Source organism: Wyeomyia smithii, chromosome 1, assembly GCF_029784165.1.
Source record: "Wyeomyia smithii strain HCP4-BCI-WySm-NY-G18 chromosome 1, ASM2978416v1, whole genome shotgun sequence".
NCBI lineage: Eukaryota > Metazoa > Arthropoda > Insecta > Diptera > Culicidae > Wyeomyia > Wyeomyia smithii.
This window is the reverse complement of record NC_073694.1, coordinates 43,034,351-43,106,439: the sequence shown is the minus strand read 5'-3', so window position 1 is coordinate 43,106,439 and position 72,089 is coordinate 43,034,351. Positions and strand designations below refer to the sequence as shown.

General features: G+C 42.0%; 1 protein-coding gene across 1 annotated transcript; it reads left to right on the top strand.

The window, feature by feature from the left end:
* Positions 1-27,199: 27,199 nt before the first annotated feature.
* LOC129716713 (uncharacterized) lies at positions 27,200-28,629 on the top strand. The gene is given in 4 exon segments (XM_055666546.1): positions 27,200-27,539; positions 27,542-27,589; positions 27,646-27,953; positions 28,138-28,629. Coding segments are annotated over 4 exon segments (1,188 nt in total).
* Positions 28,630-72,089: the final 43,460 nt, after the last annotated feature.

Here is a 72,089-nt window from a genome sequence, read left to right as displayed (position 1 = left end):
TATTTTTAATCACGACTAATTTTTGAAAATGTTTTGTACAAAAATGGGTTCTTCCAATTGGTCTCGAGGTACGATGCTGGCCCAACAAACCAGTCGTCGTAGGTTCGAATATATTTTTGGAGCCAGAACGGTTTGTTTGATCGGTGCGAGATCTTCGACAAATTTGCAAACAATAATTTGATAAATTTTAGGATGTCGGCTATATTTCGATAACTTCAAAAAAAGCTCTACTTCACACGAGAACTAGCTCGATAACAACATTTTTTTTTAAATTGTTCCAATAATTGGTGATCGAAAAGTGTGCGAAAATAAAATACAAAAACACAACACATTTTTTTTTTAAATTCAAATATTGTTCACAAAATTGCCTGGTTTCCCTATCATAGACATCAAAATGATATTAGCTATGGGTAACTAAACTAGCAGCATTATAAAATATCGTCACTGGTACCAGACAATAGGAACCACAAATTTTTGTTGAATATAAACCAAATTTTTCATTATAGTAAACTAAATCTTCTTTTTTGTTTTTAGATGCAGATGAGTAGCATTTTTTATTCGAGGTGTTTTGTTTGTTTTGCAGTCCATTTAAAAAGTCAGACTTTCAGACTACGTTTTAAATGCGTGGAAGATCGCTTGAAGGACTTTGGCTACTGATGGGCAAGCTGCTCATCAAAATATTGCGACATGCATATTTTCGAAACTCAATACAACATTCTTATTGTTTGTTAGTTGAGCTCGGTTTCTCAAATGAAAATGTAATAACTTTTGTATTTGCTGCAAATAAACCACAAACATTTGTGCGTGGCCCCAACAGTCTTCATATGGTATGTCGGTTTGAATCGGATGGTACAGTAAAATATTTTGTATTTCACTAAAACATACACGTATGCGCGGCTTCAATAGCATTTTTGGTTCAAATGGGACTTTTAACAATGTTATTAAACAATGTTGTGCTCCATTCCTACTCTCTGTTGGTCTAAACCGGTACCATAGTAAATTGCGCTTCTCTAATCAGCCGAGAAATAGCTAAATAGGGACCGGTAGGAATTATATGTGTGATCGCATCTCTCATAAAGTGACCTTTGTGGAGATGTAGAGATTAACACGGTCTCCAAACAGTAAAGGTCACGCTAACATCCTTTCTGTGTTTCCACCTGATTGCAAGGACGTGGTTGGTGCCTTTATCAACCATTTATGTATTGAGTCACTAATATTGGCACAATAGAAATGGTCGCTCACTCCGAGACCCACTCAGTTGTTTCACTGCCCACTTTTCTGATTCGGATTAATCACAATGGAAAAATTGTGATACGATTTTTCAAAGAAATTAACTTGTAAGATATACACTTTTTCAAACTCGGGGGTACGCGTTAAAAATAAGTATACATAAAATATAGCAAAAGCAATGTAATTACATATGGATTTAGAAAAATGTAATCAAATTACGGCCAGATTATGATAATAATTGGTTGATTCTGATAATAGATTGATTAATATCTGAACCAAATATTGCAAATCATTATTTTCTTCTGTGATTGCTTGAAATCATCCACCATAAACTCAATTCTGGATTCAATCCAAAACCAGCTTCTTTGGCGGAGTCGTTTCTGCTGTTTATCCTCCCGTAATGATAACGATTATTATGAGCACCGGTGTGCTGGAGACTTGGAGAGTTCTGTTGATTGTAAACCTCTAGCTGGTACCGTTTGTAATGATGCCGGTGTCAACCTGCGGTCCTACACTTTCATGTCCAGTCGAGGGCCTCGACTATTCACCCCGTTCCGTGGAAAGGAAACGGTACACACAACTGCAATGACTGTTTGCTTACGCTCGTTGTTGTCGGCGGGTTAGAAGGAGGAGGAGGAAAAACAGAAGCCTCGTGTATCGTGTAACGTACAGCTTTTGCGTTGTGTACGCATGTATGTGTGCTTGTATGCCTTACGCGCGCTGTCATTACCGATTCATACGACAGCGAAGCCCATCCCTGAACCGTGTGCTTGAGCGGATAAACATGTCATCGGTGAAGTTTACCGAACGTGGGTGTTTTAGAGATACAGTGCTGATAAGATTTATACTCGTTTTTTGACAGCGATCGTAAAAATCCTCGCTGCTATCACCCTGTCGCTTTTGTTTGTGATGAGAATTTTATTAAGTTGATTTTCAACATATTTTGCGTATACGCAAGGGATCGGTTTACGTTGTTTGAATGCGTCGTCGTTACGTTTGATCGCCGAATTTATTAACAACGGATGTTAATATACTGATATCGAGTTTAAGGACTGTTTGCTTAAAAAGTTTTTTTAGTTCAAAGGTTTTCGTTGAACAGAAAACTATTCCAAAAGGATGCGCCCGAGGCCAACAGCAAGAGCTAGGAAGAATTCAGCAAGAAATCGTACGGAATCCTAGTATATATTTTACCAATGGCTGCTCTGAGCCTTTGAAAATAAAAAAAAGGGATGCAAGTAAGCTCACTGATAGAAACCGCAAAACCGATAGCTGAACTTTCGTTTCATGGTTTTTCAATTAGAAGTGAAAAACGTTTTACCAATGCCTTTCATCTCATGCAGGTGTAACCGGTTAGTATCTGGTCATCTTGTTCGGTACCAGTCAGGAAATAGAAGAAAAAATCGCCTTCAAAGACCGGAAATTCTTCCCCGATGTTGTACTTGTTTTTCCTCCCCTCAAGGTTCCTCTTATCAACGGGCTAACGATTCTCTCCCTGTTCGGTTTTGCCAATTTCGACGAATGCCACTTTCGATTGTGTAGCCCTTTACACCGCCCACCGGCATTGCGCCATCCTGTGGATGCAGCGGCAGATCTCCTCCTCGACACTCAACGGACGGCCGCCTCGGTTCTGTTCGATCATTAGTAAAAAAGGAACATTTGATTTTTCACATCAGTGAAAACATTCTTTCATCTTGCTTCGACACTGTTGGTTTTCTCGTTAGGCGTGTGCTTGCTCGAGTGTATATCCTGGTGTGTGTGTGTGTGTGTGTGTGTGTGTGTGTGTGTGTGTGTGTGTGTGTGTGTGTGTGTGTGTGTAGATGTAATAGTGTCCTTTCCGAAAGCGACACCGATTCGCTTGCTTTGGAGTGTGCTTCACTGGTGGACTGTTTTTCTTTGCTTTCCCGAATTGCGATGCTTCTAATTGGATGATTGCAAGGCTTACGGCCACCATCGATTGGAGCTGTCCCGCTTTTCGATTGTCTTTCGAGTGGAATTGTTTCTTTTAACGAGTTCTGCGAATTTATCACGCTCATATTGAGCTTAGAGTTGTAGATATCAGTACGGTTCGATCGTGACGTACTTCATCTAATGAGTTTTGTAGCGAACTGTGTTGCAATTAGACAGATGAATTTTACTCACAACAGTTAAAGTCGATGCACTAGGTACTATAGCGTACTATTTGTTTACGATTAGCTCAGCAACCAATTTAAAGATCGGGCACTATATTTATTTTTTGCCGCTTCTTCTCCAATGCATTGAGAGTAAATGTTAAAAATGCGCTACGCTTTCTCTCTTGTGTACAAGATCTAACTGTGTAGAAATGCTAATGGTTTGCATTCTTAATAAAGTCAAATCAACTACAGAGTAGGTCGGTTGTACACCAATGTAGAAAATACTCAAGCAGCTCAGAGCCAGCGACTGAGTAAAAAAAAAAAACAAAATTATTCCGTCAACAAAAGTCATCTCCATCACCGAAATAACGATGTTGCGACTCTGGTAAGGTAGGAGGAGATCACAAACGATCAGTAAGTTGAAAAGCGACAAGGTCGCTTGAAGAATGATAGTATGGTTGAACATTTAACACGAGAAGCGAGCGACTGCACAATGCACCAGATTTTGTTAAAGATTCGAAGGTCTCATTTGCCTATCAACTATTTACAAAACCGATGCGAAGCGACTCGATTGAAGCAGCTATCGAGCGAATACGTTACTCAATCCTAGGCATAAATTACTCTTTCGGAATATCAATAACATTCCTAATCATTTCCACTACCGATCGAATATTTATTTAGTAAATAACATTAATATACTATGCGACAAGATCAATTTCGATAATAGTTTTCGTTAGTTCTAATACATAAAAAACACAGAACCAAACTGTTGTTCAAGTTTATTCTAAAATGTCCAGTCTTAAACTCTTCTTGAACTTGTGTCGAACATAAAAGTGTCAAATGTGTAAATGTCAATAAAATAACGTTAAAAATAAAAAAAGTAAAAATTCTGAATATTTCACGCCACGTAAAATATTTTCTTATTTAAATTCTAGTTGCTTCTGGCGAAAACCGTCTTTCGGCTGCTCAGATGAGATCGGTAGCGATTCCCAAAAAGTTGAGCTGAGAAAATACGATCATCGAGCCATGTTTCGGTAGTCGTAGTCTCCTTCGGAAACAGCTAGGAAGAATGAGTCGATTTAAATGCGCAGGCCACGCACATTGTGGTTATAGATCCGCAGACAAGTTACATGAGAAACAGATTCGTGGACCAGCAGACAGGAATGTGAAAAAGCATGAGGTACCGATTATACTTGCTTGGCGATGCAGGCTGGAAGACCCCGCTCAATAGTCTGAAACTACATGAAGTCGGAAAAAAGTCAATTTTTCAACTCAATGCTCCCCTTTCCGGGAATCATTTCTGCAGGGTTTGGGCTGTTCCCTCGTGTTCAGAGAGACAGAAACAAAAAACTTTTCTGGGCAATTTTCAGCTAAACGTTCACAATATCAAAAAAAAACAAAAACGACCGTGCAACGCGCAAGCGGCCATTTTCTAGCAAGCAAAGTTGGCTTGAGGCGCCACTCATAAAATTAAATCTTAAACTACTTACTTATTAATAGCCGTTACGCATATCATTCGTAGGGATTTAAACCTACTTGTCAGAAAAGGGGAAGTAAACTTACAACTAACTTAATTGCTAACTTATTGGCTATAAAGAGAGCTTATCGTAGCAATTGAGGATTGCAACGATTTTTGTCGAAAATTGTTAATAATTTTATTTGACATAGCTTCTTATGGTTCAACACCAGTAAGTCTATGTAATTCGAGTGTACCAAACCAAGGAGGACGCTTCAAAATCATTTTCAGAATTTTATTCTGAATCCTTTGGAGCGTTTTCTTCCTTGTTGAACAGCAACTTGACCAGATCGGTACAGCATAAAGCATTGCTGGTCTAAAAATTTGTTTGTAAATCAAAAGTTTGTTCTTTAAACAAAGTTTAGTATTCCTGTTAATGAGAGGATATAACATCTCGTATATTTGATGCACTTGGCTTGTATACTCTCAATGTGCTCTTTGAAAATAAGTTTTTTATCATAAATTAGTCCCAAGTACTTAACCTTGTCGGACCAACTTAAAATAACCCCATTCATCTTGACAACGTGATTATTGTTTGGCTTGAGGAAAGAAGCCCTAGGCTTATGCGGAAAAATTATTATTTGAGTTTAAGAAGCATTGGGAGAGATTTTCCACTTTTGCAAGTAGGAAGAAAAAATATCTAAACTTTTCTGCAATCGACTGCATATGACACGAAGACTTTTTCCTTTTACGGAAATGCTTGTGTCATCGCAGAACAATGACTTTGTGCATCCTGGAGGCAAATCAGGAAGATCTGAAGTGAATATGTTGTACAGGACTGGACCCAAGACTGAACCTTGAGGTACACCTGCTCTGACAGGAAATCTATCAGATTTTGAATTCTGATAGACAACCTGCAGAGTTCGATCAGTAAGATATTTTTTTAAAATTTTGATTAGGAAAATTGGAAAATAAAATTCTTCAATTTCGCAATCAAACCTTTATGCCAAACACTGTCGAATGCTTTTTCTATGTCTAAAAGAGCAGCTCCAGTGGAACAACCTTCAGATTTGTTAGCTCGTATCATATTAGTAACTCTGAGCAATTGATGAGTTGTGGAATGCCCATGGCGAAATCCAAACTGTTCATTTGCAAAAATTGAATTTTCGTTGATGTGTGACATCATTCTGTTAAGAATAATTCTCTCAAACAGTTTACTTATTGAAGAAAGCAAACTGATTGGTCGATAACTTGAAACTTCAGCTGGGTTCTTATCCGGTTTTAAAATGGGAGTAATTTTTGCATTTTTCCATAATTTGGGAAAATATGCAATTTTGAAGCAGCAATTGAAAATTTTCACTAAAAATTCCATTGTGCTCTCAGGGAGATGTTTGATTAGTATATTAAGGATGCCATCGTCACCAGGTGCTTTCATATTTTTGAAATTTTTAATAATTGATTTAATCTCATTCAAGTTAGTTTCAATTATTTCTTCAGGTAAAAAATTCTGGGAAGAAATTAAATCAAATTGACGTGTGACTTCATTTTCAATTGGACTCACAAAATTCAAATTTGAGTTATGAACACTCTCAAACTGCTGAGCAAGTCTTTGAGCCTTTTGTTCATTGGATACAAGAAAACGTTCACCATCTTTCAAAACTGGAATAGGCTTTGGAGGTTTCTTAAGAATCTTCGACAGCTTCCAAAATGGCTTTGAATATGGTTTCAATTTTTCAACTTTAGTCTCAAAATTTTGATTCCTCAGAAGAGTAAATCTATGTTTAATCTCTTTCTGTAAATCTTTATAAATAGTTTCAAAAACAGGGTCACGAGAACGTTGATATTGACGTCTGCGGACATTTTTCAAACGAATTAGAAGTTGAAGATTTTCGTTAATTATTGGTGAATCGAATTTCACTTGAGCCTTTGGAACAGAACAATTCCTGGCATCAACAATTGCACATTTCAATGCTTCCAAAGTGGAATCAATATTCACTTCGTTTTGCAAATCAAGCGCATTATTGAAATTTCTCTCAATATGAGTTTTGTATCTTTCCCAATTAGCCTTGTTATAATTAAAAACAGAGCTCATAGGGTTTAAAACTGATTCATGTGATAAAGAAAAAGTTATTGGAAGATGGTCAGAATCAAAGTCAGCATGTGTGATCAAATCACTACATACATGACTTTGATCTGTAAGCACCAAATCAATTGTTGAAGGGTTTTTTACAGAAGAAAAGCATGTAGGACTATTCGGAGACAAAATAGAATAGTATCCTGAAGAACAATCATTGAATAAAATTTTGCCATTGGAATTACTTTGAGAATTATTCCATGAACGATGTTTAGCGTTAAAATCGCCGATTATGAAAAATTTCGAACGATTTCTGGTGAGTTTTTGTAAATCACCTTTAAAATAATTTTTGAGCTCGCGTGTGCATTGAAATGGTAAATATGCTGCGGCAATAAATAAAATCCCAAGTTCAGTTTGAACTTCAATTCCCAAAGTTTCAATAACTTTCGTCTCAAGATGGGGAAGAGCACGATGTTCGATTCGGCGATGAATAACAATTGCAACTCCACCGCCGGAACCCTGAATCCTATCATATCTATGAACCACGTAATTGGGATCATATTTTAATTTTATGTTAGGTTTCAAAAATGTTTCAGTAATAATTGCAATATGCACATTATTTACTGTTAAAAAATTAAAAAGCTCATTCTCATTGGCCTTCAATGAGCGAGCATTCCAATTTAATATTTTAAATGTTTTATTTAAAATCATTGCTAAATTTTAAATTAGAAACAATTTTAATAGTAAAATTTGTGCCTATTTGAATGGCTTCAAACATTGATTTTGCCTGCAACATGGCGTTCATAAGATCGAACATTGCCTGTTGCAAAAAAAAAGTTTACCTTGCGTAATAGGCCCCAGGCAGTTGACATTAGAAAAAATATTTTCGGCAGCAATATTAGCTGGAGTAATAGGTGTACAATTATTTTCTAGCGTGGTATGATGTTCGAACTACCTGTAACCTGTGCATAAGTTAAACGGGTATGCAAAGGAGTAGGTAAACTATGCGTCACTGGTACGCTTGGAGAATTTTATTTTGAATTTTGTTTACCTTGCCTTGCCTTAACAATTGCTAAACGGGCTGGGCATTGATAAAAATTCGACATATGGTTGCCGTTACAATTCGCACAGCGAAAATTTTTACTCTCTTTCACAGGACATGTGTCCTTTGTGTGAGAAGAGTCTCCACAAATGAGGCATTTTTGGTCCATGTTACAGAACTTTGAACCATGGCCATAACGTTGGCAAACACGGCATTGGGTGATAAGCTTTTCACCTCCGCCAAACTTTCGATATAATTCCCATTTTACACACACGTTATATAAAGCATGTGCTTTTTCAAAAAATTTTAAGGTATTAACCTCACTGCGGTTAAAATGAATTAAATAATTTACAAGGGAAATTCCAGTTCGCTGACTGTTTTCGCCTCGTGATTTCTGTTTCATCAGAATTACTTGGGTAGGGGCTATACCAAGTAATTCTGTCAAAGTAATTTTGATCTCATCAACGGTTTGATTGTTGGTGAGACCTTTCAATACGACCTTGAACAGCTTGGCGCTCTTCGTATCATACGTAAAAAATTTATACATCTTTTCAGTTAAATACTGAATAAGACGATTCCAATCTTTCAATGTTTGGGCCAGTAAACGGCATTCGCCTCTTCGGCCAATTTGATAAGTAACTTTGACGTCGGAGAGAAACGTAGAAAGTTCTCTTTTAAAAATATTAAATCCAGAAGCAATAGTTACCACAATAGGTGGAACTTTCTCCTTTTTTACAGAATTTTCACTTTGAATAGTTTTACTTTCGAACATTTCAATTTCGCTTCGAGATTTTTCCGGGTTGTCTTTTTCGACACGCTATAGGTAGCCGTAAAGCATATTTTTTAAGATTAATTGCTAAATTTCTCCAAAAATACATAATGTACTAATTTCATATCCAAGGAAAAGTTTCTCAAAATACTATTCTCTACAAACGTCCTTTAGACATTATCCTTCTAATTTGCTTCAGTGAAAAATTAGCGACAGCGCCACCCTAGCGGTGGAATTTTGAACTGCCTAGCCATTATCAAAAGTTGGCCAATAGTTTCAGGATCAATATTCGAGAGGCATCGTTCATCTAGGAGGCAACCCTTAGTAGTTATTAATTTCGCCCTGATTTCTGTCCTTTCCGACCACTGTGCCCCATCTCCGGCATCAGAGGCTTCCATGATGCCTGTTAAAGGTTGTCCCGGATCCAACAAGAGCACTAAGAAGCTCCAACTTGGAATATACTTATTTGATCAAATTCATATTGGGGCCAGAACCGCCATTTTTAATCCCAAAATTGCGTCCTTTGGTTTCTCGAAAACAGCCCGAAATGGAATCGAAATGATGTTAAAATGATGCCGTATGTCAAAACAATATCAGTTAATCATCACTCACAGCAAAACATCTTCTATTGCTACGCATCTGCAATAACAGTTCGAGGGTTGACTATGCTGCACTCACGAAGCGTGCGGAAAAGGCAGAAAAGTTCTTCAAGTACCAAAGCGCAAAAATTCAACCTAAAGACACCTAAACGCACACAAATGTTCGCATTAGCGCACACAAATATTCGCATCCGAGAGCATCAAAAGGAGGTTGATCGAGACAAGCCCACAGGCTGGTTCGTCAACAGAGAATGTTGGGCTCACGGAGGAAAAGTCCAACGGGGACACCACGGGTAACGAAAATGGACTACCGTGGTGGAAAGAAGCGACAGAAGCGGGAAACGCGTGAAAAACGCGAAAACCACACCGTGAAACCGCGAAAGGCGGGGATGAACAAGGGAGACGCGCTCATACTCAAAACTGACGGGTCTAAGTACTCGGAGGTCTTAAGGGCCATGAGAGGCGATCTCCAGCTTAAAGATTTGGATGAGGATGCTCGGGCTACCTGCAAAGAGCTTGGGCCCTCACTTCAGAGGTGACTTAAAATCCTAGACGAAATTACCGAAGAGTGTGACATTGCACAAGTCCTCGAAAAGGAATGTGGAGTGATGGTGGCCGTAGAGGCAATTCGTCTCGAAAAGGGTGCTTTTGGGACCCAGATTGCCACCTTAAAGCTTCCATGGACAGAAGATAGCAAAGCCCTGAAGAAAACAAAGCTGAAGATCCGTTGGTCGCTATGCCCATTGAGCATTCTCCAGCAGCTTGACGTTTAGGTGTTTCGATTGTTTCTGGTCGGGTAAAGGGCCGACAGGTCTAGCTTATGTCAACGCTGCGGTGGTGCGGGACATAAAGTGCGGGACTACGGAGCGCCTCCCAAGTGCTTGGTATGCAGCAGTAATCGGGACGCTAAGCTCGTCACGGGAGGCCCCAAATGCCCTAGCAAGCCGGGTACTAAACCGCAGGCGTGATTAAACCTGAACCACTGCTACCTGGCACAGCAACTGCTATACCATGCAACCACTGAGTCGTTGTCGGACCTTGCCATCGTGCCGAACTCCTACCTCATTCCTACCGAAAACTGTAACTGGGTAGCGAATAAGACCGGAATGGCGGCCATATCGCGCTTGATGTCGAATAGCTTGGCGGTTTTTAGCAGCAGGCGGAAGCTGCTAGCTAGCGTGGCAACGTCCATACTCAGGTATGGCGGACCCGTAAGGTCGAAAGCGTTGGGTACTTCAAGTTACCGCGGAAAAATGAAGAACACCTTCAGGCTCATGTGCCTGAGGATCGCGTGCGCGTATCGAATCGTTTCATACGAGGCAATATGCGTCCTGGCAGGCATGATGCCTATCAATATTATTGTGAAAGAGTATGTAGAGTGCTTCCACCAACGTGACACAAGAGGTCAACTTCGATTTCCAGGTGGCAGCGGGAATGGTCCAATTCAACCAAAAGTTGGTGCTCGATGGACGCACTGACTCATCCCGGTGATAGCCGGATGGATCGAGAGGCGCCATGAAGAAGTTAACTTTCGCCTGAAACAGATACCGACTGCTTCAGGCGGTACCTCGGACCCGGATTCAAGAGGGGGAGGGGGACAAAATGCCCTGGGCTCCTGACACGTGGTACCTCCGTTCTGGGCCAGACTTGTAGACAGAGTGAAGACCTGTTTTTGTTTTTTTTTGCTCGTCACCTCCCAGCAAAGCGGTAAGTCATTTCAAATTTAAAATTTCCTTACCTGTATTTTTTTACGAAACGAATACCCCACGCAAATATCAGCCCCGGACTGAAGAATCCACTGAGCATGTGCTTTACGTATGTCCTCGTTTGACACAGGTAGGGAGCAAAATGTTAACACCAGTGGTGGGCACCGCTAATCGAAAATTTAGCGACGCTAATCGCTAAGCCGCTAACCGGAAAATTTAGCTCGAAAATCGCTAAACGCTAAACGCTAAACTCACATTAGCGGAACTTTCGCTAAACGCTAACTTTTTAATATGTAAATAGTCATATCGCTATATTTATTGCTCGTGTTTTGTAAGATTTAGACCACTTCGATCTTTTTTGGTTAAACAAACGAAAACAATTACTTTTTAAAGCTAAGTATTTACAAAAAGGGGTTCACGGAACGGTATTCATATTAGTTTTTGTAAAAACAAGAATAATAAAAGTTATTTAGCTTGCATTGAAAATAGATACTCTTAGGAATGTTTTCATAAAAATTCAATTAATATCTGAATCGAAAAAGTAGAACCAAAGTTGTCATAATTTCAAGCGCATTGCCATTTACCAAAGTTTCTGGTGTGCCGAAAATTTAATCTAGACCTTGTGCTTGTTCTTCAAAATGCTCCTGTGGCTTGTGCGATAACTGGAACTCCATTCTATGGTAAAAAACTGACAAAAGTAACTTTCGCAGTAAAGTATGTTCATCTTTCGAGTCAATTTACGTACGCCATCAGCAATTCACAGTTTTTCTAAATATTTCTATTGTCGCTTCTCTAAAAATTTAGCGAATTAGCGAGTAGCGTTTCGAAGGCCAAAATTTTAGCGACGCTAACAGTTTCGCTAACCAGCTCAAAAATTAGCGAAATCGCTAAATCGCTAATTGAATTTTAGCGTCGCTAATTAGCAAATTAGCGAATTAGCGGGATGGTGCCCACCACTGGTTAACAGTCATTTCGGCTGCTTCCCAGATTGTTCTCACGCAAACACGTTTGTGTCACCGGATATATCGGTAGACGGCTCCTTGCTAGTCAAGGCTGTCAAAAAGAGGATTCAGAAGAGGCCAAGAATGACCAGGCTGTCCGAACAGTTCGATGGGATCATCGAGCTCCTGGTAAACAGACGAAACATCGCCGGAAATCTGAAACAGAGTCTGCTACTCGTAGCTCGAGCAGTGGCGGTCGAAAAGGAGGCTAGGACCACGGGCGATTGCATCGAAGCAGGTTCAGACAACGCTCGCTAGTTTGCGAGGCAGTCCCCGGGGAAAACGGTTTCCTACAGCACGAAGAAACGATTGGTTGTGCTAATCCCGCAGGATAGCACACTAACCGGTTCGTGATTCGTTGGCAGAGCTGCATGCCACCGCGGGTCGACGTGTGGCGACCGTCGAGGGCACACAATACAGGCGTGACCACTGGCAGTACCTAACAGTCCCGGACCAGCAGCGGGAGAATGCCTAGGGGTGGTAAGGATCGAACCTGCTCATTGGGACTGATGCCAGTAAGGTCCCAATTATGGACACTGGTGGCGTAGTGAACGGATGTGAGTTGGAATTTGTAATAGTACCGTCTCCTCTGGCTGGCACCTACATCGAGCTCCCTTAGTAAAGTCGTGTACAACGGCTTGAAACGGACAGGTCTCCGTCACATTAAACCTGGCAGGCCTTCCAGTACCTTCCGAGTCCATTGCCATTTGCCATTGGGAATCAGGCAGGAGTAGGATCAGATCAGATGGTCGTTCCTGACTTTTCCGGTCGGTGGAGTCATAGTTGCCCATAAGGCGCTATGACTGCTTACCTTAGCCATGACCTAAGTGCTTCGTAATAGGTCACCATGGGACCACATAGGTGACTACTCCACCATAAACAAAAAATAGTGGCTGAAAGGGGGACCCAATTGAATAAAGATGAAGTAAGGAAAATCAAAAGGGACGGGTGCGGAGGGAATACCAAATCCCTTCGCACGAGGTGGCAACCAGCGGTCTCCGCAGAAGAAGGCGGAGACGGATGCGGCGAAGCCTGAAGGTGGAAAAACGGCGAATCAGTCCGTGTCCACACCAGGCATCTCGGTAGACGGTCCCTTGCTAGTCAAGGCCGTCGAAAGGTGTATGAACACGCGGCCTAAAGTGGCGGCGTTGTCCGAACAACTCGACGCCATAATTGAGTTCTCGGCGAACAGGCGAAATATCGCTGGCGACCTGAAACAGAGCCTCCTTCTGCTTCGGAGCACCATTGATGAAGCCAGAAATGAGTACGAAGAACTCGTAGCTCGAGTGAAGGCGGCCGAGAAAGTGGTCAGAACCAGGAAGGGCGACAGCATCCAAAGAGGTGCAGACAGACGCCCCCTCGTTCGCGGCGGTTTGCTCTACGGGGCAGGTCGCTAAGCGAACGAGGCATTCCACCAAGCGGTTTAACCCGTAAAAACCCGGGACGGAGCTAGTTTTTTGAAAATACTCGTTCTCAGCACTGGAACGGCCGATTTGGGAAAACTTAGTCTTTTAGTCAAGGGGAATACTTGCTCTAAGTTTTGGTAAAGGTGCCATCCCTCTGGACCCCTCCCCGTTTTTGTGAGACGCAAATATGTATGTGTTTTTTTCTAATTTTTCAAACAGATTGAGCAAACACTGGTAATTTTCATACGTATCAATTGCTCCATGTATCAAATCATGTCAGGTGGATGAAATATGGTATGTAAGAGTGAATTTTGGAGTTTTCAAATTATTTCAGTACAAATTCACAAAACTACGTATTTTTGTAAAAATTTAAACAACAAACCCGTTCTTCAAATTTTAAGCTCTACATTTTTGCGGTAAGGTCACCTGAATCCATACGTGATGTAATATTTATTTTAGCATGCAAACATTTTGAGAAAAACCAGTTTAAATTTACCAAAGTACGTATTTTTATGGAAACCTAATTTTCTCAGTCTCCCACGGTAGGTTTTAACTGAGCTCTTCAATTTTCAAGCTCTATATTTTTAGAATAACGTCTTCTGAATCCAAAGATGCTGAAATATCTATTCTAGCATGCACAGATTGAGAGACAATTAAGTTTTCATAAGAACTCGTACTATAGTGAATTCAAACTCGATTTTCTCTAAATCTGTGCATGCTATAAGAAATATTTCAGCATCTTTGGATTCAGAAGACGTTACTCTAGAAATATAGAGCTTGAAAATTGAAAAGCCAAGTTGAAACCAACTGTGGGAGACTGAGAAAATCAGGTTTCCACGAAAATACGTACTTTAGTGAATATAAACTCGTTTTCTCAAAATGTTTGCATGCTAAAATAAATATTTCATCGCGTATTGATTCAGGAGACCTTACTTCAAAAATGTAGAGCTTAAAATTTGAAGAACGATTTCCTTATTTGATTTTGTATGAAAATACGTAGTTTTGTGATTTTGTACTGAAATAATTTGAAAACTCCAAAATTCACTCTTACATACCATATTTCATCCACCTGACATGATTTGATACATGGAGCAATTGATACGTATGAAAATTACCAGTGTTTGCTCAATCTGTTTGAAAAATTAGAAAAAAACACATACATATTTGCATCTCACAAAAACGGGGAGGGGTCCAGAGGGGTAGCACCTTCACCAAAACTTAGAGCAACTATTCCCCTTGAATAAAAGTTCAAGTTTTCCCAAATCGGCCGTTCCAGTGCTGAGAACGGGCATTTTCAAAAAACAAGTTCCGTCCCGGGTCTTTACGGGTTAAGGTCCACCGGAAAACCGGCCGAAGTGGCTGCTACGGGCAACCCTTGGACTACCGTAGAGGGTAGGATGCGTCGAGAAGGTGCGACGTGCTAAGATGGCCAGAGGACCTAAAAAGGTCAAAAAGGCGCGGAGTAATGGGGATGCCCTTATTCTCGGAATGGATGGGTCCCAGTATTCAGAAGTCTAGAAGAAGATGACGGGGGGAAACCAAGCTCAAGGATCTGGGGGCGTATTTGCGGAGTATCCGCCGATATCGCACTGGTTAAATAATACTTGAGCTTCTGAAATGGCCACGAGGGCGATTCCCTTCCATCAGAATCCAGCGAGGACCAAGGTGGCTACTTTCCGACTTCTATTGGCAGATGAGAGTCTTGCCCTAAACGTAGCTGAACTAAAGGTTTGCAGCTGGATGTTTGCCTCGGGTGTTGTGGAAGAGGTTACAGATCCTGGATCTGTAAGAGGGCCGATAGAAGCCGGTTGAACAGGCGTCGTGGTGGAGCACGCCATGAAGTAGAATTCTGCTCAACTGACTCAACTGACTGGTATGTACTGGAAAACGGACACAACCGAATCTGAACCACTGCAACGCGGCTCACTAGCTGCTATACCAAGGAGCCTCTGAACGCATTTCTCCCAGAAACGGTAACTGGGTCGCGGATGTGTCTAAAATGGCGGTTATATTGACGAAGAGTAGGTTCCTGGTTCAGAAAGTTGTGTCAACCTCAAAGGAAAAGTAAGCGGTTGCCAAGGTAAATGGAGTGTTCTACGGCAGTTGTTATGTTGACGAGACTAACGCCTTTGGGGGTTCAATGCTTGGGCTGTTGAGTCGCTGCACAAACCAAAGGGGTCAGATTTTGTTTGAAACATTGGCAAACCTGTACCTAGGCCAAGAGCCGAGTACTTTGTCTCCGGCGATCCAGTCTCACGACCAACGTTCCAGTATCTCAGACATAGTCCAAGGATGGTCAGTTAACTAGTCGGACATCTGTGCGCGACGACAGCCATTTCGAGGTTAAGGAGCAGGCAAGGGTTACGAATGAGGAACTCATCGCGATCGTCAAAGGTAAGCAAGACAGACTGGATGGAATCACGAACTTGGGCATCAAGACGGTCATTAAAGTGGCCCCCGAGCTGTTCCGGGTAGTCATGCAGAGGGGCCCAGATGACTGCCTCTGCCCGGAGAGGTGAAAGCGACAGAAACTGATTCTACTGCCGAAGACTGGGAAACGCATTTGTCTGCTGGACAATGCGGGCAAGGTGCTTGAGAGAATTATCCTCAATATACTGGTGAAGCACAGATGGTGTAACGATCTGGCAAGTGATCAGTTCGGCTTCCGGAAAGGTGAGTCCATGCTGGATACTATTCTCTCCGTCACCAAGACGGAGGAGGTGGCAGACCAGCGCAATAGAAGGGGCATTCGCTTTTGCTCAATCATTGCGCTTGACGTGAAGAATGCGTTCAATAGCGCCAGCTGGAACTCCATATCGCTAGCGTATAGAAGCATCCATGATCCAGTGTCGCTGTACAAGATTTTGGAAAATTACCTGCGGAATCGAAGAAATAGAAGAGTGAGAAATGCGTCCCAATCACCGCAGGAGTACTGCAAGGTTCCATGGTGTTGTGATATTTCATAAGATTAATTTCGATAGCCAGGTTAGAAGTCCATAGGAGAAGTGGAACTGACGGCCGCACACTGCATACGCAAGGTCGAGTATTGGATGCACTTCAGAAAACTGGAGTTAGCACACCATAAGACGGAGGTCATGGTTGTTTATAACCGTAAATCGATGTAACAGACGGTTGTCACAGTCGGAGACTGAACCATCACCTCAAAGTGATCTTTGAACCTCTTGACAACAAGCTTACGTTAAAAAGCTACGTCAAGTCTGTAAGGGGATTTCAACGGCTATTGCAGCACTATTTTGAATGATGTCGAATAGCTCAGCGGTCTAAGGCAACCAGTGAAAACATCTTGCCAGCGTGGTTTCGTTCATACTAAGGTATGGTGAGCCAGTGTGATCCAAAACACTAGGTACTAATAGCTATCGTGGCTCATGTGCCTGAGGGTTGCGAGTGCGTATCGTACAGTGTCGTACGACGCAATCTGCATCTTGTCCGGCAGCGTCATTAAGGAGGATGTAGAACGCGACTCAAAGGGCATACGGGGTACTAGAAGGTATCTTTCAATGATCAGATGGCAGCGGGAATGGTCTTATTCCTCACCTATTTATCCCGGAGATATCTGGATTGGTCGTGAGGCGCAACGAAGCAGTAAACTTCCACCTGACACACATTATGTCTGCTTCAAGCAGTACCTACACAGCTTCGGGCACCCGGGGTCACTCAGTGACCCGAATTCATGGAGGTGAAGGAGACCGCTGAGCATGTCTTCTTCGTATGCTCTCGTTTTGCGCGTGCGAAAAGCGGCATGATGGTAGTGAGAAGCATAAGAGGTCGTTTTTGATGAGATGTAGATTTATTAATGAGCAGCTGATTGAAATATAAATCATATGGGTTCACGATCACAGTAGGTAAAGATAAAGCACACACAACAACAGAAGATAGGCCTGGATTTAAGAAAAACTTTTGGTAAACGCGTCAAAGTATGCATGTAATTGAAATACAAATCTTCTGTTGGTCTCCAATAAATGGTTTGATTAGTTGAAACAAGGGTTTAGTACGTTCTAGCATATTCACGTCATTCATATTCGTTGTCTGCGAGATTTGAGTGACGAGCAAAGGTTATTGTTCGAGATGTGTGCGCCGTCTAGCAGCAGATAGCCACCTTGTTTGTAATGAGAACATTAAGCTATGGGTGATTTCTTAACGTAAGCTTTCTTTTCATGCTTACTTTGCTGTTGAAGATGTCTGCTGGTTGATAAAAGGGCTTTCTACCCGTTTTTTAACCCTCAAACTGACTAGCCTACATGGTCCGATCCTGATTCCTTTTTTTCCATGGTAATTATTGACTGACCTCTAGGGGAGTCTCACCGTGCAAATATATCGTGTTGTGCAGTCTCCTAATGGATAGCGCTCAAATAAGCTGCACACTGATTGGGAATCGACAGGGGCTGGCCCTAAGAGTAAAAACAGTAATGGTCCTGAGTTACTCCCCTGTGGAACTTGAAGCGTAATTTCTTTTTAGAGCTACTGAATACTGCCCTGCAAATAGTTTTTTAACAGAGCCTCAGCTACGCTTCTAACACCGTATTATTCACATTTTCTCAGTAATACGTCAGTGGTCAATGGTTCCAAATCTAAGACGATTACGTCTGGTGACTATCAACCAATAAGGATATTTCTAGAGCCAGAAAAATGCTCATAAACCAAGATTGACTCATTCTGAAACCCAAGATGAAACTTCTGGTTTCTGAAAAACAGCTTCAAATGGCCAAAAACGGCCTAATATGGGTAATACCGAAATTGAGAAGATGTCCAGAGGTCGGAAATCGAGTCCAGATGCCGTTTTCGATTCCAATAACTTTCTGCCGAAGAATGATTGAAAAGGAGAAGCTAGTTTCGAACTTTTCACCATCCAATTCAACAATAATACATGATACGTTTTTACCGATTTTCATTCAACTCGACCCACTGAATCTATCAATTTCGAAATTTTGTAAAGAATGTAACAGTCAATAAAAATAATTGCTGTTTGAACTGAAACACTGACTGTGCGGCAATTAGTACTCCAAACAGCTCTAAATCTTCAGCGTAAGCTGCATCAACTATTAATTTCTAGAGCAATTTCGCTCTTACCAGCCGACCATGGTGACACTAATTTGGTCTCCAATATCCCCCATTCAATTTACCGTCATCCCTTTCTCGCCATAAACCAACGTCGTTACATCGAGGATGTCAAGCGTGCAATGTAATGAAATCATCAAGCAAGCATTTCGCGCATCATCAAGCGCTCCTCCACCGGAGGACTTCGACATTCGGTGGAGGGCGCCATGTGCTGTGCTGTGACTTTCCACTTCCCAACCGAAGTGTCAGTATAACATTCCTCGAAGGAATGAAACGAATGCAGCCGATAGGAAGAACGAGTAGCGTAATTTGCTTTTTATTTCTCTTTTATTAGCGACACCAGCATCGTTATCTGTTTCCCCCCATCGTTGGTTTCTTTCACTCGGTAATAGCAGATTGATTTCCTATTTTCAGACAATCGATTTCCCTTTCCTCGCGTCTGTAAAAAGGAAAGGAGGATTTCTGGGTAGTGTTTTCTTTTCTGGTCTTCTCTCAAATCCTTTTTCGCACTCTCCAACTAAACACCACGCTATAGTCCCGGTTTCCGACCTGTGCTCGGAAGAAACGTGACTCTCGGATCGGGTGGCAAGTTGGCCTAATTTTCAAGATAAGCAGCTGAACAGTAGTAATTGACTCCTCTGGTCCGAGGGGAGTGATGGAAGGAGGTTACTGGCGAGGAGATTGGAGAGAAAATGTCCAGCAAATGTACAGAACGAGTGGGAACTTCATTCACAGTGCCCAACCACAGTTAGCTCTCATGCAACGAAGCTCGAATCGAGGCGCAATAACAAAAAATCTAACCGATTTTGTTCCGTGTAGACGCAGTAGGTGTCAAGCAGCGCTCACACCCGAGGAGGTGGGCTCCATTGCAAAGACAATCACTGTAGCATCACCCCGGCAGTACCGATGAGCCACCGCGGTGACGAGACCCAGCGGATGGAGTGCTAAAGGAAACTGTCAGCCCGCTGGATGGAGAGCTAAAATGTTGGCAGAAGGAAGAAATAAAGAATGATTTTATTTCATCCATTAAATTATCAAGATGTTGACAGGATAAAACATTTATTCTTCGTGCATTTGTGTGTGTTTTCCTCACCGGCTCTGGCTCTGTTGTTCGTGCTTTTCCAGAAATTATCCGACCTGTCAGTCGGAATCCACCGGTACGGTTGCCCGAACGAGCTGGCCAATGAGCCAACTTTTCGACTTTAACCGACGCTTTGATAGACACTTCGTTTAAAAACTAAGTTCGAGTTTGTGCAAACGTTAAAAAATGATTGCGTTTTGCTTAAATGATGAGAGAAAGCAGTTGCTTTAGTTTACCTTGAAATGTTCGAAGTTTTAAACTGAGCAATTCTGTGCGCTTTTTTGAATAATTAAATTGCGTAGAAAAATACACTTCACTATTTGTTCACAAAAGGCCACTTCAGAGCGACATAAACTATACAAAGCATGTATTGACAGTTTCACAACTATACACGGACTTTTTCAAACTTCAGTCAAGCAAGTTAACAATACGGTGGCGTTTTTTGGAGGTGTCCTTCCTCGAAAATTTCATACAATCGAAATAACTAATCTCATCTAGTAGAGAGCAGTGAGAAAAAAAAAACAACAAAAAAAAACACTCGAGAAAACTCATGCATCGCAATGGCAAACAGAGAGCATTTGCGGGAAACCCACAGAACATTGTTCAGCAGCCGAAAACTAAATCCGACAAGGTGCGGAGCAAAGTTTCCCACCTGAAGTGAAAAACGTTGGTACGTGTGCGGCAATTGTGTTGCTGCCGAGTGTTTCCGCTCTGGTCGGGGTGAGCTCTCTAATTCCAATATAATTCGCATTTCGCCACTGGTAGAAACTTGTTTATGTCTGTATTACATAGAGCTAATCAAAATGGAACGAATTTCTGGCAGGGAGTTTTTGTTAACTTCCATTGAGCACTATACACGGGAAGGAGAGAGACATCGAAAGTGAGTTAGTCTTTTGCATCGTCACCGATGATATGGAATGCAGATCCCGAGCCGGCTTGCTTGATTGTGAGGCTAATCAGGCAAGGTCGAAATAATGCACTTCCTGGAAACAGACGTCGACCCGTCTGGCCTAAAGCCGAATAACGGCGAGTGTCATCTGCCGCGAACGCGCTGAGCTTTGATAAAGTTGTTGTTTGGAATTTATGGGCAAGGGAAAGTTTAAACAGAGGTGATTCATAATTGAGTCGGGAAATTTTATTCGACACCAAATGCACGTGGTTTTGCAACCGTTGTGAATTGTTATTGTGGTTGCCAACTTTTCCGGTGTTTTTTGTTGCACACTGAAGTAAAGATAATTGTAATTACATCGATTGCTGCCATGTTGCATACATCTACGGTGGCAGTTCTGTTTTATCAGACAGCTTGTATTTGTCATGTTAATGATCAATCTTGAATTAGAGTTCTGCTCCTCTAACGTGACACTAACGCTACACGCTCTTGAATGGTCTATCAAAATAAGCGACGTGTCGGTTGTGCAATCAAACGGACTTTAGACACCGAATGACGCTGAACAATGAACAACACACTGAATAGTTCATCATTTTGACAAACTCATCTGATGGTGAATCTCGAACGGACGCTGCTTGTTGCAAGGTGATAAGATATAGTTTATGCAGCACTGAAGGGAAACTAGCAGTAAAACATCTCTAAGAGCATTGGACAGGTCTCTAATTTATGCAAGGTACGAATATACTAAATTAGTTCACCACGAATTTAATCGGGTAATTGAACAATGCGTTGCTTAATTTCTTATATCAATTTAAAATCTGAAACAAGTTGTTGAATTTGGTAACTGGAATAGTCTGAGGCTATAAACATTCGATATTTTGATATATTGCTCAGAAAAACTTTTGTAACTGGCAGTTGATCATTCACGACCTCCAAAATCATCTCTGTTAGAGTTCTGGTAGCACGGCTAACGTTGTGCATGTTAAAAGGCGTTGCTCAATCCAAGTTTACATATAATCCACTCTAAGACATAGTTTTATTTGGCAAAAACTACAGATTTTTAGGACATTCGAACATTCGATTTTTAGGACATTGATAAACCTATCAAAAATGGGTTAAATAGATGCTGAAATTTCTTGAAACGTTACGAGCACTACAATAAGTTCACGGTGCTACCACAGACCGTTATTATAAAAAAATGCACCCAAGAATCTGAATAAACCATTCGATTCGTTATGACGTCCAGAATCTCTGGTCAAATTTTCAAAATCGTCATACGGTACATTTTTGAGTAATGCTCTTTTCAAGGTCGTAAAGTACAATAAACTGGTATATTATTGTAAAGCAAGTTTTTCAACGACCCTTTAATGAAATAACTTTCAAAATAGTTTCTATAATTCCAAGTGGTATTTTTCATGACATTTACAATTGGTAGAAAGATTTATTTGAAAATCCCACAGTGCACAGTGGTCTAAACTCGAAAAATCGTAATCGTTTTTGATTCGATTGTGAAAAAATAGATTTAATGTACTCAATGTCTTCAGCAAAATTGTTTAATAGAAAAAGGCCTTGCTTTTGGCGTTTTCAGTTTTTCGATTAATCCACTTAACAGTTAAATAAAAAAAATATTTTTTCTGATTTTCAAGATACCACATGGTTTCCTTCAGCAAAGTTGTGGAAAAATTTAAATGAAAAACATCTGCTGAATACTGGGATGTCCTACCTGTACGTTGGACACAACAAAATAGAGTTTTATGTGGAACAACCCCCCTAAAATCAGTTTTTTGTTTATAACATTCTCTGTGATTGTCGAAATAATGAATTTTACAGAGTCGTGAAGGAAGCTTAGTTGAATGAATAAAATCTTAGAACATTTTGAATTGTTTTGACCATTACAGACAAAATTATAGACAATAAACAGATTTTAAAGAAGGTTTTCCCACAAAAAACTCTATTTTGTCGTATCCTACGCACAGATAGGACACCGCAGTAATCAGCAGTTATTTTTCTTTTAAATTTTTCCACAACTTTACTGAAGGAAGCAACCTGATAAATTGAAAATTATATTTTTTTTATTTAACTGTTAGGTGGATTGATCGTAAAACTGAAAACGTTGAAAGCAAGGCCTTGTTCTATGAAAGAGTTTTGCTGAAGTCATTGAGTACATAAAATCTTTTTTTCACAGTAAAATTTAAAACGATTACGATTTTCCGAGTTTAGACCACCGTGCGCTGTGGAATTTTCAAATAAATCTTTTCAACAATTGTAAATGTCATGAAATATAATACTTGGAATGTGTACAAACTATTTTGCAAGTTATTTTACACAATGGTAGTTGAAAAACGTGCTTTACAATAAGTATTTCGTTGTTTTTATGCCACTTTTTTGTGCTTTACGACCTTCAAAAGGGCATTACTCAAAAATGTACCGTACGACGATTTTGAAATTTTGACCAGAGATTTTGGACCTCATATCGAATCGTATGGGGTACTCCGATCCTTTGGTGCATTTTTTATGATAACGGTCTGTAGGAGCACCGTGAATTCTTTTTATGCACTTTCATAGGTGGCTTCCGATAATATGATATTACCATGGGTGTAGCCAAAAGTTCGAATAGGGGGGTGCACGCAAGTTCTTTAAAATTTTAGAAGTAAAAGACGGTATTTTGAAAAATAGAAATAAATCCTCTAAGGTCGCTTTTACGCGGTTTTTTACGCAGATTTCGGAATTTACGTGGTTTTCTTTACGCGGATTCCGGAAATTATCCAGTTTTTTACGCGGATTCCGGAATTAACGCGGTTTTTCTCCGCGGATTCCGTTATTTAAGTGTTTTTTTTTTCGCGTGGATTTCGGTTAGTCTTCACTCGGATTGCGTAATTTACGCGGTTTTTTTACGCGGCACGTATCCCCCGCATAAAAAGCGACTTTAGTGTACTTGTGTTGAGTGATTGTTACATCTAGGCAACCAGTGAATGGTTGTCCTTGACATCAGAGTGGAAAATTTGAAAATTCTTATTCTAACCTCGAATATAAATAGATGTTCTTTAGTAAAAACTCTTTAGTTCATTTAAACCTTTGGATCTCAAGAGTCCGTGAACAAGGCAGAAAATAGAGTTGATCAGCAGCCGCAACCGGGAATTCAAGATATGATTCTCAAGATAGACCAAATTTATCAGCAGATGGCGGCCCAGTACACGCAAAAGTTGAAGTCTTGTACAATCATTGTGTCTTCCCGATTCGCACAAATGTTGCACAGAAATCGCACAAAAAATGTGTGAAACGCATAACGCAACAGTTGTACTGCGAATACATTGACATAGAATGAAATCAGAATATGTATCATATACCGACACTTTATTTCTCACGTCGAGTGTATTAGTGACTAGAATAGACACATCACATACAATTTGCAGGTTGCTCTTTCGCTTCTCTTTCGGTTCGGACTGCGACGCGTAAGGCGATATTTCGTTGCTTCACGAAATGAGCGAGACACCCGTGCTGTACATACTTGATACCATAGTGTTGTTAGTCTCACTCATACTGTCGGTGCGTGCTTGCTGCTATTCAGAGGAATGCATGAAGGAGAAAAAGTATCTCGAAAGCGTGTGTGCAAAAGACTTGAAAAGCGTAGCATATGTCTCGTCCTCAAGCAGAAAGGAGGAGAATGGTTTTGCTTCTCGCTCGCCTTGCAATGCTGCTTGATACCAGTTAAAACTGTTTAGGTGTAGTAGTTTGGAGCTGCCAAATACATTGGAGATACGCTAGAGCATTAATTGCGTTATGCCTAACACGCAATCATTGTACTGGTTCCGAATTACATCAACAATTGCGCTAAAAACGCACAATTTTGTACTGGTTTCGCACCATCCAACTTTTGCGTGTAGCAGCAGCCTCAGTATCAAATCCCAGAGCAGATTTTGGAGCCCCTCTCATCGAACATCACCGAGTTTGTCTTCGACTAAGAAAACGGAATTACGATTCGAACGCTGGTTTAACCGCCATCAGGACCTCTTCGAGAACGATGCAGGCCGGCTGAATGATGCGGCGAAGGTACGTCTACTTCTCCGGAAGCTGGACACCATTCGCACAGCCGCTATCGCAACTACATCCTATCAAAGCTTCCCAAAGACGTGAAGTTTAAAGACACAGTCAAGATTCTCAATAAAATCTTCGGGCATCAACCGTCAACGTTCCGAAAGCGGTTCATGAGTCTTCACGATTGTTGTTAACCATCTGCCGATGAACAAGCAGAGAGCACTCAACCGCTGTTCAACCATTGTTGACTCAGCCAGGTTTTCACCCAGCGTTATGTGCTGAACGGGCTTTGGGCTAGCAGGTTTATAACACCCAGCTCTTCCCAGTTCTTACGATCTGCTCTCATGCTGCTGCAATGTTGATACAAAACTTCCACCTCTCCAACAAAATTGCCAACTTCGTAAAAAATTACGAAACTTTCGGTTTTGCGCTTGAGCTCCTCCAACGACATGCGTATTACGTTAGCGGTATGCAGCAAGGACAACGCGTAGGCAGGTGCAATATCTTTACCGAACTGTGTTTCCAGTGAGGTTACAAGAAAATCAAGGTAAGGAATGGTCATAGCTCGGTTCCAATACTCACTCCAACGTTGACGCAGGCGGATTTGCCCGGTACTTTTGGTGGATCAACTTAAAAACCTGTGCAATTCCACGTAACATAGGGCAAGCATTTCTATCAAATATTTTTGATCTGGCTCATATTTTACACAGATGTTTCTTTTGGCTAAAGATCCCAGGTAACAAAACTGGTTTTATCAAAGTTTTATAGCGTTGTTTTGGCTGTAATAAGCACTTTAAAACTATGATAAAACCAATATTGTTACTAGGGATGTCGTTTTATGCTATTAGAGTTATTTAAAACAAAATTCTGCACCAATGTCAACAACAGCAACGGCCCCCCTGCCACCCCCTTCCCCCCTGGCTACGCCTATGGATATTACACGCTATTGAATTCACAGTTTTGATAACAGGTCGGCGCATAGCGACCGCCGAGGGCATGCTTAATCACCAAATAATCCCGGACCATCTCTTGCTGCCTAGGGATGGTGAGATTCGGGCACTAAGCCGTTGAGTCTTTGGAAAAGCCATATGTACCTGGAAGCTTCTCTGACGAAGCGACTAGTGCCGCTTTCATCAATGCACTAAGGGAACATTCATTTTTTGGTTTGTTCGTAACGTTTCGTCACAAACCCCCCCTCTAGATAATTACGTAGCTTTATAACACCCCCCCCCCCCCGCTGAACATTCTTTTTTTTTAGCAAATTTTATTATCAAAAACATATCGTGTATCATTAATGAACAAGAAATGAAAAGAAGGTAGAAAAATTACCCTAAGCAGACAAAACAGTGAAAAACAATTAGAAAAAAAATTGAATTATTTTCTTAGTTTCATATTTGCTACTTAGCTTGGTTTGACCCTGGACCCTCCCCCTCGTCACATTTCGTCACAAAACTGCAAACACCTCCCCCACCCCTCGAATGCTACGTCATTTATGGCTGTTCCCTAACCCACCCATTGAGATTGCCGCCAATGAGGTCTCAATTATAGCGTAGAAATCGAATATGAGTTCGATTTTGACAATATACCACGGCTTTAAACTGGCCTTTGTATCGAGCTCCCTTAGCTCCAGTATTGAGGATATGAATCGGTACACGTTCCGATACTACGATGCAGGGCTACGAAATTTCGAAATAAAGATATGAAATTGATAGATAAATTATTTCAGTGTAATAATTCATTTACCCACTGACCACCGCCCGCAAACAAAGATAGCTATGAATATTCGATAACCATTTCATTGTCTTACCTATTTTGATTTGATTTACATTCTTATTACTGTCAACACACTTGGATCTAGTGAGTTCATTCTCAACTATCAATTGACAGTCACTCTAAGTGAAATAGAAAAATTCATATCTCTCGGCAGTGACGTGACATTTTCAACCTAGAAATTTGTCCATCGTTTTTCTTAGCCAAAACGTTTATAAAAGGTGAGTTTAACACATGATACTAGAAACATCTATATTATTGAAAGTTCAATTCCAATGTATGGTCCAGAAAATATTATGGCTTCGGATAGTTTTATTCGGAAGGGAACCAAACGCTCATTCATTGATATAGCGTCATCATTCATTTTACGCGACGGCACAAAGGCTAGGTGTAATATGGAACCAAATAGTGATTGCGTTTATACGCAGGTCAAGTATGATCCCGGCAACTTTATCCGCCACTTCCGATTGCGACATGGAGAAGTAGCCAACGCAAGAATATGTACCACCAGTCAAGAAGCCACGCATAATTGCAAAACGCCCGATTGCAATAGACCAGCAGCTGTTGGTTAGTTGCTCAGTAAAATTGATTGCCTTTCACAAACTACCTTTGTCCTGTTTCGAATGGGAAGGGTTCAAGGAACTACTTGAGCCGATACTGTCTGCCGTCGGATGCACTTTGAACCGTGATAATATAAAAAATCATCTTGTTTTTATGTCGAAGCGCATAAAGGAAATTTTAACGGAGGAAATGAAAAACAAGTTGATCTGCGTCAAAATTGATTCCGCTGCGTGCCATAATCGGCATATTTTGGGCATAAACGTCCAATACGCTCTTGGGTATAAAGTTGTTATCCGTACGCTTGGTAAGTAAAGTTTTAATGCGCAATGTTTTATATAGCTGGTATCTAAGCTCAAAGAAGGGGTTTTTCTATGAAATGTTTTGTTTCTAGGGATGCTGGAGGTGAAGTAAAGCCAAACGCCTGCATTTTTAATAAGTAAAATTCTGGATACGCTAGTAGAATTTAACGTTCCAACAGAAAATGTGTTCTCTGTTACATGCGATAACGGGGCTAACATGTTAGCAGCCGTTAAACACTTGAAAACAGAATTGGAAATGACACTTTTCGAAAAGTTGGAGGACGGCGACATGCTCACAGACGCAGAATCGGGACGTGACATAACTGCAGAGCTGTGTAACGAGTTCAGCGAACGAATCAACCTCGTTCGCTGTGCGGTACATACTCTGCAGTTGGCGATTCTTGATGTGGTAGATAAGTCCAACGAAAATATAGAAAAAAACGACAATTTTTTGAATAACTTGCAGACCAGTTCCCTGAGCTTGGTAGGTATAGGAATCGTGAATAAGACATCTATTGATATATTTTCCGAAATTTTTAGATCTTTCCATGCATTGGAGATTCATAAAAAACTACTACGATGCCTTTCGACCATTATATATATGCACAAAGAAAATGCAAGAGGCACACGTTTCGTTGCCAGATTTCTACATGGCGTGGTTGATGGCAGTTACCGAAGTGCAAAAGAACAAGGAAAACCCTTTTGTTCCCGATTTGACGAAATCACTTATGGATAGATTGGCGAATCTTCGCGGCTCTAGAGCGTTTAAAATGGCCTTGTACCTCGATCCGCGTTTCAACTATCGCGCGTCTAAGGTGTTTACGCCTGACGAGAAAGCTAAAATCCAGGTAAAGACTATTCATAGAATTTCCAATTGGTTCCTAATGACCATAATAAACTACTGTAAATATCTGACAATGATGAGACATAATATGATTGGGTCACAAGGCCTAACCTTAGCTTATTTGGATTCCAGAGAACCAATTTTTTAGAGACATAATGAAATTTTACAACTTTCGTCTCTAATTGCAGGAATTCATTATGGAAACGTGGCAGCGAATTCGCCTACTAGAGTCGCCATCATTATCCTCGCTCTCTGACGAAACACCTTCGGAGTCAAATTACGGTGATGATTTTGACCGCATTTTGATTGATATGTATGATGGATCGATTAACATAGAACACCAGGCAGATGAAACAAATTACCTGCAACAAATTCAGTCGTTATGCTTAGAGCCAAGACAAAACCACAGCTACAATGTTTGGGATCATTGGTTGCGACGGAAAACCTCCCACCCTGAGCTGTACGCGGTTGCAATGGTTGTGTTAGCCACGCCATCAAACCAGGTGTCCGTCGAAAGAGCTTTCAGTGCGCTTGGTTTGGTTCTCTCGAACCTTCGGACTGGCCTCGGAGAGGACACTTTAACTAACATCCTATTAATAAATTTAAATAAGGATTTGTTCCAACAGGCTATCTCAACGGCCTATAACTAGAAAGAGGGAAACAATATCGGCGAGGGTTGAAAAATTAACGAATTAAAAATAATATGATAACTAAAACCACGGATTTCTCTTTAGTTTAACTGTTTGGTCTTTAAAAAAAACTTTGCTTTTTATATTTTATATGACTCATAAACTGTTACAACGGATGAGACGTAGAAAAGTAAAAACATTCCAGTATTCACTTAAAATCTATCCAATGTGTAGATCACCTGTTTGATTTTTTCTTCGTCACGGCATGAGTCACGACGCAAGGACATCACAAAAGTCGCGCACTGTTTTCCTTGCCTGCGAAAATCTTGGATGGGCACTGATTGGATGGGCGACACAGAACTTATGCGGAATTCATTTAGAACCTAACGGTTTCTCTCTGGAACAGTTTCTGCCTATTTCTGCCTATCTTGATGCGATCAATATAATTTCGCACTGGTTTTTCCACTGGAAAAGACGAAAGTTAAATGTCCATGCAGTAATCCTGGCATCCTGGTGCTATAGAAAACAGAGATTATCACGATAAGAATACTGGACTCTGCTATTACTGTGTCTCAAACGCATCTTAATTCTTACCTTTCTGGAATCTCCACAAAAGTTTCTCCATCAAGCACATGTATCAAGCACATAATTTGTGTATAAACATTTAGCATATTAAATACTAAATACTAAAATCACTACAATCACTTGACTGAAAACGTATTGATTGTTAACTTATTTCTTAATATTGTACAGACACAGGAATGAACTTGATATCGATAGTGACAGAATCTCGGTGCAATATTTTGCGAATGAGTGCGAAGAAGAATGAAAGAAAAAACAATTGAAAGATCGGTTACTGTGCTATATCAAGAAGAAAGACTCGGTTCATTTTACATGCACTATAATTGTTGATGGATGAATGTAATGTTGTTACTAGTAACGCATATTCAGTTATATGATAGTGAGCTTTCGCAGCTCTGCTACGATGTACGCCTGGCATCTGCACCGAGATGGATTGTTTAATCCATTCGTTAGAAGCGGCATCGTACGATCTCCACCACGACCATCAGATGTAAGAAAGGTTGTTGCGAAGGTTGTTACGCCTAATGTGACACCAACTGGAAAGGATAACGTTGGTGCAAAAAAGGGCACGCCTAGGGGGGCCCCACCGACGGCGTTAAAGAAAGAGCGTGTCTCTGGTGCCTTGCTGGTAGCAACGAGCGTGGAAGCTCTGCCTGTCCAACTTGAGGAGATACTCAAGTTCACGGACGAACATAGCAACATATTGAAAGACTTAATACTATTGTTAATACTGTGTCTTCTGTTGCTACGTACCTGTATCAACGATGAGGGAGTGCAGTTCGCTAAAACCTTGAAGAAAGTCGCGGACGCGGAAGAGTGTGCGCAAGCAGCTGGGGAAGCGTTTAAACAGCATGATCTCGCGTTTAGGCGGAAAAGCGTTATCGCTTCCAAATGCGTGCAAACGGACGTGCTAACCTTCGCTGAGGGGACACGGCTCCCACCAGCATCAAGCGACGGTTGATGGAGCTAGTCCCAGAGGCTAGCTCGTCAACTGGGTCAACTCGGCCCACGGAAGAGAAGGGTGAAGCTACGGGCAACGGTCCGTGGACTACTGTAGTCTAGTCTAGTCTACACTAACACAGCCAGTACTTGAAAGGATCCTGGAAAATGATATCCACCATTTTTTTTAAATGATTCGTTGGGAGTGACAAAGATAAAAAAGTACACTTCTTTGTTGACCAATTTCCTGGGATGGAACATAGGTATTTTCCCCTCATGCTCGAGTTTTGAAACCAAGGATATAGCGCCTTTACCCGTTTCAACTGTTACGGTTGGAACTTGAGTACTAACTCCAGTCCTAGCATTTTAGCTTTTGGTTATAGCGCCATTACTCGCTCTCTGAAAGGAATATGAATTAGGAAATAAATTTGAGTTCCATATATACTAAGAATTTGTCTACAACTCCTGTTTCTTGAGCAAAATTAATGGCTCCCTTCTGACACTTCGCGTGCACTAACATGAGTCAACCCTCGTTTGTGAACGATCACAAGGAACGAACTCACCATCCAGGATTCCGTTCTTGTCGACGTTCGGCTTAGCCGGACCCAAACTGCCACTGGAATCGAAACCAAAAATGTTTCGACCTTGAACGCCCGCAGCGACAGCGACGAAATGATGGTGGCCATCCTTTTTGATTTCTAAATTATTCACTGATGTCACTTTCAATTTTTCCGTTGCGACTTTTGTTCCAAAACAACTCGACTCCGATCCAGAAATACTACCAAACGCTAGTGGGGCTCTGATGCTACCACGTACGTCTGTTTCTACTATTCCGCTGAAGGTTTGAAGGACATTATGCCGGATCGATCTGGGATGGCATTTTCTCTATTCCTGAATCACTTTAATTACAACACCTTAAGCACGTAACAATGAAACACTCTTGCACTACTGGTAATCTAGAAAATGTACCACAAGGAACATAATTTTCGAATTTTTCTAGTGAAATTAAAACCACATCAAAAATTCATCTTAGACAACGATCCTTACCACCGTCAGAAGTGTAACGGCCCATGGACTACTGTAGTAAACACAAAGCGAAACAAACGGGACAAGCGTGGAGAACGCCCCAATCGGCCGCGCAAGGGTAAGGCTAAGAGTAGGGGCGTCGTAATCATGCTCAGGACTGGTGGGTCTAAGTACGCTCGAAGGCCATGAGAGGCGATGCCCAGCTCGCGGGGATGTTGGGACATTCCGTCGGTATCCGCCTTCGTAAGAGCCCAACAGGGACACAGGTAGTCACCATAAGATTAGAGGAGGAAAACGAAGCCTTGGAAATGGCCAGACTAAAACTAGGCTGGTCGGCATACTCCCTCGGTATCCTCCAGCAGTCTGATATCTACTTGGGTGCTTTGTTAGCCCGATCGCCATGGTGCACGCCATGTAGCGAGGTGGAAGCGGCAGAGATTGGTCTTGCTGTCAAAGACTGTGAAAACACCAGTTAATCTATCAGCATTCAAGCCTATCTGCCTGCTGGACACTGCGGGCAAGGTGCTTAAGGGGATCATCCTCAGCAGACTGGTGAGGTACACGAAAGGTGTAAACGGTCTGGCAAATAACCAGTTCGGTTTCCGGAAGAGCAGGTCCACGCTGGATGCTATGCTCTCCGACAGCAAGACGGCGGAGGTGGCACTCCAGCGCAAAAGGGGGCATATGCTATTAAACAATCGTCACGGTTGACGTCACCATTTGGGACTCCATAGCGCTTGCGCTCAGGAGCATCTACCGGTGTCGCTGTTCGAGATTCTGGAAAATTACTTCGAGAATCGAGTACTTGTTTACAACACGGAGGAGGGTTAGAAGTGCGTCCCAATTACCACAGGACTTCTGCATGAATTTATCTTGGGCCTGATGTTCTGAAATGTCATGTATGACGGGGTGTTGAAACTCAAGTTCCCTGTAGGAGTTGTGATCGTCGACTTTGCAGACGACATAACGCTAGATGCCTATAACGAGTCGATCGAGGAGGTCGAGTGGTTCAGGACGGAGTGGACGGAGGTCACGGTTATGAATAACCGCAAATCAGAGCAACAGGCGGTGGTCAGAGTCTGAGACTGCACCATTACCTCAAAGCGATCTTTGAAGCTCTTAGTGTTTATGGTTGACGATAAGCTCACATTCAAGAGTCACGTCTAATGCTTTCAAGAGGGCTTCAACGGCTATAGTTCGGAGGACGTATGAAGACCCGAATATCTGGAGGACGGTTTTTGCAGCCGTCTCTCAAATATTCGTAGAGTTACAAAGCAGACGACAAATCGTCCCGGGCAGTATTATGGGCTGGAGACTGGAGGGTTATTTGTGGGTCAAATCCCACACTACTTGAGGTTGGTCATTCAGGTGTTTGGCAGCAAATTTTCCTTCTACCTGAAATAATGAAGGCCATGTAGCGGGAGGTTGTAAGGAGCCTCCCAAGTGTTTTGTATGTACCGGCAAACGGGACAATTAACACACCACCGGGGCCCCAAGTGCCCATCAAGCAAACCGGTGACTAAACATCAGGCTTGATGGTGATTCAATTAAACCTGAACCACTGTTATGCGGCTTAGTAACTGCTATACCAAGCAGCATGTGATTAGCAGTCTGACATTGATATCGTATCGAACTCGGACCACATCCCACCCGTAAACTGGGTATCGGACAAGTCTGGTAAGGCGGTCATATGGACGACAGGCAGGTTCCCAATGCATGAGTTAGTAGACCTCGAACGAGAAATACGTAGTTGCCAAGGTAGCCGGAGTATTCTACTACAGTTGTTATACTCTGCCACTTTGTAAAAACCAAGTGTCAATGGACGGGCCGAGCGCCGTCGATTTTCGCAGGTGACTTCAACGCTGGGACTGTCGAGTGGGGAAGTCGCTGTACGAATCCGAGAGGGCGAATCTTGTGGGAAGCTTTGGCGAAGCTCTACTTAGATCTGAAAAACATAGACGATAAGTGCAGCCACAGCAGAAACGGCGGGAGTCGTTCATTGATGTGACGTTCAGCAACCTGAGATTGATCAAGAACTGGAGGGTAGACGACGGTAACACTAATAGCGACCACAAGTCGGTGCGCCATGAACACAACGCGAGGCAGCCCGGTACACGTAGAGCCAATACTCCAACCATTCGCGGGTGGGAACCATCGCACTTTGATGCCGATGTATTTTGAGAAGCAGTTAGAAATGAACATAAAGGTGGGAAGTCCCATCCAAGTACTTATCAACTAATTACTATCGCGGGCGTGCGACGCCACGATACCTAGGAATAGGCAAACTAGAAACGGTAGCGTCGCACTGCATTCTCTTCTGCAAAAGCTACGCTCGAATGTGCATTCAAAATGAACTAACGAGCCTGCGTTGACAGATTATGCGCTAATGTCAATACAGGATCGTAATGGCTAAGACTGTAGGAGGGTCGCCACCGGCCGAACAATCACCAGCGCGTTATTGACGCGGATCATTGAGGGACGATTCAAGTCCCTGGCCTCCGATTGTCGAACCACCACAAACTGTGAGTTACAGCATCCGTGCAGAAGTATAGGAAGCGATAAGGGCTACAAATGAGGAGCTCTTTGATGCTTTAAGGGGCCCGTACAGGCATTGCGATGGTACAGGCTATAAAGCGAAAGACTGCGAGGAGCCTCCCAATTACCTGGTGTGAAAACGGAACGCCAAGCACTTTATAGTAGGCCCAAGGTGCCCTTCTGATATACCGGTTACTATACCAAGCAACCTCTGACTTCACCTTCGATCCCTATCGTATTCCTCCTGAAAACGGCAACTGGGTAGCGGAGGAATCCAGTATGGTAGCCATGTGGATGACGAGCAGGTTCCGAATTCAGGAGTGGACGGAATGTTCTACTGCAGTTGTTATGCTCCGCCTTGCTGATCTATCGAAAGGTTCGTTCAAATCGTCGACCTCGTAGCTTAACGTGGTGAGCTCCTGGTGGTGGCGGATGACTTCAACACTTTTGATGTTGAGCGGCGAAGTCGTTGTACGAGGGATCAGATTTCGTTGGAAATTTTGGCAAAGCTTTACCAAGATCTGGCCAACATTAGAACCAAAAGTACATTCAACAGAGAAGATGCGAAGTAGATAATCGACGTGACGCTCTCTAGGCCTGGACTGATCACGTACTGGAGAAGACGATGGCTACACCGATATAGTGTAGACAATAACGAGGGGCAAAAAGTAGAACCAACGCGTCAACCGTCCTCGGATGGAAGACATCGCATTTCGATGCCGAGATATTTGAGGAGACAATAAAAAGAGTGCTCGAGAGGAATGTCTAGAAACGGAAAGTCACCGGTATACTGGTGAATCGACACGAAAGCGGACCTTCGAGGTGCGTGCCTCCGTGCAAGATGGCGGATGCAACGTGCACTAACTGACAAACAGCACCGTGTAGCATTCGGATCTGCAAGATCGGCGCTCAAGAGTACGACAAAGGCTTGCTTCGAGGGGCTATGCGCGCGGTCCAATACGAATCGTGTGGCGAATGAAATGGCGCCCACATGATCGTGATGGCCAAGACCAAAGCCGTGTTGGAGCGTATAATCGAGAAACTTTTTCCACATCATGAGTCAAGTCCCTGGCCTCCGGCTGCCAAGTGTCACATCCAATGTTCCTGTAACGAATCCTTATCTTATCCTACCCCATCATACTAACACAAATATCCTTCATGTGACATTCGTGGAGATGCATTTCTTTTTTATTTTATATGTGTATTCACCAACAGGCGGAAAGGTGCCCCAATGTACATTCGTCCAAAAACCAAACTTAGGGGGAAATTTGGTTCTAGAGCTCTATAGAAATATTTTATAGACAAACTTTCTCCTACAAAGTTGTAACGCTTATTGAAAATTGTCAAAAATTAGGGTAACCCAAAATTTTCGATGAAATCAAGTGTCTAACCTTTTTATCTTTGGAGATAGTGGAAAAAACTGTTCTACAATGTTATAGCTCCGTCAATTTTAAGTAACTGTGTAAAGCAGTTTTTTTCCTTTTTTTGGAAATACCTGATTTATATTACAAAAAAACACACACATTTGTCGCTCAAACTTTTTTATTTCAATTTTAGTAAGTAAGTCATTTTGAATTATCAGTTAGTAACGATTCGTTGTAAGTCAAAACGGTTGTAGTATTAGGTCTGGCAGTAAACATGCGAAAGCAGTGGTTGAGAGTATGAATGCATGTGACATTCATGTAGAGTTATGTACCAAATGAGTCTTGCTGAAAACAACTAACACCAGACTAAGGAGCTTCCCGTAGTAAAACCGCACTTTGTGAGTATGGCTCTTGAACCGTTACTATAAAAGCTTTATCGTCGTGCAAAATTTTTCGTGCTTATTATTGTTGTCGATAAAACTTCTACATTTTTACCACCAACAGTCACCTCTTACGTCTGCTTCCGTAAGCCTATTCATATTCTGTTAAACAGTTTGCCCTTCGCATTCGCCTAACGTGGAATGCAATGCCACCCAAACGTCGTCTTTGTCAATATGTTAACCAGTAGTACCACAAACATCACACGCGTTCCGAATCCTATTACGGGATTAAACTGACAACTTGAACTTTGTCGTAGTTATGTATCGACAATCTTTGCCAAATGATTTCAGACCTGGCAGCCCACACCAGAGCGTTACCTTGCGTCAACTTTCGTGGAATCTTGGCAGCTTCGTTGTTAAGTTGAGGCCAAGGCCATATTGACGATTTAATCTCCAGAGACAGCCCGGAACAAGTATAACAAATTAAGGTAGATACCGACAAGGATGATGCTTTTGACTTTTGCAATACTTGCCACCCTGCTGATTAACCGCGCACTCGACCTCGCTGCGATGCCCTTCCTACCTATATGTTTCTCGAAGCCGGGAAACTTTCCCAGGCAAACTTTGCGATGAAATAGGAAAGCGTCAAACCGAAATTGGTAACTAATAAAGACTTTATTAGCACCCCCCTCATCGCCCAGGTGATAATCACAATCGATGCCGCTGCGCTATGCCGGCTGCCAGGTCGCTCGTCAATGGCTGTAAATATCGACGGCACATTTTGTCCATGTTTGGCGTCTAATCTGGGAAGACACCCGAGCAGAAGCTGCCGCTCCTACTTAATTCTGATAAACCAAACGAAGTCGACCAAGGTGTGAAATCTCAGCATCGTCTTCTGTCTTATGGGAAGCTATACCTAAACTACAAAAACACACGTTCTCAGATCGGGAAAGGCCTGGGTTACGAAAGACCAAACTGGCAGCTGTTGCAGTAAAAGCAAACAAAAACGACCGATTTTGCTTCGGATGCTGTCGCGGGTGTCGGTCGGGTGGTAAGTGGTTGAGAGCTAAGGGAATGAAAGGTGCCAAGACCTGGGCTGGCAGTCGGTCGCCAGCGACCGGTTCATCCCACGCATGACACACGAAGGCCTCCGTCGACCGACGTGTGTGCAACCAGCTCACAGGGGGGACCAGGCGGTAACCGTGAGGCAGGTTGTCGGGGCGGCTTGTTTTGATCGAATCGTCTCACGATGCGAACTGGGCAAGAAAAACATTCTCGGACCGTCCGTCGCAAATTTGCCGAGGTTCGAGGTGCGCTTGATTGTTTTGCGATTATTTCAACCTTCGATGTGAGCCGTTCTGATTGCTTTCGGTATGGGACTTGATTAGCAGAAGTGATAGAAATGGTTCGTACTAATTAAAACATCACTTACGACCAGTTGCTTGCCGGGAGAAGATTGCGGCTTGTTGAAATGTAATGGGAAAACGCTTGTAATGGATCGTTGTTCGATGTAGTAAAACGATTCGCTGGTAAACGGAGAATATATTTTTTTTCGAATCAATCATTCCTAGTTCGTTCGTAATTTCACGAAACAGGATCAACATTTGTGCGAATTTGTAATTGATTAAAGCTCAAAGTTTTGCGAGTAGTTTCAGTGACCAACACGGAAACTGCAACTGCATCGTAATTCGAGGAACCTTCATTAGTACAATAATACAATAATATGGCAGCCATCAGTTTTTTCTACCAACAGCCTTAGTTGGTGGGGTCATAAAACTAAATGATTCGTTTTGAGATGCTTCCAGCTGGATTGACCGGATCGCGCTCGATGCCGGACAAACGCGTACCGTACACGACTGGCAGCCTCCTCTCACTTTCAGCTGATCAACTTAATTTAGCGCTTTAATTCGAGTTAATTGACATGCATCTCTTTTCCCATGGCACATTTAATTTATCTCTTAATCAAGGGTCTAGTATGCACTCGCGCATATGTATAGGAGGACAGACATGTGTGCATGTGCGAACACGCTGCTTTCAAACCGCGAAGTGTGACTCGGGAAAGGTCATGACAAATGGGGCACTTAATTGGATGATGCCATTCGGAGAACACGAGTATTCCGGGCGAACTTCTACTGATGCTGGTGGTGCCGTTTGGGTACTCTGGGTCTGGCAGGTTTACTGCCATTCATATCGTCAGTCAAGTCAGAATTTGGTTTACGTTTAAGCAAATAAAAAGTAATTACTGTATCCGATTTCGATGTAACTGCGGATATCCGCCTTGTTCGTTGCAATTTGCATTATTCATTTATTTCCCCGAGTACGATTTTTACGATAATCCTTCCTGAAAGGGACATTTCAGCAAATTGGTACTGGATTTTACAATAACACAATTTATATGCAACCCCCAGCTAGAAATATCATTCGAGTTAGTGCAGTTACACAGGTTGACACGAATAAACAACCTAAGAAAAATAGAGCTGTTATTTATTTAGCAATAAATATTATGGGTTAGTCAGAAGTTCGTGGGTGAAGATCGAGTTCTCACACACAGCACACGCAAAAAGCTTGAGTCACTGATTCAGAACGTAGAAAAACCGGATTCATCTTGGAACCATGTTATTGTAATGAAAATGTTCAGTACCAAAAATGAAGGTTTATTTTATTCCACGTTAAAGGCGTTTTTCTCTTTTTCATTTTTTTTAAAGTCACTCAACATTTTTTCAACTGAGTGGATATGGTATAGTTGATGTCTCTACCGAAAAAATAATTCCGTTGTATAATTATTAGGGTGGGGAATCGTTATATGGAAAAAACGAAACTTGATAGTAAAAAGCCAGAACCGAGTTTTTTTTTGTTCTATTTGGAGCCCCAAACAATTCTAAATTTATCGGAAGTCGATTGGTTTAGTCTCCGCTTGGCGCATTGCATTTCAAATTTATATGGAGATTTGTACGGAAAAACCAACGATTTTGCATTTTCCATTTTCAGTGGCTTAAACCATAGGTTTCATGACTTCAAATGGTAGGTTTTTTGATGCCCAACAACTTGGCCGAAGACATCAAAGAGCTATGGTGTTCCAAAAAATACGTTTTATCAGGTACTCTTGCTTGTATATTTTGGAATTTATAATTTGGAATTTATTGTTTCGGAAATCTGATTTTTGTCTGCAGGTCGTAAGCTCTCTTACGATCTAACTGGCAAAAACGAATTTGAACTTGCAACGGACACCGTCTCGGCCAGAGGCTTTATACAAATTTTGTCCGGCAAGCTGCCTATAATCCATTTTCACGTATAAATCGTCTTCCATGAAGATGAATCCTTCGTACTTCTAAGAACCTTATTGTAGGTATGTTCTCAGACATTGACGAATATTTTCTTGGAGAAAAAAAACTGTGACGTTACAACGCAAACTTAATCCGGGTGCAACTTAAGTAGTGCACAACCTAGCTGAGATAATCGAGGGTATGAGGAAAACACGAAATATTAGTTTGATTAAATGTAAGGGGTCCCCATGAAGTGAAACCTGTACTTTTCTCGTGACGTTACAACGCTAAAATACCCCTGTTTGCATATTGGCTTAAAATCATCATATTTGAATTTCTACATCAAAACGTATTAAAATCGAGATCAGCGAGAAAGAAACGTCTGGACATCCAGAGGTTATCAGCGGAAGAAGTTGCTGCAGAGTATACTCGAAAAGTTGATAGACAGATCGGTGATCTTGACTGAAATTTTTTTTTATATGTTTTGAAGGGTTTAATCTAAAAATTATAGAAAAAATACCTTTTTTTCGATGTTTAATGGGCTTTTTGAGACAAATAACTGAATGCGATGCTAAACTAAACCATGTGAAATATTCAAAAATAGCCCTACAAAAAATGCAGGAATCAAACAGATTTGAAAAAAGTGGTTTATTAGCTAGAAAAAGTCATTGTTTCAAAAATCACGTTTAAGCAACCTGCGAACAATTTTCTAGAAAGTCTAAATGCAATAAAATTATCTTTCAATTTAACATCAATTATTTTGGGACACCCTAACCAAGACGCTAACAAACAAAAAATTATGTTAGAATATCATTTGGATACAGTTTATCGCATCAAAAATCTCTACAGGATGGTCCTGAGCAGCGGAACTCGAAAAGTGGAAATCTGCGGTTGGCATGCTCGCCAAACGCGATCATATTGGTCCACTTCCACTCCTTATGAAATAGAACAAAACTAATATATTTGTGGCATTCCACGTACTCAACTATACATTTTTTCACGGCAAACTGTTCAATAGTCATCGAGTCTATAGGTAACAGACTGACCTTCGCACTAATAGATACAGATATGTATGGAATCCTATCTCTTCCAAAGGAAGGAGAGGTGTCAAACCAACATAGAAAAATTTTTTGTTCACTCACATTCACAATTCTCGCATACCAATTTAGGTTCTATTCGCTCTATTTATACTCGAGATATGCAGAAATTTGTGTTTTCTTTGCGTGGGAGCTCACCATTTCAGAGAAGCAAGGTATATCAAACCATTGTAGAAACATTTCCCGTAGGTACCCAAAAATCCTCACAAACTAAATTTGGCTCCACATGCCTAATTAGTTTTCGAGTTATGAAAAAAATTGTTTAATTCGTATACAAACCCTCCCGGCCAGGAAAGTGGGGGATCCCCTATATACAGATTTGCACGCAGATAGATTATTTCCAATCCCTTTTTTTCATTTTTGGGGCGGCGGCGAAATCTGCGAACAGACACTTGACAAAAGACCTCAGGGTTACACTCCCCCAAACACCTACTGATCCCTGTTCCGACCCACTAAAACCCCTCCAGTCTCTAGCCTTGGTCTTTCCGGAACGACGGTTAAGTATTCCCAATCAGAAGAGCATAACTAAAAAATTGCAAAATTCTATATAACATATTTTGATACAATTTTGTATTTTCGCGTATGATTTTGATACCAAAGTTAAATCTGAATGAGCTATAATAGCAAAACCTAAAATGAAGTCGTTTTGAAACAAGTCTATCAAATATTTCTTTTTTATCAATACCTGTTATTTCTAACAATGGTTGTTATTATACTGTCCTATATCCTATCTTCTTTTGTAAGAAAGCTGATACGTTAGTAACAAAATTTTATATGTTTTTGATAATAGTAGAATCATTTTTGTTATAATTTCTGTTATTTTGACACCTAACGAGATCAAATTGAAAACACAGCCTGTAAGGTTTTTTCTATAACAAACTAACAGCTTCTGTTACATTTTTTATTTTTTTTTTTTCTTTCTGATCGGGCTACGTCGAGGAGTGGCTTTTGCGTGTGATGCACCCTCTTAACCCTTATAACCTTATACCTAGAGACTGGCAGTTAGCTACCACAAGCGTGTTGGTGGTTGACCCGCCACACACGTTGCAGCTCCAGGACAATTTGGGAGAGGGCCGCACAGGCCACGTTTCAGATGTCAGGGTCGTCGCACATCCTCCGGACTAGATTGTCCGGAGTAGTGCCAGACCCGCTCACAGCCATCATGTCGCTCCTCGCTCTTACGAAACGGGGACATACGAAGAAGACATGCTCAGCAGTCTCCTCCGCCTACACACACTCGGGACACATGGGGGCCCCGCGTGTCCGAGCCTGTGCAGCCTGAAGCAACCATGGCCTGACAGGCTCTGTGTCAGATAGAAGTTCACTTCACCATGGCGCCTCCGAAACAACCGGATATCTCCGGAATAAGTCGGTGCGTCCATGGAGCATCGAGAATGACCTTCTTGTACCTCGTATGCCCCTTGTGTCACGTTGGTCGATACATTCTCTGTCCTCTTTGATGGCGATGCTGCATCATGCTGGACAAGACACTGATTGCATCTTATGACACCGTACGATACACATTCGCAACTCTCAGGCATATGAGCCTATAGGTACTTTCCAGATTACCGCGGCAACTGTTAGTACCTAGTATGGACGAAACCACGCTGGCAAGAAGTCTTCGCTTGCCGCCATAAACCGCTGACCTATTGGACATCATACGAGACAGTGCTGCAATAGCCGATGAGGCCCTCTTACAGGCAGTCGACGTGACTCCCGAACGTAATCTTATCGTCCACCATAACCCCCATAAGCTTCAGAGATCGTTTTGAGGTGATGGTGCAGTCTCCGACTCTGACCACCGCCTGTTGCTCCGATTTACAGTTGTTCACAACCGTGACCTCCGTCTTATGACGCGCGAGCTCCAGTTTCCTGGAGTGCATCCAGTCCTCGACCTTGCGTATGCAGTGCGCGGCCGTCAACTCGACCTCCTCGATCGATTCGCCGTAAACCTCCAGCGTTATGTCGTCTGCAAAGCCGACGATCACAACCCCTACGGAGAACTTGAGTTTCAACACTCCGTCATACATAACATTCCACAACACCGGACCCAGGATAGAAACTTGCGGTACTCCTGCGGTGATTGGGACGCACTTCTGACCCTCGTCTGTATTGTAAACAAGTACTCGATTCTGGAAATAATTTTCCAGAATCTTGTACAGCGACACCGGTACATGCTATGGAGTCCCAACTGGCACTATTGAACGCATTCTTCACGTCGAACGTGACGATTGCGCAGTAGCGTATTCCCCTTCTCTTGCGCTGGATTGCTACCTCCGCCGTCTTGATGACGGAAGAGATTGCGTCCAGCGTGGACCTGCCCTTCCGGAAGCCGAACTGGTTACTTGCCAGACCGTGTACACCCTCCGTGTACCTCACCAGTCTGTTGAGGATGATCCTCTCAAGCACCTTGCCCGCGGTGTCCAGCAGGCAGATAGGCCTATATGCCGATGGGTCCCCTGGCGGTTTCCCAGCCTTTGGTAATAAGACCAGTCTCTGCCGCTTCCACCTGTCCGGAAAGAGACAGTCATCCAGGCACCTCTGCATGACTGCCCTGAACAGCCCGGGGGCCGTTTTTATCGCCAACCTGATCGCCAGGTTAGGGATACCATCCGGTCCCGGTGCCTTGCTCACCTTTAGGGATTTGGCGATCACGATGAGTTCCTCATTCGTAACCCTTGCCTCCTCCCCTGCCTCGACACGGCTGTCGTCGCTCACGGATTGGATGCTCGGCAGGTTGGCCGACCATCTCTGGTCTATGTCTGAGATACTGGAACGTCGGACGTGAGACTCGACTGCCGGAGGCCAAGGACTTGGCTCGTGGCGTGGAAAGAGTCCCTCGATGATACGCTCCAGCATCGCTGGTGATCGCTCTGCAGGCGCCAGCGCGCCTTTAGTCTTGGCCATTACGATCCTGTAGGCGTCACCCCACGGATTTGTATTGGCACTCGCACATAGCCTATCGAAGCAGGCCCTCTTGCTGGGCTTTATCGCACTCTTTAGCATCGATCTTGCCGAACTGAATGCTGCGCGGCGCTCTGTCCTCTCTTCTTCGTTTCGCGCACGCTGCATCCTTCGTCTTGCACGGAGGCACGCACTGCGAAGGTCGGCTATCGCGTCCGTCCACCAGTAAACCGGTGGCTTTCCATTCCTAGGTTGGCGAGTCCTAGGCATGGTGGCGTCGCACGCCCGTGATAGCATAGCAACTAGTTGGTCAGCAGTCGGGCGGAGCCAACTGCCCCCCTCGCGCTCCCTTCTCATTGCCTCTTCGAATACCTCGGCATCAAAGTGCGATGTCTTCCACCCGCGAACGGTCGGAGTGTTGGCTCTACCCGTCGCTTGCCGCCTCTCGTTGTTGTCTACATTATAACAGACCGCCTGGTGGTCGCTATTAGTGTAGCCATCGTCTACCCTCCAGTTCTTGATCAGTCCTGGGCTGGAGAACGTCACGTCGATGATCGACTCCGCACCATTTCCGCAAAATGTACTTTTGTTCCCAACGTTGGCCAGATCTAGGTTGAGCTTTGCAAAAGCCCCCAACAGGATCTGGCCCCTCTGGTTCGTGAAGCGACTTCCCCACTCAACAGCCCAAGCATTGAAGTCGCCCGTCACCACCAACGGCGTTAGGCCCGTTAGCTCCATGGATAGGAGGTCGACCATCTGGGTGAACCTTTCGGTAGACCAACGTGGCGGAGCATAGCAACTGCAGTAGAACACTCCGTTTACCTTAGCAACTACGTACCCTTCTTCTGAGGTTGAGACAACCTCCTGAACCGGGAACTTGCTCGTCGTACATATGGCCGCCAAACTGGACTTATCCGCAACCCAATTACCGTTTCCGGGAGGGATGCGGTAGGGATCCGATATGACGGCGATGTCCGACAACGACTCAGTGGCTGCTTGGTGTAGCAGCTGCTGAGCCGCGAAGCAATGGTTCAGGTTCAGTTGCGTCACCCTTACGCCCGTGGTTTCGCAGCCGGCTTACCGGCTGGGCACCTGGGGCCTCCCATAAAGTGTTTGGCGTCCCGTTTCCCGGAACATACCATGCACTTGGGAGACTCCACACAGTCCTTTGCTTTATGGCCTGCACCTCCACATCGCCTGCACAGCTGGCTACTATCGGGCCCCTTGCAGGTCCAGGACTTATGTCCGCCCTCAAAGCACCGGAAGCAAATGTCTGGTTGCTGTAGTATGCCCAGAGGACATACAGACCAGCCGACCTTCAACTTGCCCTCTTTCAGGGCCAGGTTAGCGTCCGCCGACGGTAGTCGGAAGGTAGCTATCTGGGTCCCCGCCGGACCTTTGCGGAGGCGGATTGACTCCTTAGCCACCTCTACCCCGCACTTCGCTTTTAGGGCTTGTGCAATGTCGCACCCCTCAGTGATTTCGTCCAGGTTTTTAAGCTGGAGAGTCACTTCTGAGGTGAGTGCCCGCACTTGCACCTCCTTCCCTAGGACCTTTTCAGCTACCGTTTTGTAGGTAGCCCCCTTGTTCTTGGCGTCCTTCCGGAGCTCAAGTATCATCTCGCCAGTGCGAGATCGGCGGATACTCCGCACATCCGCCCCCAGATCCTTGAGCTGGGTTTCCCCCCTCATCTTCCTCAAGACTTCTGAGTACTTCGACCCATCCGTCTTGAGTATGAGGGCATCACCCCTACTCCGCGCCTTTTTGACCTTTTTTGGTCCTCTGGCCGCTCCGCCATCATGTCGCGTCGCACCTTCCCGACGCTTCCTACCCTCTACGGTAGTCCAAGGGTTGCCCGTAGCCTCCACCTGTGTCTTTTCCGCGGTGGACCTTGAACCGGTTCGCGTGTGTTCCCGTGGGAGTAGCACGACCAATCGTTTCTTGGTGTTCCCGGGGGCCGTTTTCCCCGGGGACTGCCTCGTTCGCTTAGCGACCTGCCCCGTGAAGCAGACCGACGCGAACGAGGGGGCGTCTGTCTGCACCTCTTCAGATGCAGTCGCCCTCCCGGTCCTGGCCGCTTCCTCGGCCGCCTTCACCCGAGCTACGAGTTCTTCGTGCTCCTTTCTGGCTTCATCAATGGTGCTCCGAAGCAGGAGGAGGCTCTGCTTCAGGTCGCCAGCGATGTTTCGCCTGTTCGCCAAGAACTCGATTATGGCATCGAGTTGTTCAGACAGCGCCGCCACTCTTGGCCGCGTGTCCATACACCTTTCGACGGCCTTGGCTAGCAAGGGACCGTCTACCGAGATGTCTGGTGTGGACACCGACGGATTCGCCGTTTTTCCACCTCCAGACTTCACCGCATCCGTCTCCGCCTTCTTCTGCGGAGACCGCTGGATGCCACCTCGTGCGAAGGGATTTGGTAACCCCTCCGCACCCGTCTCTTTTGTTTTTGAGTTCAACATTTTTGTTTATTGGGTCCCCCTACCAGCCGCTATCCTTATCCATAATGGAGTAGTCGCCTAAATGGTCCCAAGGTAGTCTATGCCGGAGCAGTGAGGCCATGGCTAGGGGCGGCTGCCATAGCATCTTATGGGCAACTATGACGCCCCCGACCGGCACAAGTCAGGAAAAGACATCTGATCCTACTCCTGTCGGGTTCCCACCCGGCAATGGACTCGGAACGTACTGGAAGGCCTGCCAGGTTTTACGGGACGGAGACCCCTGCACCGGTTGTAATCTCGCCGTTTCAAGCCGTTATCACACGACATTACTAAGGGAGCTCGGCGCAGGTGCCAGCCCAAAATCATTGTACGAAAACGAGATCCGACTCTTATCCTATAGTGATGCGACCAGTTGCCGTAATTGGGAACATTACTGGCATCAGTCCCAATAGGCGGTATAGTGCATTTGGGTGGTGGGAGCGGCACTACTCGCTCCGTCGGAGCTGCTTCCGGCCAGTGTGGCTTTTGCGAGAATTCAGCGGCCCAGTGCCTGAATCTCGCCACGACCTAGGCTAGCTCCCGCTGATGGTCCGGGACTGCTTGCTAGCAGTGAGCACTTCCGTGGCCTTCGGTAATCGCCAATCACCGACCCGTGGAGGCATTCAGCTCTGCCATGATCCCGGTGGACTTTAAACCGGTTGGTGTGTTCTTCCGCGAGAGTAACACAACCAACCGTTTCTTGGTGTTCCCGGGGGCTGCTTCCCTTGTTCGCTTAGTGACCTGCCCCGTAGAGCAAACCACCGCGAACGAGGGGGCGTCTGTCTGCACCTCTTTGGATGCAGTCGCCCTTCTGGTCCTGGCCGCTTTCTCGGCCGCCTACACCCGAGCTATGAGTTCTTTGTGCTCCTTTCAGGCTTCATCAATGGTGCTCCAAAGCAGGAGGAGGCTCTGCTTCAGGTCGCCAGCGATATTCCGACTAATCGCCAAGAACTCGATTATGGCGTCGAGTTGTTCAGACAACGCCGCCACTTTTGGTCGCGTGTCCATGTATCTTTCGACGGCCTTGGCTAGCAAGGGACCGTCTACCGAAATGTCTGGTGTGAATTTGGTAATCCCTCCGCAACCGTCTCTTTTGTTTTTGATGGATTTATCTTTGAGTTAATTGGGTCCCCCTTCCAGCCGCTATTCTTGCCTATGGTGGAGTAGTCTCCTAGGTGGTCTCATGGTGGTCTATGCCGAAGCAGTGTGGTCATGTCTAGGTTAAGCAGTCATAGCGCCTTATGGGCAACTATGACTCCACCGACCGGCGCAAGTCAGGAACGACCATCTGATCCTACTCCTGCCTGATTCCCACCAGGCAATGGACTCGGAACGTACTGAAAGGCCTAAGGTTTTCTAGGACGGAGTCCCCCCACCGGGTACCACCTCGCTGTTTCAAGCCGTTGTCACACGACTTCACTGAGAGAGCTCAATGCAGGTGCCAACTAGGTCTGTAAGGATCAGACAAACAGAACTCCATTTTAACAGGTTTAGGTTGCCATAATCACCGACTAAGTTGATAAACACTAAACTTATGGAATAAATCCTAAATGGTTTTTCTATAATGTTTCACCTCTCGAAAAGTACTTTCTCTATTTCTTATCTTCCACTACTATGCAATTGTCACCAGCGTGAACACTAAGTAGGCCCATCTGACCATCACAAACTCGGATCAAAAACAGACTGAGAGACTTTAAATAAAGAACAAAAAGATGGAAATCTTCTATGACTCTGTCCATCATAAATTAATTTTTCTCACAGTTCTTTGGTACAGGCGAAAAAAGATTGCTATTTTCAAACTGGTTAACACAGGTTTTGCCCCAAACACTTGGCCAGTTATCTAAACTTAAAAAATATTACGATTCACCAAATCGATGAACGCTCATTAACGTCCACTTTCTAAAAAAATAGCATTATTAACTGATAACCAAACCATTCTCTCATCCAGGAGTATCATGTCTGGCAAACATTCACATTACCTGCTTACAGCAGATCGCTTCAAGAAATATTGACGAACCCCTAAAAATTTCCTGCATAATCAGCTACCCACTTTAGCTGGACTGCTCTCTAGCCTCCTTCATGAACCGTATCTCAACGGATACCCAACTCGGTCATCGCTGGTTAACCCATATTTGTGCGGCCCACTACTGTTGCCAAAAGCACGAGAGTGCATCGCATCGCATACAGTGCTGCTCCTTTGCCAAACAAATGGCTCAAATATTGACAGTGGTAGAACAAAACTGTTACAGTGAACTTTTCGCACTTGACCCACATTCTTCTCCGCCAGAGCAGTTCATTCGTTACTTACTATGCACCATGCATATACTTGCTTATAGATAGACGAAATGCTTCCGACCGGCGAAGTTCGTTCGAATCATGCTTTAATTCAGGCGGAAAATTTGACTCCGCTGCCGTTTGAATCCAAATGGTGAGCCGGGTAGGGATTTTCCACCGGGCTACTAGCGAAGGACGTGTACACATAGGAAAATCGATTGCTGCGATTGACCGCATGAGGAGTAGAAAAACAAGCACTCACACTAACACCCACACAACGTCGCAACCAGGCATGAGGAGAGCTATCAAACTGCAGCCAGCCAACGCAGCAGGTAAAGTGCCGCATGTGGAAATGGAAAATTCTAACCGAAAGCTTCCTGCCGCGTGTCGAATTCGAAGAAGAAGGCAAAACGATGCCGAAGCATGCAGTTTAGCAAGTTGATCGACAGCGGCGCTTGTAGCATAATCTGGGAACAACGGAAAGCAGCAAAACAGAACGGTTCGGATAGATCATGGCACACGACCCGAACGAAAACCGAAGCAGGCTTACGCGTGCCCCGAGTTCACCCACACAAACATGCGGTTTTGTCAGTTGGGAGAGTCGAACAAGAAGAGAACAGCCGTTTTATGGTGGCTGCGGTATCGAGAGAGAGAGAGAGAGCGAGCAATGACGGTCATCGAATTCGATTTTCGATGACTGTCAGTGGCATGATGATGACTGAGGAATAGCATCCAAAAGAAAGAAGTTCAAAAACAAACTATACGGGGACTGAAAACTTGCTCACGCATACAGCAGTGACTGTTCAAAAGCTTTTATGATTTCATTCGTCGACGGGGTTCATTCGATGAACCTGCTCCGATCGTAATATGGAAAGAAACCGGTTCGAATGTTGCACTGCAGTTAGCCTGTGTGCTAATTTTTGTTTCTTTGTCAAAAATGACTGGCTATCGAATTTGCATACTGTAACGGAAATTCCTGAACGACCTCAAGCTCAAAACGGATCGTGAAGAAGGTTTTTTTGTTGCGACATCACCTGAAATTTGAACCCTATTTTACACTGACAGAGATGTAATTAGTTTTACTTCAAATGCAAAAAAAAACGAGGCGGATGTACCGAGCGCGCGCACACGGATCTTGAAGCCGTCAAAGAGATAACTTTCATGCGACCGTGAGCACAATGTTGTTAGAAAATAAAAAACAGTACGCAGGAATGTAATTAATTTTCTTTTTATCAGGTTTCTATACATTATAGCTTGGGAATATAACTTATTAAAGTTGTACATACCTGTAAACATCATCCGTTTTTCTTCGGCCTTGGCAAAAGATTACTGATAGTCGACATTGTTTAAAAATGAAATATAGCTGCAAAAAGTGCAGCCACAATTCACAGCCTTGATTTGTTTAATTCAAGTAATTAGTTATATTTTACTGGTTTGACGTTCTTCTGAAAGTGCTCGTTAATAACTCAGACAGTATTCAATTGATGTAGGAAGTAGATCCGAATTTACACATTATTTTGAACAAGAGAAATTCCAATAAACAAAGTCTAAAAATGTTATGCGTAAAATACAATTCTAAATTTTTTAATTGAATAAAACTGCGCACTGTATTTAATTTCACTTGAAGAAACCTTTTCTTCGATTTAAAAATATTTTATTCACATGATTCAAAAACAAAAAAAGAGTTGAAAGTAAAGTGTAAAAAGTAAAAAGTAAAAAGGAAAAAGTAAAAAGATAAAAAGTAAAAAGTAAAGAGTAAAAAGTAAAAAGTAAAAAGTAAAAAGTAAAAAGTAAAAAGTAAAAAGTAAAAAGTAAAAAGTAAAAAGTAAAAAGTAAAAAGTAAAAAGTAAAAAGTAAAAAGTAAAAAGTAAAAAGTAAAAAGTAAAAAGTAAAAAGTAAAAAGTAAAAAGTAAAAAGTAAAAAGTAAAAAGTAAAGAGTAAAAAGTAAAAAGTAAAAAGTAAAATGTAAAAAGTAAAAAGTAAAAAGTAAAAAGTAAAAAGTAAAAAGTAAAAAGTAAAAAGTAAAAAGTAAAAAGTAAAAAGTAAAAAGTAAAAAGTAAAAAGTAAAAAGTAAAAAGTAAAAAGTAAAAAGTAAAAAGTAAAAAGTAAAATGTAAAATGTAAAAAGTAAAAAGTAAAAAGTAAAAAGTAAAAAGTAAAAAGTAAAAAGTAAAAAGTAAAAAGTAAAAAGTAAAAAGTAAAAAGTAAAAAGTAAAAAGTAAAAAGTAAAAAGTAAAAAGTAAAAAGTAAAAAGTAAAAAGTAAAAAGTAAAAAGTAAAAAGTAAAAAGTAAAAAGTAAAAAGTAAAAAGTAAAAAGTAAAAAGTAAAAAGTAAAAAGTAAAAAGTAAATAGTAAAAAGTAAAAAGTAAAAAGTAAAAAGTAAAAAGTAAAAAGTAAAAAGTAAAAAGTAAAAAGTAAAAAGTAAAAAGTAAAAAGTAAAAAGTAAAGAGTAAAAAGTAAAAAGTAAAAAGTAAAAAGTAAAAAGTAAAAAGTAAAAAGTAAAAAGTAAAAAGTAAAAAGTAAAAAGTAAAAAGTAAAAAGTAAAAAGTAAAAAATAAAAAGTAAAAAGTGAAAAGTAAAAAGTAAAAAGTAAAAAGTAAAAAGTAAAAAGTAAAAATTAAAAAGTAAAAAGTAAAAAGTAAAAAGTTAAAAGTAAAAAGAAAAAAGTAAAAAGTAAAAAGTAAAAAGTAAAAAGTAAAAAGTAAAAAGTAAAAAGTAAATAGTAAAAAGTAAAGAGTAAAAAGTAAAAAGTAAAAAGTAAAAAGTAAAAAGTAAAAAATAAAAAGTAAAAAGTAAAAAGTAAAAAGTAAAAAGTAAAAAGTAAAAAGTAAAAAGTAAAAAGTAAAAAGTAAAAAGTAAAAAGTGAAAGGTAAAAAGTAAAAAGTAAAAAGTAAAAAGTAAAGAGTAAAAAGTAAAAAGTAAAAAGTAAAAAGTAAAAAGTAAAGAGTAAAAAGTAAAAAGTAAAAAGTAAAAAGTAAAAAGTAAAAAGTAAAATGTAAAAAGTAAAAAGTAAAAAGTAAAGAGTAAAAAGTAAAAAGTAAGAACTAAAAACTAAAAAGTAAAATGTAAAGAGTAAAAACGTAAAAAGTAAAAATAAAAAGTAAAAAGTAAAAAGTAAAAAGTAAAAAGTAAAAAGTAAAAAATAGAAAGTAAAAAGTAAAAAGTAAAAAGTAAAAAGTAAAAAGTAAAAAGTAAAAAGTAAAAAGTAAAAAGTAAAAAGTAAAAAGTAAAAAGTAAAAAGTAAAAAGTAAAAAGTAAAAAGTAAAAAGTAAAAAGTAAAATGTAAAAAGTAAAAAGTAAAAAGTAAAAAGTAAAAAGTAAAAAGTAAAAAGTAAAAAGTAAAAAGTAAAAAGTAAAAAGTAAAAAGTAAAAAGTAAACAGTAAAAAGTAAAAAGTAAAAAGTAAAAAGTAAAAAGTAAAAAGTAAAAAGTTAAAAGTAAAAAGTAAAAAGTAAAAAGTAAAAAGTAAAAAGTAAAAAGTAAAAAGTAAAAAGTAAAAAGTAAAAAGAAAAAAGTAATAAGTAAAAAGTAAAAGTAAAAAGTAAAAATTAAAAAGTAAAATTGAAAACTAAAAACAAAAATCGAAAGCAAGAAAAAAACTGTTAGTTGAAAATAAAGAACTTTAAGCCAAACGTCAAAAACGTAGAGTCGAACAAAACTCGAAAGTTGAAAATCGGATTTCAATAGTAAGAATTGATTTTTTTGTTTTAAAAATATTTCACTGGTAACCCGAACATTTTTGTTGAACTGCAGTCTTAAACATCACTAACAAATTTGAATTTATGCTCCGGAAATCCGTATGACACAAAAACAGAAACTAATTTCATGCTTTTGTAGTCACTATCTTTACTTTAATAGATAGATAGCGATTCCATTATGCAACTCAATCAGAGTAAAAGTTCCATTAAATCATGCTTAAGCTCAAGCAACCACAAAAAGCACTATTTTTATTTTTCCACCATAGTAGCATCATAACCTATTTTCGAAGTGCATTGCTTACAAAAAAAACCTAGAACAGAGAAAGCAAAAATAAACGATGCGTTAACAATCTTATTTATTCGCGTTGCCTTTTGCAAATAAGGCAACAATATGATGCAGGTTGCCATCGTTTCGCAGCGATTGAGAATGAGCAGAAAACCACTCAATTCTGCCTTGAACAATGCAGCGAATTTTGTAACCTGTGCTAGTGTGCCCTCTTTTTCCTCCATTCGGCGGGCAAAAACCGGCAATCACTCACCCAGCCGGAGCAAAACCACCGAAAACAGGTCTCCAATCGATTCAATTACTCCCTTTTTTCGTGATGTCTTCCTTTAGGGAGGAACGAGAGAGACGTTTGTGCTGCGTAATGCTTATTAACTAAATTATAATTCTGGCAAAGCCGGATTGAAGCTTAACCTTTGTTCTTAACCCCAGAATCTACGGAACGGCGAGCGCAATCGCAGTCAGAATCAATCGGTTTCAACGATTTTTTCCCCCGTCTAGGTTTTTATTTAATACCGCTGATTTGATCCCTCCGATAGACAGCGGAAAGTCAGTGGATTTAGCCCAAAATACTCGACTCGCGGTGGATGCTGGAACGAGAGAGACAGAAAACAAAAAAAAACAGAACGCCAAAAAATAGAACTACCTGAGCTCATTAAAATAAAGTAGGACCGGTTTTTCTCGAATCTCCTGATCTTCTTCATCCTGCTGATGTTGTGCGCATTGCGTTCTTCCTTTGATTTTATTCTTGTTATTATCTACTCAAGAAATGATTCCCTTCACTCATACCGGTCCACAGGGCGAAGCGCTTTTTTCCAGGTCGCAACAACCTGCGGCGCGAAATGCTGCTGCCGAGTAACGTTGGCAGTTGGTGGCACACGAATGAACGCTGCTGCTGCGCTGGCCGGCCTGCCGGTGGTGATCATTGCCGTCTTCAGATCAGGATCGATGGAGGGCGCGCGGGTTCGCATGTGTGGAAGGCTCCACAGTACCCATCGAGAGAAGCTACAAAGACAACGATGACGACGTCCACGCGAACGGCGAAAGCCTTCTTCGATGGTGGACGCGAGCTGAGGCACCGACCGTTTCTCAATCTGACGGATGTGATGATGATGATGAAAGCGGGGGAAGAGGGTAACAGGGCAGGCGGTGCGGGCGGTAGTGCGAGCCACGCGGCAGTTGGGACAGGTTAAGACGAACGATGTTAAACGGAGAAGTCAAAATACTTATAACGTAAATAAATTTATAAAGATATTCTGATTTTGCGGCGGGGCGATTGGTGGATTTTTTAGGAATATGTCGATACCGAGTGAGATTTGTTGCCAATTCACCTGAAACTGTGATAATAAAGATGAATTCTACGCGCAGCTGGATCGCGAATACGATCAATTCCGCGGTTCCAAGTACTGGAAGCTTCTTTGACGCAACGATCTTTCCGGGGTACAAATGCTTATCTAAGCTGATACAGGTGGACAATCAATGTGGCTCGTCAATAGTTTAACACCAATTTGACGACGATCTTCAAGTGGTTGAATACCAAGATGTCGACAAAGTTCCTCGTAAGATGGCAAGTTCAGTGGGTTTTGCCATGAAAGTTAACGAAGAGCATAGTGTACAAATGATTTCTGAACCATTTTCATTCTGTAGGACCAGTTTGCATAGTATGGGCTTCATGTTACGGAATAAAATTCGAGGATTGATCGCACTAGGGCGCAGTTCAATGCTTTTAAACATAAAAATTAATTCTATAACTCCAAATAATGAATATGAACCCCAATCGAAGGTTTGCTTTGGCGATAACGTTATTTTAATAGTTCTTCAATGTCAATTCGCTATCTAAGTACACTCCAAGATTTTTCTTACGCAGTACATGAAAGAGATGCTGTGACGATATTGTATAATCGTATCCAACATCAAAAGCGTAAAATAGTCGACATTATGGTAGTAAAAAAAACGACGTTTATGAAGACAACGATGAGTAGCGAACCTAAGTTACTACCTTTTGGAGCTCCTGAGACGTTGGAATAGCGAATTGAAACAGCTGACCGTGTATTTTCACACATACACGTCGTTCCAGTTTTCTGAGTAATATTTCGTGGTCTACCTGCACAATCGCTGCTATCAGATACACGTAAATTGCATCGGTTTGTGAACTAGATTCCAAAAATTCAGCGCGCACGAGTTGACCATCGAAGACGGCCTAGGATTTCGTCGACTTCGCCACCTCTAAGGATATAGCCATATCTAGTATCTTTTCCCAGCACAACCTCCCATATCGGTACACCTAGAGGTCATAAAATCAGGACTGTTGGAATACCGTGAAAACAGCCATCAATAGGAGAAAATCTCACATTGCTGCTTAGGTCCTTTTGAAAAGTTATGCGAAAAATACCTCCAGTCGACTTGGATTTTAAAGGACGCCTGGATCCGGATTTTTTCGTATGGGCCTCATCCCAGTTTTAGAAATATTCATATTTGGCTCTCCAAAAACCGATAATGTTAGATTTTCAAGAAGCGTTTAGAGTCGATTGCAGACTTATGAGCATCATCTGGATTCTGAATATCCATATTGAGTGGCATCTTGCCCTTATACAGTCGAAACTCAGAAACAAATTACTTGACCTTTCCGTAGTACAACCCTCGCCTTCGGGAAATAAAGTGATAACGTATTTCATGTCAGTGCAAATATCGCCGTTAGAAGACTGAATTTTTCAAAAATCATTTTAAACCATCGAATTATCCGTATCGTCAACTAAATGCGGAACTGTACAAATCCTACGTTATCGAGCGAGTCCAAGCCGATCTACGCAGGAATCCCAAACGTTTTTGGAGCTTCGTAAATTAAAAACGAAAACACTCTGACTTCCTCTCAGGCGTACTTCTTGATGATTTTAAGTCCAAATCTACAATAGAATTATTAGAGCTGTTTGCAAAATTTTCGTTTCTGTTTTCGCCAATAATATTGCTTCTGAATAATATTGCTTCTGATGCAAAGTTATGTGAAGTGTTATCGCTTCAGCGGATGTTCCTGTCGGTTAATTGGATCATTCGAAATCACTGATCGGATATTAGCTCCTGTTTTCCCACTGCATTCAAGTTATTTGAGATAGTTGTAAGCAGCTTTATTTTTGTACGGATAAAGTAATATATTTCCCCTGATCAACATGGTTTTAGGCCTGGCTCATTCGTTTGTACATTTCTACTGCAGTTCTTGTCAACCTGCATTTCTCACATTGAGCAAAAGCCGAAAGTTGATGTTATATACACTAATTGAAAGTAGCATTTGATCGTATAACTTGACCCGCATAATCAATAACCATAAACGGATTATAATCCATATGGTTTAACGATAGCCCATACAGTCGTGCCAATATTCCGAACTGGTTGTTAGACACGTTTTATGGTTATTGATTATGCGGGGAACGGCTTGACGCCTCCCGAAAATTAACGTAATGGCTTAGTTCTTGTTTAAGCCCATGTTTGTATTTTCTCCACAGAAAACCTTTAGAGTGCAGGAGAACATCTTGCACTGCGGAAACAACTGCTCTTACACTAAGGAGCAAATCAACGCACATGCTAGAAGGGAACGACGGATGATTTTTATCTGGTGAGCTTCCTGAAAGCACCGCGGTGAAATCTGAAATCTCTCTCTTGCGATACAATGAGCTATGGTGCACTTTCTCACACGTATGGACATCACGCACAATAATTACACAGCGGTGCGTTTTACAGTTTGTTTCTTGAGCATGGCAGAAGAGGAAAAGAGATTGGAAGAAAAAAATGGACTGCGTTGCTCGTGCCGGCTGACTTAGAATTCGTTTTCGCTGTGTAGCTACACGAGGACAACACTTTTGCCCGGTAGGTTTTTTTCACTTTCGGGACTACTCGCCAGTGGACACTATGGTGTACTTCTGCTTTTTCTCTGTAGATTGATTCACCCCCTCTTCTTTCTATCAGATGTGGGGTGAGCTGGAAGTGTGTTTGTCTCTTTGGATGTTGATTGAGACACTTTGGAGTGGAGAAAGAAGCAGTGTGGTGGAAGCATTTGCTACACGCAGGCACATACTGAAAGGGAAGTGCGCGGGGAATTTTTTCTCCGCTCTTCATACATACTGAGGAGAATGACAAGCATGATTGTGCCATAGAGGTCTTTTTGTGCAGATTGATTCCTGTTTCTCGTTCCAGTTCATCAACGTTTTCTGTGTTCCTCAGGGTAGCAATTTAGGACCTCTTTTGTTCATTTTTTATTCAACGACATCGTCTTGCTGCAACTAACTGTATGCCGATGATCTAAAAATTAAAATTATGTCTACTAGTTAAATTTGTTGATGACCGCAAACGTTTACAGACGCTGTTGGATACGTTTGTTGGTTGGTGTCGATAAAATAACTCTTAAAAGCCTTTAAGAGAGTAGATCAAGCCAACGACCAGGTGTTCTACTTGATGCTAAGCTCACCTTCAATCATCATTGCTCGGCTGTTATTTCGAAAGCTTCACGTTAACATGGATGTATCACAAAAATTGCTCGAGACTTCAAAAATCTTCACTGCTATAACTTTCTAAGCCAATTAGCTTACATCGTTTCTCGGAGGTGGTAGGTTTAGCGGATCGTTCCATGGTTACGTAGAGCATCCTATGAACCTTTTTTGAACAGATTCAATTCGAGCATCTGTGGAGTTGTGGTAATGGTTTAAGATTACCGAACAAACAATTGGGCTGAATAAAACAGCTGATAATTTTAAAATAGCTGAGTAAAGTCTGCATACAGGTGAAACGGATTGCTACAACGCTCAGGTTGATTTATCAGCTGAACAAGCAAAAAATTCGGATTAAAAAAATTTGTGAAATACTCCACGCCATTATTTGATTGTTAACTGGTTAGGCGCTATTTCAATCTAAAAAAATAGCTATTAGACAACATCAATTAAATACTGACAAACTGGTTGAATAAATGCTTCTTGATAGTTTCCAAGAAACATTTTTTGGCTAAATAAGTGCTTTTATAACTAATCTAACTCAGCTGACGGCTGAACGCTGAATAATTTATTTCTAAGTGTTTAATCAGCTTTTAATTAGTCGGTTTTGGAGAACTTAATCAGCTACTTGTTACATTCAGCTTCCTAAAAAGCCGAACAAGGGCTTATAGAAATAGCTCAGCCATTTATTTATTTATTTCTTTATTTATTCTTTAAAGTTCATCCGACACAGGATCTTAATGAATTGGTGGCTGGGAAAAGCCACCTTGCAAGAGCAGAAACAGTTTTTAAAGCGGTATAAAAACCCAGCATCTTGATAACAGGAAGATTACAAACATATGACAATACTTTTCAGAACAAAGATTTTAAACATACAAGCTATAGTCTAACAAACAAACAGTAGTCAAGATCTAAAAATTAAAATTTTGTCCATTCACATTGTACTCCTCTGCGAGATGACGGATGGGTTCATGCAGGCCATAACTAGTACGTTGCGGAGGTAGCTGTAGGAGTCGCTGATGTCGCTGAGGGCGAGAGAAGCAGTGCAGTTGAAGTAACGACAGGATGTTGGGGCAATCATAGATGCCAGTTAGGATTTTATGTGCAGTTTTAACATTGATGTCCTTCCGTCGCCGTTCTAATGGTACTATGCCAACCAGCGCACAGAGATCCTCATAGGGCGGAAGCATGTCAGGATTTCTCCAAGGCAGGATGCGGCAAATCCTTCGGACGAAAAGCTTTTGTACACGTTCAATGCGTTGGGCCCAAAACTCGTAATATGGGTCCCACGAGGCGCAGGCAGACTCCAAAATGGAGCGTACCAGTGAACAATAGAGAGTTCTCATGGTACCAGGATCATCAAATTCCTTACCAATTCTCATAACTAGGCCAAGTATTCGGTTGGCTTTATTGATAATCGAGGTATAATGTGGCCTAAACATAAGTTTAGTGTCGAGTATAACACCAAGATCAGTAACAACGTCGCAGCGCGTTAAGTTCATTTAAGCAATGCGGTAATCATAAGTGGATGTTTTTTTTCTGTTAAAGCTGATTACGGAACACTTAGGGATACTTATCACTTATCGACATATAATTAAGACGGCACCAATCAGCGAAAAGATCAATTAGCTTTTGGAGTCTGGTGCAGTCTTCACGAGTTTGAATGAGCTCATAGATTTTAGTATCATCGGCGTACAAAAGTCTCATGCCTGGAGGCAATAGTCGTGTAATATCGTTTATAAATAGGGAAGATAGCAGAGGTCCTAAAATACTGCCTTGGGGCACTCCGGAGTTGCTACAGAACCAGCTAGATTGCGACGTGCCCAGTTTATCGGCAGTTTTGCGACCACGAAGATACGAACTAATCCATGCAACCATCTCAGTTGAAGCACCTAATTTATCGCATTTAGCGCATAATATTTCGTGATAGATCGCATCAACTTAAAAATTTTGATCCATATTTCTTAAGCAAAATGATGTGAATTTCAGAAGGTTAGTCGTCACGGATCTGCCGGGGAAAAACTATACTGAGCAGTGGAGATGTAGTTTTTCGCGCGAAATATTTAATGATCGTAAACTACGGCCTCCAAAACGTTCGAGCAAGCGCAGAGAGACGAAATCCCACGATAATGCTCCACATTGCGTTTATCGCCCTTTTTGAAAACCGGTAACAAGTAGCATTCTTTCCAGCTGCGGGGGAATTGATGACTCTGCAGAGAAATGCTGAAAATGGATGCCAATGGAGATTTCAAAGCCTCGAGGCAGTTTTTCAAGAAGACAGCCGGAATGCCATCGGGGCCAGGGCGATATGATTGTTTCACATTTCTGATAACCTTCACTACATCCTCGTTCATAACCCTGAAGGTATCTGTAATGGCCGAATCGCGGTGAACAAACAGCAGAGCGGCGGTGAACAACTTTTCTACATGCTGCTCGATTCTGTAGAAGCTATCATTCATTTTTTGTACAGCTTGTAGAAAAACTCTTTTACAGCCAACAGTAGCTGGCTTATAGTCTAAATAAGCGTTTATACGACAAATCAATGGCTAAAATTGTACGTTCTGTCTTTCTGAAAAAGTGCTTGTCTTAACTATTTCTTATTAAGGGGTTATATACCTTTTTGGTCGAGAAAAATGAGGGAAGTTTGAATTTATTTTCAAGTGCATAGCACCATTTTCATTGCATCAAAATGGTATTTTTCTGAAATTACAGTTTATCAACAACAAGAAAAGACATTTGATTTTGAGATATACCAATTATTACTGGAGTAATGGCCGTTTCCCCGAAACGCTATTTTTTGCAGAGGCTTGCGGTGATCCTGATAGAGACTCAGCGAATCAACCGAAATCAAAAAACTCATATTATTTCATTAGTTTAGAAGTGTGCCGGGTCCTTGAACGATCGCTTTTATGAGTGTTTTGTTTTCAGTGCAAACGGGAACGTTTTTTTCCAAAAAATGCACGTTTTGAGCGCAAAAAATTGCATTAAAAATTTTTTTGAGGCAAAATGTAACTGAATGTTTCAAAAAGCGATCGTTCAAGGACCGGCGAATTTTATAACGAAAATTAAAAAAAAAAAGATAGAGATTTTTTTAAACTAAAAGGTATATAACCCCGTAAGCCCTTGTTCGGCTGTTTAGGAAGCTGAATGTAACAAGTAGCTGATTTAGTTCTCCAAAGCCGATAACAAAAAGCTTATTAAACACTTAGAAATATCACTCATATAACTTAGAAATATTACTTAGAAATATACATTATTCGACCTATGTTCAGCCGTCAGCTGAATAAGATTAGTTATAAAAACGTTTATTTAGCCAAAACATGTTTCTTGGGTAGTGTTTGCAATATTCCCGGAAATTGATTTCCCGGGAGACGGGAATGAAAAATCTCATTTCCCGGGAATTCCCGAGATCCGGAAATAGGAGAAATATTCTTGGCAAAAATTATATTTCAAATAAAGTTTATCAATAAAAAGCAAAAAGAAAAACTGTTTAAAATTTCATTATTAATTCGCATGAAAAATTATTAAAAAAATTTAAGTTTACATCAGAGTCTTGCTATTGATTTTTGTTGCAAATTTCAGGGTTTCCATGTCGTCAAACAATCGCTTTAGATCCGCTGAAAATCACAAACTTTACACACAAGTCCGCTGAAACACCGCTGTTGTTTGGTTTCTAGAATACTTCCAACTCATCAATTCCAGCTCTGGCTACATTTCATTAGACACTGGAGTGTCCGATACTTTCAGTGTGTCGAGGAGAAAGCTAAGGGTTTGGGAAGCATTAGACGAGGCAAATATTTGCTATATTTGGTACGGACTTTTTGAGCAACAAATTTCTCCGGGCTAAGATTTATGTTATACTATTACACTATAGCAAATATTTGCTCAAAACTCTGTTTGAGTTTTTTTAAAAATTAGCTGCGTAGTAAATTTAGTTTCCATTGGCAGAACAATATTTCAAACCCTTTTGGAGTTAGCTTCCCATTGATTAGAAAGTAGCATTCCGTGTGAAAATTTTGATTGGGGTCAGAATTCGTGAAACTGATCACTAAAAATCGCGATGTCTAATTTTTTCAAATAAGTATCATAAACTTCAAGAGTTTCACTCGGGAAGTTGATTTTCCAATTTTTATTGAATTTGAGTAAGTTTTCAAGTTGTTATTGTCATTTGAAATTTAGGTCAAAATTGTTTTTAAACAGACATAGCTTTAAAAATATTGCATAGAATTTGATGAAATTTTCACAGCAGACGCATCCTAAGTTGTAGTTAACGAAAATATTTTTTTTGGAGAAAAAAATATTTTTTCAATAGTAACTATTTAAAACAATATGTTGAAAATCTATGTTCTGGGGCACTGAAAAATCTGAAAAATATCACAAGTATTTTTGACGAAATTTCGAAACTACCCTGAAAATTTCGTGTTGGTGTTATTTTTTGATCAAAAGATATGGGCTTTCAAAATTGGTGCCGAATAGGGTTTGCAATATTCCCGAGAATCGATTTCCCGGGAAACGGGAATGAAAAATCTCATTTCCCGAGAATTCCCGGGAACCGAGAAAGGAAAAAAATTCTTAGCGAAAATGAGATTTCAAATAAAGTTTATTAATATAAGTTTCAAACTATCGTTTACAATTTAATTATCAATTGAAGAACATTCCGTCCCGAACGCTCGACGAAAACGGACGCATTAAGCGATTGTCTCGCTATAAAATCGCTACTGTGTGAAGAAGAAAAGAAGCATTGCTTACTCGGTCGTGTTTCAAAGAGTGCGAAGTGCGGTGTAAAGACAAACTGATAATCCGAAGGTCATCCTGCTATTGTGTTATAGCTGTGCCGCTGCGAAGCTGCCCGTTCCAGCACCGAAAGACTCGGTCATTGTGCTATTGAAGACAACAAAAAAGAGGTACGTGATTCTTTGCCACTGTACTGTTGCACTAGTTTGAGCGCAATGGATGTGGATCCCTTAGCCCCCATCCCCCGTCTCCAAACCCACCCGACCCTGACCCTCCTGTTCACCCCCCCCCCTCTGTCCTTGCTTTAGTCAATCCTCGTCCCAGGCTTTACCCAGACGGATCAACGGGTCCACTGGTTCTCTACATGAGGCCCAAACCAGGAGGAAAATCACTGAACACGTTACAAATCGCGAAAGATCTGACGTCACGATACAAGGCCGTGACCGAAATCGCGAAAGTCAGACCAAACAAGCTCCGTGTCGTGGTCAATGATCTGGATCAGGCCAACGATATAGCTCGCTCTGAGCTCTTTACACGCGAGTATCGCGTGTATGTACCTGCACGAGACGTGGAGATCGACGGTGTAATAACCGATTCGAGTCTGACTGTTGAGTGTATTCTGGGAAACGGCGTCGGCTACTTCAAAAAATCCACTACCGAGGCGAAAGTATTGGATGTTAAGCAATTACGGTCCATGTCGCTCGTCTCCGGTAAAAAAGTATACACTCCGCCAGACTCGTTTCGCGTTACGTTTGCCGGATCTGCACTCCCTAGCCACGTTTCTATCAACCAGGTTCGTCTGCCTGTGCGTTTGTATGTGCCCCGTGTTATGAATTGCACCAATTGCAAGCAGTTAGGCCATACAGCTGCCTACTGCTGCAATAAGGCACGGTGTGGCAAGTGTGGGGAGACTCATGCGGAAGATTCTTGCGGTGTAAGCGCCGAAAAGTGTATTCACTGCGGGGAAAATCTGCATGAGCTTTCCGCATGCCCGGTGTACATGCAACGCAGAGATAAAATTGAACGGTCTCTTAAGGAGCGCTCAAAGCGTTCTTACGCTGAGATTCTTAAGAAGACCGTGACCACTTCTACCATAACATCGAACCCCTTTGATCTGTTGGCTTCAGATGAAACCGACTCTGACGAACCACTAGAGGGAACTTCTTTTGCCTGTCTTGGGGAGTCTAGAAAGAGGAAAAATCTTTCCTCTCCTAAGCTTCCCAGGAAAGGACCTAAGGTTTCTCAAGATGGAATGAATAATACGAACAAATCTAAAAGTGCTGCGGAAAAGCCGAAGCAAACTCCTCCTGGGCTTGCAAATTTTAAGTCCCAGAAGGAGTTCCCAGCACTTCCTGGAACATCTAAAACCCCAGTTGCTCCTTTTGAACACCCAGATAATCAAATAAACTCTGGATTGGTGAATTTTTCTAACATCGTGGACTGGATTTTTGAAAACTTCAATATACCTGATCCAATAAAAATTTCCTCACAGTACTTCTCCCAACAGTTAGATCATTTTTGAAGCTGTTGACTGCCCAACGGCCCCTCCTTGCTGCGATTGTATCCTTCGATGCCCAATTCATCTGCGTATATGAAGGATCCTATCTCTGTCTTACAGTGGAATTGTAGAAGTATTTTACCAAAAATTGATTCATTTAAAGTTTTGATAAATTAAAAGAAATGCGATACATTTTTCCTTGTGAAACTTGGCTTACTTCAAATGTTGATCTTAACTTCCATGATTTGAATATAATTCGCCTTGATCGAGACACCCCATATGGAGGAGTATTTCTAGGGATTAAAAAGTGCTATTCTTTCTATCGTATTAACCTCCCCTCGATTCCAGGCATCGAAGTTGTCGCATGTCAAATGACAATACAAGGTAAAGAGCTTTGTATTGCCTCAATATATATTCCTCCCAGAGCACAGGTTGGGCAACGGCTGCTCTTTGATTTAATAGAACTTCTCCCCTCGCCACGTTTGATTTTGGGACTTCAACTCTAATGGTGTGGCTTGGGGATCCCCTTACAATGATAACCGCTCCTCTTTAATCTATAACCTTTGCGATGACTTCGACATGACTATTTTAAACAACGGTGAAATGACACGTATCCCGAAACCTCCAGCGCGCTCAAGCGCTTTGGATCTATCCTTATGTTCGACGTCGCTACGGTTGGATTGCACATGGAAGGTAATCCTCGATCCTCACGGTAGTGACCATTTGCCTATTCTTATTTCAATTACTAACGGTTCAACTCGCATGCGACCAATTGACATTCCGTATGACCTCACACGGAATGTCGATTGGAAGCTATACGAGGAAATGATTTCAAAAGCGGTCGAGTCGATTCAACATCATCCACCACTTGAAGAATACAACCTCCTCGCGGGCTTAATCCTCGACGCCGCGTTGCAAGCCCAAACGAAGAAATATCCCGGCGTAACGATCAAAGAGCGGCCTCCAGCTCCGTGGTGGGACAAAGAGTGCTCCGATGTCTACACGCAAAGATCCGACGCGTTTTTGGCCTTCCAGAAGGGAGGTATACCTGGCGACTATTTACGGTATTGGAGCTTGATACCAAGCTTAAAGGCTTGTCTAAAGCAAAGAAACGCGGATATTGGCGTCGGTTCGTAAACGAGACATCGAGGAAGACATCGATGAGCACTCTTTGGAACACAGCCCGAAGAATGCGGAATCGCGTAACGGTCAACGAAAGCGAGGAGTCTTCCAGTAGGTGGATATTTGATTTTGCCAGGAAAGTATGTCCGGACTCTGTTCCTGCGCAAAACTTTGTTCGCGATACGTCTCCGGGTCACGACGCGATAGAATCACCTTTTACGATGGCAGAATTTTCGGTTGCCCTCCTGTCCTGTAAATGCACCTGGGTTAGATAGAATCAAATTCAACTTGTTGAAAAATCTACCCGGCAATGCCAAGAGGCGCTTGTTGAACTTGTTCAATAAGTTCCTGGAGCAAAACATTGTACCGCAGGATTGGAGGCAAGTGAAGGTGATCGCCATCCAAAAACCAGGGAAACCAGCTTCTGATCACAACTCTTATAGGCCGATTGCAATGCTATCCTGTATCCGGAAATTGATGGAAAAAATGATACTCCGTCGTTTAGACCATTGGGTCGAATCAAATGGTCTACTATCAGATACTCAGTTTGGCTTCCGCCGTGCCAAAGGGACGAATGATTGTCTTGCGTTGCTTTCAACAGATATTCAGCTGGCGTATGCTCGCAAAGAACAAATGGCGTCTGCGTTCTTGGACATTAAGGGGGCTTTTGATTCCGTTTCTATTGACATTCTTTCGGGTAAACTTCACCGACAAGGATTTTCTCCAATTTTGAACAATTTTTTGCACAATTTGTTGTCCGAAAAGCACATGCATTTTACGCACGGCGATTTGGCAACTTTTCGCATTAGCTACATGGGTCTTCCCCAGGGCTCATGTTTAAGCCCCCTTCTTTACAATTTTTATGTAAATGACATCGACGAATGTCTGGCAAATTCATGCACGATAAGACAACTTGCACTAAGCCGCCGTGGTTTCCGCAGTCCGAGCCGGCCGCCGACCCGCCGTCGGAAGCGGCGGCCTCTCGCACCCAAACGACTGATCTACTGGTTTGCTAGGTCTACTCAAACAGAGTTTTCTTCCCTTAGTTAAGTCCGAACGAGCGGTAGCGAGTAAGGACAGCATTCGCTCGGACAGCGAGTCGGCCGAAGGCCGCGAGTGTATTGCTTTTCAAATGACACTTTGAAGCGAAATACATGTTATCGAATGCTGTGTTGATGATGACGATAATAACACATTCCATATCACTTCCCCTTGGCCTTTTGTCCTAGCGTTTATTCGGCCTCGCGTCCGTTCGGCCTCGCGTCCATTCGGCCTCGCGTCCATTCGGCCTCGCGTCCATTCGGCCTCGCGTCCATTCGGCCTCGCGTCCATTCGGCCTCGCGTCCGTTCGGCCTCGCGTCCATTCGGCCTCGCGTCCATTCGGCCTCGCGTCCATATGCCTCGTGTCCGTATGCCTGCCGTCCATTATGCCTAGCGTACTATGCCTCGCGTCCGTATGCCTCGCGTCTGTATGCTTAACGGGGTGTCATCTTACAGCTAGGTATCGAATTCTCTCCGGAGAAGACTGAGATAGTAGTTTTTTCTAGGAAGCATGAACCTGCTCAGCTCCAACCACAATTAATGGGTAAAACGATCTCTCAGGTTTTGGTGCATAAGTATCTTGGTATCTGGTTCGACTCTAAGGGCACCTGGGGTTGCCATGTTAGGTATCTGATGAAGAAAAGTCAGCAAAGAGTAAATTTTCTTCGTACAATAACCGGATCATGGTGGGGAGCCCACCCAGGAGACCTTATAAGGCTTTACCAAACAACGATATTGTCTGTAATTAAGTACGGGTGTTTCTGCTTCCGCTCCGCAGCAAACACACATTTGATCAAACTGGAGCGAATACAATATCGTTGTTTGCGTATCGCCTTAGGTTGCATGCAATCGACCCATACGATGAGTTTGGAGAGTCTTAGCCGGAGTTCTACCGTTGAAAAACCGCTTCTGGAGCCTGTCTTCTCGTATTCTTATCAAATGTGAGGTCTTGAACCGTCCTGTGATTGAAAATTTTGAAAGGTTAATCGAACTCAATTCTCAAACCCGTTTTATGACATTGTATTTCAATCACATGTCCCAAAATATTAACCCTTCTTTGAATATTCCAAATCGTGTCAACTTATCAAATACTTCTGATTGTACTGTGTTTTTCGATACATTCATGATAAAAGAAACTCGTGGAATCCCGGATCATTTACGCGTGCAGCAGATCCCCAAAATTTTTTCCAATAAATATCGAAACATCAACTGCGACAATATGTTCTACACTGACGGATCACTTCTCGATGGGTCCACTGGCTTCGGTATCTTCAATAACAATTTAACCGTCTCTCATAAGCTCGATAATCCTGCTTCTGTTTACGTCGCAGAATTAGCTGCTATTCAGTATACCCTAGGGATTATCGAAAAAATGCCCACGGACCATTATTTCATCTTCACGGACAGTCTTAGTTCCATTGAGGCTCTCCGATCGATGAAAGATGTTAAGCACTCTTCGTATTTCCTGGGGAAAATACGGGAACATCTGAGTGCTTTATCTGAAAAATCGTTTCAGATTACCTTAGCGTGGGTCCCTTTTCACTGCTCGATACCAGGCAATGAGAAAGCGGACTCTTTGGCTAAGGTGGGCGCAACAAACGGTGATATTTATGAAAGACCAATTGCTTTTAATGAATTTTTCGCATTTGTACGTAAGAACACGATCATCAGTTGGCAAAATTCTTGGACCAGAGGGGAACTGGGAAGGTGGTTACATTCCATAATCCCCAAGGTATCGACGAACCCGTGGCTCAAGGGGTTGGATGTAGGTCGAGATTTCATTTGCGTGATGTCTCGGCTTATGTCCAATCACTATAGATTTGATGCGCACCTCCGTCGTATTGGGCTCGGGGAAAGTGGTATCTGTGCCTGTGGTGAAGGTTATCACGACATAGAGCACGTTGTTTGGTCATGCCCTGTACACCGTGACGCCAGGTCTAAATTAATAGCTTCCCTCCGGGCCGAGGGTAGAGAACCAGCTGTCCCTGTTCGTGATGTCTTGGCGAGTCGCAACCTATCCTACATGTCCCTTATATACATTTTCCTGAAATCCATCCATGCCCAAGTCTAGTCCCATTCCTTTCCACCCACATTCATCAAAACGGCAATATCACGTCGTAGACCTCGATTTTGGAACCAGCAAATTGAACCCCACACGAACTCGCCAGGAAAACCCGAGGCCTTTCTTGATATCTTGGCTCAGCGGCACACACCATATGGCCACTTGAACACCAGCGAACAACAACAACGAACCAAAGCCAGCAACTAGACCCCGCACACCCTCAGAACCCGAGGATTACAAGCCCCTGTCCCAGCTTATGACATCGTGGCTTAGCAGAACAAATCCATACATGCTGCATATTCATTCGATAATCATCAGACGACCATTCAACTACAAAACACTGATTGAATAATACATGCTAGTTCTAAGATAGACTTAATTTCAGCTCGTAGTCGGCAGCGAGGATAAAAAATTTGCTTATAGATTTTAAGTCATCCGATATAATTGGCGCCGTTAAACATTGAATTGTATTTGTGCCGTGTCAAATAAATGATTTGTGAAGATAAAAAAAAGGCTCACTAATTCTTCAGATAAACTTTGAGGTTAATTGTGTTTGTCAATGCCATTTATTGACAACTGAATAATTTTTTTTTTTCAACATGACAAATTTTTCATTTAGTTTTGAATGAATTACAGTGATAATTAAATTCTACATGAGGTGATTTATTAACAATTATATATGAAAATTTCAACCGCTATACTGCTAGCCACACACGCTACATAGCAAGCCACACATGCTATAAATATGCACAGACACGCTAGACATGCACACGCTAAATTTTTTTCCCTTGTAGGAGCCTATGACCACTATATAGTAAACCACGCACGCTATTTAGCAAGCCACACACGATATAAACACGCACACACGCGCTACAGACATGCATACACGCTTTAAACCACGCACGTTATATAGCAAAGAACTGCAGCTAACCACTACCACCGTTGCTGTTGCCCGCTGCTGATCCACTTCGCCTTCTGCCATCGGTGTTGATGTCCGCTGTCGGCTGCTAGTAAACTTATATCTCTTATATAGCCCAAAGACATACGCAGGATGATGGTGGCTTCTCGAACCACCTGGCGGTGCGAGTTTCTTTCAGTTTCGGGTTGTATTCACCCAACGATATCTGAATTGGATTAACGCTGGTGGGGTCCAACTCAGATCGAAGGGAATCCGAACTGAAAGAGGTAAGACTTGCAGCTAACCACTACCACCGCTGCTGATCCACGCAGCCTTCGCCTACTGTCATCGCTATTGATGTCCGCTGCTGCTGCCTGCTGCTAGTAAACTGATTTGCTTGAGGAGAAACAGTTTCTTATATAGCCCAAAGAGTGCATTCCCGGCTAACTAGGTACTCCATTCTATCGTACTTTTTAGGAAAAGGCAGCAAGCGACCAATCAAAAGTCTACATTCGCGTTTCGACAATTTCCAACAATTTTCAATATTACAATACTCTGAACAATCAGATTACAATTTTCGGGTGCTCGAATGATTTTCCAATCGATTGCTGCAAAAATGACAGAAATCGGTTGGAAACTGACTGGGTTTAAAACGTTTGGAAGTGGACAATTTTTGTGACGCTCTTGATGTTTTCGGTTTTGGAATTGGATCCCTGAAATGAAATTGAGTCCCTGTAATTGTTGCCGTAGGACGTATTCTACGTCAAAAGTTCCTGCGCAAAATTCCAGCTCAATCGTGCAGCAGCCTTTTTCCCAGAAATAAAGTGACAAAAATCCATTCCCATATACAGACATTTGATGCAACCTTCTGTTGCATAGTTTTAAATAGAAATCTTGAAAGATGGTACCAGCTTCATTGACGAAACTGCCTCAAATCTCCCTATTATATATTTATCGCTTATTTAGGACTGAACCAATAGGTGGCTTACAAAAAATCCCGCTTCGAGCATTCCGTCGACCCACAGTGTTTCTCAATTCCGAACGCAATGCTATACCTTCCGTTGACCTTTTCTGAGCGTCTTCATCTCTCCCGGTCGATCGAATGAATTCACTCCTGCAGAACATGAATACGTATGGCGATAGCCTATACTAGTGAGGCTGGCATCACGTCTGGCTCTTCAACACTGGTTCATGTTATTTTTTTTCTCTTCTAATTCCTTCTCAGTCTCCCGGCCTGCCAGTGTCCAGCACTCCGCACTGTCGCAATTGGCCTTCCAGTGACGGAACAGCAAAACAGAAGGGACCAACATCCCAGAGCCACAGTCAACCAGCAACACGACACAAAACCGACACACCGCAGAGCGAAGGGGTCGTAAAGTGTACCACTGCAGCAATTCCGATGATAAATTTATTACAGCCAAAATGATCCATTGGACCAGTGAAGCGAACAGCAGAAGCTCAAGAAAGAATTTCCTCTTGAACCGGAGCCTCCGCTGGTGGAATGAAAGGAGGTATCGCATCCGAGGGTAAGAGAGACAGAGAGAAAGGGAGAAAAAATAACACAGCACTGGGTAATTATAGCCAAATAGAGCAAGAGCAGCGAAGAAAGAAGTGTAATAACACCGCCATCGCGCGCGCGAACAGGTAAGGTTTGCGAACTGTACGGGCAAGGTTATAAATTATCCGTTGGATTCTAGCGCCTGCACGGGGCCTCTGCGGCCAATTCTTTGGAGATATTAATAAGCGCTGATCGAACTCGTCGTCCGCCAGGGTCGCCAAACCAAGTCCAAGTACGAGCGGCAATTATTTTCGGATTATCCGTACATATAATTAATAGATGGAAACTAGTCTATTGAGGACCCATAATTTCGAGCGCCACAGAATAACATTGAGCTACCGCCGCAAACGATTAGATCCGTAGAGTTTGAAAACTGAATGGCAAATTGCTTCGAAAAATTTGCCACTTCTGTTTTTTTTTTCTTTCCCGCTTGGCTCAGTCGCGGCTTATGACTATTGAAAGTGAATGCAATTTTTGACAGCTCAAAAGAATGACGAGATTTTGAGTTCATTTTGAATTATATAGTCCACGAGTGGCGCCCATATGAATTAAGCCTTTGTGTGAGCTTCAGCCCTTAGAAAATACCGCAGCACTGCACTCTAACAGGCCGTTGGCCTTTCTTGTTTCTCGATGGCCTCCTCTGGTAGCCCGTCGAGACCGATGAAATAGAGCAATGTCAGTAAACAGTAATAATAGTTATAAAACGTTTAGATATGAATTAATTAGTAGGTAAGGAGACAGTTACGATTACGGCTTGCTGTAACGTAACACAATGGCACTCTTGGCGAACCAGGCCGATACCAACTGCTGCGGCTTGCGTGCAACGGTTCTGGCCCCGATGGAACAAGAACGCCTGGACCGGAGCGCACGTACGTATTCGTCTTCGCCCGTCCGCTCAGGTGCATCCCGGTCGGAAGATTTATGCGTCTATAATGTTTCTTGAACAGTTTGCAGCCACGCCGTACCGAGCTGTCCCTGACGAAAGGACTTCACACCGCAGAACGTCCCTCTCGGTGCGGCTGTCCGGGATGCAAACTGCCCTACGCTTTGCAACTCACAAGAGTAAATACTTCTGTGGGAAAGTCAGAATTAATAACAGCTATTTACTTTCTTGGGAGCTCTGCTTCTCGATATGGCTCCCCGATGATCCTAACTTATTGCGGTTCAGGTGTTGGGCACAGTGACACCCGGGTGGCCAGATATTCGGCGGAAAGTTCTACTCAATGCGCAAAACATCGAATAAAAAAACGATTCACTAATTCTCCATAAAGCTTGAGAATATTCATTTTAAATCTTCCGAAGATTTTTTGTTTTGTTTAACAAAGGATTAAAGATTATTTCATAAAAGAAAACGAAAACAAATATCTCAAAAATGCGCCTCAGTCATACGATCTGCGAACAGGGTTTCACATATTCCATTTCAGTGTATTGATCGGCAGGTACTAAGAGTTGCTTTTCGTGTTGTACAAGTTATTGTTCTTCTTTTTTATAGCCCTGCTTTCGTTCTACACATAATAAAAATGGCATACTCGCATGTGATATTTTTTGATAACGCAGAGCAACAAAAATTGACTTTTTTTCTGCCTTGGTCAATATATAATTTTTTGTGTATTTTGATGCGAAACCAAATTCCCCCGAGTTTGAACATATTTCAACTTAAAGGGCAACAAAGGCGCCATTTTGAATTTTTGAAAAATCGGAAATCTTCTTACCCATCCTAAAAAACAGATCTTAAAACGGACAAAAACTGAGCTCAAAACGGTGATTCTACGATAACGGTTTTGGCATAGTTTTAGTATAGTTCACAGAGCAAAATAATATCGATTATGTATGAGCATTAATGGTAATGCGCTAATATCTAAAAAATGGTTGTCAAATTATGTCTTATGTTGAGTAAAAAAGTCTCAGGAATCGATTGGTTGGTGTCTGATCCACGTAAAATGTCAGCAACATTTTAATTTTGCCCCAATTACCCTACAATACTAAAATAGGTTTATCTCGACGTAAAATAACTTATTTGAAATCTGTTTGATGTAATATCAAGAGTGTAAACGATACTCAAAGATACAATAAAAATTTGTTTCAACATAATCCTCTTCCTTTTGCGGGAGGGGGTTGCATTTATGGTCAGGGCCAGTTAAAACATAGAAATCTCGCTTTAACTATGAGACAGAATCATCGCGTCTTCGATAAAGTTAAATTCGACCCTCTCCCCGCAAAAAGAAGAGGTGTGAGGACAAATTGTTATTGTAACTTAGAGTATCGCTTACACTCTTGATATTACGTTAAATAGATTTAAAAAAAGAGAGAAACTGTTAGTAGGATCGTAGCGCTAACCCAGCAATTGTCCTGTACATCAGTACAACAGTTGGACACGAAGTCTTTGTATAATGGACAGAATGTCAAGTTCCGAATCGAAATGTAGCACCAAGGCTTTGCAACCAGATCTGAGACAAGTCGGGGCAAGTTGCACCCACTCATTCGATCGCAGCCTAGCAGAGCGGATGGACCAACATAGAAAACCAGAAAACCACTCTGGTGATTGGAGTCACCTTCCACAAGGCTAGATTTTGGGTCTCCCGTCCGTGTGGGAAGTACTGTTTTATATGAATGTCTGCTGTGATGCCCGGTAATGTTTTGAATAAATAGCAATCCACAATGAAGATAAATTAAATTTAAATTCACCGGTGTCGAAATATGACAGACTAAGCCAATGGTATTATTAGTACTTCGCATTTATTTAAGTAGTGTACTTAAAACTTTTCTTCTTCTCGCAGAAACATTACAAATAGTGATAAAAACCACGCAAAACGCGTTTTTTGAGGTCCCGTTGTTCTTCTTAGTGTTTGTTTTTCAACAACGGATAAAATAACGATCGAAAACGTTTTCATTTCTTTACCATTTCCATGACTTTTTGGCTCGAGAACGAGAACAATACCACTTCATATGCAAATTCCACTCCGTAATAACGAGAAAATAAACAAACTTACTAGACTATTATGACATACCAATGGTGATTTTTAGCACCCCAAAATTATTTACTTGAAGTAGTTTTTTTTCCTCATCTATAATTTATTTGACACGGCACAAATACAGTTTAATGTTTAACGGCGCCAATTATATCTGGTAGCTTACTTTCTAAAGTATCTTAATAACTAAAAGCAAATTTTTATCCTCGCTGCCGACTACGAGCTGAAACTAAATCTAACTTAAAGCTAGAATGTTTTGCATTAAAAGCACTGATTTGTTGTTTGATGGTTTTTCATTGCCATAGGTAAGCAGCATATTGAATATGTTCCG